Below are 72,089 nucleotides of genomic sequence, written 5' to 3'. Positions count from 1 at the left end.
TGGAGATATTGGGGGCGAAAATAGACGATAGAGTGGCTCAAACTCAAGGCTTAAACTCTTAATAACACTAAAGGGCTGTAAACGATGTTAATAGTCGTGAAAATGTGGTCCAGAGATTCGCAACTTTTCAGTGCTATTCCTCACGATATTGAGTATTATTTAATAAATACTGGGAAGAAATGAATAAATCTCACGTCAACGCCGCGCTGCGGACATTATGAAAACCAATTAAAATGCACTCAAGGTGGCAGCAAAAATCAAGCATCTTCGGCACGGACTACTATTATTCTCACCCTTCATCTCTCATTTCTCACCTCATTATATTTGATATTCTCCTCTATGAAGTCCCCTCGGCTGAAATTGAAGTGAAATTATGTTAGTTACATGAAAATTGCGCTACGATCGGCTCTTAAAGCTTCAAAGGAGACTAGAAGTTTAATACTGAAAACTTTGATTAGTACATATTATGTGTAAATATGTTTTTCTTCATGAAAAAATGGGTTCCATCCACGAAAAGAGAAAATTTTCAGCAAAATAGGCCAAAAGTGTTTATTTTGATTTGAAAAAAAAAATCAGCATCCGACTCTTGTTCGATCAGGTCACTCAGATTTCCGTTGAGATTGGTTCAAGCCTTCAGATCCCATTGCTGCAGTGCTGATGGGCTCTTACTGCAGCGTTGTTCTTATAGAAACTGTTGCGTAAAGCCGAATGGTTTAGAGAAGAAGAGGCGGATGCGAAAGGATTCGTTTTCACTCGAGTTTGGACGCGACATTCGCCTCCTCCGCCGTGGATTACGCCAGAGGGATGAATGAAGAGAGGGGACTTGCGCCACTCGCGTACCATTTTCTCAGCACCGTCCTGACCCGCCCCCGAGTCTCCCCAGAGGCTGCCACTCCCACAGCCACTGGGTCACAGAACAGCATGGCTTGCCCCATGGGGTGCGTTCTAGTGATTCGATAATGATAGATACGATCCCAGTCTCAGAGCCTTCCACGCCAGCCTTTTTCCCCTCCATCTCTCCTAGCCGTCCCAGAACTAGGGCCGGGCATAGGGGGCACATGGCCCGGGCGGTAGTTTTGAGGGGAGGCAACATTTGTAAAGGTTATTTAAAAGAGTTATTTGATTTTTATAAAAATTATTTGACTTAATTCTTAATTTCTAAATCATTGAACAATGATATTAAAAAAACTTCTTAATAGCAAACATACGAATATGCTCTACAGATTCAGGCTTCAATTGGAGGATGTTAGACATATTTAAATAAATAAAAGATTGTAGCACTTTTCCACAGTTTTCTTTTTTACTGCGTAAATCGCGTTTCGGCTCACAGAGCCATCATCTGGTCTTGGAAAAGTGCTACAATCTTTTATTTATTCAAATAGCAAATATACGGTGCGTAATTTCAACCTCAAAAAATAGCTAGTAGTGGAATTATTTTATTTTAGTGGTGGGGAAGGGGGGGAGGGAGCTAGGGGTGATAAGGGGATGGAGTCGGCAAAGCGATCTTTGCACACCCGACCAAACTCCTAGTTCCGACCCTGTCTCCTGGCCTAGTGAAATATTGCCTTTGAATGTTCCTCAGTGAATTGGTACTCTACTAAGTGTAGACGGTTTTTTCTGTGTTAATCTCGTGGACATCTAATGAATAATATAAAAACGAGCGTGATGCGCCCGCTCCCAGCGGGCTTCCCCCGCTCTTTTCAATGCAGGTCCACCGAGGGATAGGCGCGTTTCTAATTTTAAAGTGTAGAAAAAAAGGCAGGGTCTTAAGTACAAATTTAATTGGAATGTTCATGTACAAATTGAGGTCAGAGGATCTCTTTAAACACAGCATTGGAAGTAATTACACTATCCTCTGTTAAACGCACATGATGACTCATACTTACGTATCAACAGGAGACTTGAATGTGGAATCAGCCGCATTTTGATAAAAATTATTTAAAGAATGCGAGATATTATTGCAAATGAACAAATGTATCAGTTTGTGCGCCGTTGACGTCAAGAATAATTACCGTTTTTTTTTAACTATTTAAAAACCAATTTTAGGAAACAATAGCAATATTTAGGAAGTAAGATATGCCGTCGCATGTTCTCTGATAAATTTTGTGCATTTTGGTACCTCATTTGTAGAGTTTGGTTGCGTATAAGTTGAGAAAAAGGTATCTATACATTAGAAATAATATAGAAGATTACTCCCAATTTTCCTCAAAAAGTTCGGGAGAATCCCAGCTATGCTCCTCGTAATATTTTTTATTATTCAGCCTAGATATTTATCTTTTTCTCAGTAAACTCTCTTATAGCTGGTGCCGAAAGATCTGTGGAATAGGGTAACTTGAGATTGGAGTATATTATACCATAAATTCCAGTTCATATAGGCAATATAATCAAAACAACTATTTTATTATATTTATTTATGTTAGTCTTTAAAAATGATAAATAAGTGTAGAAAATTAAAACAAATTAATCCCTGCAAGGACCTTATGCAAATGGTTTTGTTCTTGAAGGTATTTCAAATGCGCAATTATAATATATTTTTTTACAAATAAGGCTTGGTATGTCAGCCTTTTCCCAATTCAGAGGATTGGATTTTAAACATTTTAAATTTGATTTATTATTACTTAAATGATTAATTAAGCATGTAGAACTTTACAATACAAGCTAAATTAACATTCGTACTTATCCAAGCAGTACTTGTAAAAAAATGTTCTCATGGTACATTCTTGTTGACTTGAAATTAAGCTACGAAACTTTGGTGTAATAGTTAATGCTTTAGGAAATTTATGAAGGTTTTAACTTTATTACGAGGTTTAGGCACGTGATTCATGAATTTTTCACTCTAGAATATGGATTGGGTACTGCTCACTTATCATCACTCTTTATGCATATATATCATGTATCCTAAGTCAAAATACACCAAGAAAGGGGAAAAAGCCGGCATTATAAAGGACGGGTTTTTACTTTTCGATACCTACGGTACAAGGCTCCTCCGTTAAATTTTCTTTCGTATGAGATGATTTGGAACATGCACGACGCTTGTAAAATTACTATCAATTTCCATTTCATGTATAGTAATGTAAAATCTTAGAACCACTATAAAACTTGTATCTTAGCGCTTCATATTTGACGTGGGTAGTGATTTACGAATTAAATTACTATTACATGTTCTTGGATTTGAATTTAAAATAAAATTTTCTCTCGATGAAAGAGGTATATGTGTTAGTGACGGAGTTACATCCTTAAATGCTCATTGCTGGTCGAAGTAGCGTCTGAATAATCTAAATGATATTCTTAGTTGAGCAGGAAGATACCTGATATATCCCATCTAAGGTCATCGTGTTTCTTTATTCCATTCAACAGGAAATATTCCCATTTTTTTATTGAAACCGAAGAGAATTGCAAAAAAATTCTATTTAGGTTAACTCTCCTCTCGCATATAATTTCCTTGATTTTCATTTCAAACACATACTAGCATAATGACGTAAAAGACGATTATTCTGTGGTCGCATTTTGCGAGATCTCAAAACAATCTCTCCTTCCGTAAATAGGAAGTCACGCTCGAAATTCACTCGAGTTTTGAACTCATACGCGCTCCCTTAATGGAGAGACCGGTGTCCTGTTTGTGGAGATTTCTCACCGCCATCCAACGTGATTTTGCACTTTTCACCCCCCCGTCGGTAATCGACTTTCGCTTTTCGTATAATTCACCCACGGAGTCGTCTAGAGGTGCATCCGTCTTGGCTCTTCTGATGACAGTTTCCGGAGAATAATGATCCCGAGCGTTGACTGATAAATGTTATATAATGCGTAAGTTCAATGAGAATATTGTGTTTTTTAGACTGCCATGAAACCTGCGAAACGTCGTTAAAAATTTGTGAGTAATCCGTAATGTTAATAAATTAGAAATGTAATAATAAAGATACACATTTATTTCACTGCCCAAAAATTACACAGAGATACATAGATAAAGAGTGACATTGGGCACCCCAGAAGATTCAACCTTTTGTAGAGTTGCCTTTAACGAGAATAAGATAGTGCTCGGCGGTACACTACAGCATAGTGTTAAACAAAAGCAGCTCTTCTGTGATTCATCATAGAAACAAGTGTCCCTATACAATGAATAAAATGAATTAAAAGTATGAGAGTAAAGCACTATCACAAAATATAATAAGAATGCAATTATAGGAAGTTATTATTAAATAAAAATTGTAATCTAGCTAAATAAAAAAAAAATAAAGTGGCAATTTTCCAAAATAATTTATATCACACGACCAATTTAAATACATTCTGTATTAACCTCAGGTGACTACATCTCAAAATATTTTGTAAAATACTTGGATGGGATACAGGTTTCAATAAAGTTTTTTTAGTCGAATTAAAAAGAGTATTTTTAAGCTTAATTTAGTGGAATTCTAGCGCATTGGTCAGTTATAAATTATTGGCAATTTTCCACGAATACTTTAATTTCATTTCACTACCGGTTTAAAAGGAATCTATTGAAACGGGCCGTGAAGAAGGTCTAAAGGTAATATAAAATGATGTCTCCATGTTCCTGGGCTTCACCGCGTGGATTTTTCTTTATGACGACAGTTTCTCCGGTATTCCAACCGGCGCGGCGTCTTCAGGTCGATGAATATAAAATGTATATTCCGGCCTAGGTCTTGATAATATTGCATCATCTTCAAGATACCAAATGTTTGTACCTTGTAACTATTTTGTACCTTGAAGTTGGTGTAGAAGCATTAAAACCTTGGTGGGAATTAAAATTTATTATCGTTGAAAGTAAGTAAGTGCTTAATTCCATATGGAAAAAATCCACTCCATCACGGTTGCTTGTTCTGATTTTATGTTATAAAATGTCTTGAAATTGGCTGCTAAGTTAAATTATAGTATTAGCGGTAATTTCTCACCGCCATACAATGTGAATTTGTACTTTTAAACCCCCTTGGTAATCGACTTTCGCTTTTCGTATTCACCCACGGAGTCGTCTAGAGTTGCATTCCTCTTGGCATAGGGCTCCTCCTCTGATGCCCGTTTCCGGAGAATAATGTCCCGACCCGAGCGATCATTTATCTCCCTCTCCCTTGTATCGAGCGCACAATCCAGGCCGCCGACGATTCAATTTCCTTCGCTCCAGGCCATGATGCATCGCCCGTGGAGATGCACCGCCGCGCCGCTTCGGAGTGGACGGGAGGCGAGGGGTTAACCGACAGTCGCAATCTCCTAGGAAATCGCACTTTCTCCCCACGTCTTTATTTCTCAAGTCACCCCTTTTCCAGTTCCGCCTAGGGTCGTGCGATATAGTACTGCGTCGACTGCGCAAACTGTGCAAGAATGAGGTTCATCATTCTGACCCGAACTTAAGTCCCAACTTAAGTCTCAATTTCTTGTCTTTTGGTGTTTCTTGTCTTTTTTTACTTTGGCCTTCGTATATTATTGTGTAAAAATGGATTTTGAGGGTAATGTAATTGTAGACATGTATTGTTTTCTGCTGGTTTGGTGCTATGTACATGGGGACATGTATTGTGTAAAAAATGGTATTTTGAGGGCTTTTTAAAATTTTTTGCATTTTATATTTTTGTCTTAATGTGCTTCCTAACTTTATGTTACCACACGACTTCATGGTCGACTTGTAACAAATTATGTATTAATAATAATAATAATAATAATAATAACGACGCAGACAATAAATACACACCGTTAAACCTATCTGACGAAAGTATGCAAGTTAGTGAAACCACTGTTACTATAGACAGTAAAATGTCAATATGGAAAGCTAAATCCCTTCACGGAAGACACCCTCATGCCCTGGAGGCCCCTGAAATCGATAAAGATGCATCGCACGCATGGCTCAGGCATGGGCAACTCTTCCCAGAAACAGAAGGATTTATGATCGCAATACAAGACCAGGTGGTGAAAACAAAAAATTATGAAAAATATATAATTAAAAACCCAAATTTATTGGATGACAGATGCAGAAAATGTGATAATGCCTCTGAGACGATACAGCACATCACAAGTGGATGCACTAACTTATCTCAAAAAGACTACCTGCACCGTCACAATCAAATATGCAACATCATACACCAGAAATTAGCTCTGAAGTATAAACTCATAGAAAATGGAGTTCCTTATTATAAGTACACACCTAAAACCATCCTTGAAAACGACCACTGTAAGATTTATTATGACCGTTCAATTATTACCGATAAAATAGTCCATAGCAATAGACCTGATCTAGTAGTACAAGATAAAACTCACAATGAAACGTACTTGATAGACATTACCGTACCTAATTCGCATAATATCACTACAGCCTACACCAGCAAAATGGAAAAGTATGAAGAACTTAAAAATGAAATCAAGAGATTGTGGAAATCAGATAAAGTACACATAATACCCATCATTATCTCCGCCACAGGAGTAGTGCCTCATTCACTCCATCAAGGTCTTCAAACTATTGGACTGCCGAAAAACTTGTTTATTACCATACAAAAAGCAGCAATTTTAAATACTTGCCGGATTGTCAGAAAATTTTTCAAAACAGAGTAAAGAGACGAGAGTACTTGGTGATACCCGTACCTCGCCTAAAACCAGCAAAAATGCTGTGAAAACATAAAAAAATATATAATAATAATAATAAAATACGATGGATGGGTTGGAGAACAAACTGCGCGCCAAAAATATTCTGGATTGAGAGGACGAATAACTTCTTCATTACCGGCCTTATTATGCTTTTATACGCGATCAGTTACGCTCTCAAAACGTAAGTCATTCTATCCAAATTACATCGTGTATATAGTAGAACTTTCTCAACATTTGCCTGTATCTGAAACATTAAAAAATTTAAATCTCAGATGATACGGCGGTGAATTTTAAAATTTGATATGCATACCATATTTCAAAGGGGTGTGGGATTTACCTCAGGTATATTTCCGGAATATTTCAAGAGGATTGCTTAAGTTTTAAGCAAAAAATTATTGGCAAAAACGAATTGTTGAGCGCATTTTGAGCGACTTTCTCGTTAGCTTAGAATGAAAATTCATTATGCCACTAGAAAATTTTATTCCATCAATTATTTTCGATCACTTGAATTTTGTTTTACCTATATATTTATTAAATGATTGAAATGCGGGGAAACTCACATGTTCGAACTGAATTCGGTTAGAAATCTACTCAGATTATATTAGGTGCTGATATAGATATATATTCCTGATGTCTTATGCATTTTTGGATTTATGCGTATCCGGTGGGTGCTCACACTTCCCGAATGCATGTAAATGTGTAATAGAATATTATTTTTCTTCAAAAATGAAGTACACATATTATGTACCGTATGGTGTCGAATAGACGCATTGACAAATATTAAAGAGATGCTGACTGGGTATTGTATATGATATAGATCTCATCAGACTGTCCAATTCGTTAGTTTAAATGCGGATGAAAGGGATTGCTTCATATCATCCATATTGATTTGATGGGAGACTAGAGGGTGGCCAAAAACACACCACGCCTTTGCCCGTGAAAGGGTTAGATGTTTTTAAATTTTGTTGCCTATGCCCCGAATACTAGAAAACGGATGCAAAAACGACTGAACATGATTCTCTTAACTTATAAAAGTCGGTGAGTATTGCCGAAGAAATTAGATGCCGGAGCCTTTCCAGTTTTGTTCAACTGGACAGGAAATAGAACTGAAGACATTTGAGTGCGAATATTACACCGAGGAAAAATCTTTTGCCTTGTCTAGGATTCGAATCCGTAACTCCCGAATTCGCTTCAGGTCATCTACTCCGTATACACCACCAACTAATACTAAAGGCATCTTCTTCCTTTGCGTAGCCGAATTTTCGCACCTTAAAGTGCACTTACGGGTGCCTCCGTGGAGGTATTTCACTGGTTAGTCTGCGGGGGTTTCATTGAGTAACGTAGAGGTTAGGCATTACAGGCCCAGCAACTTTCATGATTTTCTAAAATAAATGTCAGACTCCAGTAGCAAAGCAACAAGCCTGAAGCTTTAACGAAATAGTGTTTTCTTAAATTTTTATATGAAAGACGTCACTTGTACTAAGAAAATGTTTTCAATTCTTTTCAGTTCAATTTTTTTCCTTACAAATTATGTGTATTTCCGCAATTTCCAAAGCATCTAATTTCTTCTCAGGGTAATAATGGGAAATTCGCGAGACTCGGTTTCGCATACCAGTCCCAATGATTTTTCCGAAAAAGTCCTGCCTTCTTGGTTAATCAGCATCTTTATTCATTAGTTTTATCGGTATTTTTAATGGAATTTTTATTGCGCCATGATTGGATTTTTTCTCCAGATTAATTTTTTCTCCAAACAATTTATGTGAATTTTCTCGCCATTGCCAATGCATTTCTCTTTGCAGAGTAATTTTGAAACACTCGGGTTCGCATTCCAGTCAATGCAAATGATTGGAATTCCAAGGCAATGTCGAAATTTCACCTTGTGTGCGCTAGCGGGTGACTCCTTTATGGGTACGCCGCAGGGTATTCCGCAACTATTTCCTTGAATAATTATATCCATTAGTTTGATGGACGCGTTGCAAAGCAAAACATCGTAACTAAGAACTTGATTGCATTATTAATGACCAGCGCTTGAAATAAAAATAGGAAATAATTCAATTTCCTCCATCTTGAAGCTAGAAATATTATTCAAAACAGATGCGCTGACCTAGACGGGAAAGGGAAACCATTCGGGTGCATGCAATCTTCTAGGAAATCGCACTTTCTCCCGATGCTTTTCCCAATCCCGGTAAGGTTCCTCTTTCCCCATAAGGTCTCCCCTTTCCCGTCTTGGCCACTCGATCTACAACTGTTACTCCCTTTGGAGAGTCTCAGAAAGAGAAAGATAAGATTTTCTAGCGGCAGGCGCACTTGAGACTAATGTGCATCCCTTCCTTGCGCAGTCCTCTCCTTACACTCTCCGGCAAACGGTGCTTACGATATATCACGGCTCGCGTCGCCACCGCTCCTGCTGGTGGGGATGGCAAGCTCTACCTTCTTCCTTGTGTACTTTAGCTTCCACAGCTATTGTACCAAATAAGGATACACTCACTGAAGACTCCTCATTGAGGAATGCACGCACGGAAACAATCAATGTATTCGAACGAATTTGAGAAATGAGATAAATAAATATACTGCATATACGATTATTGTTCCTTAAAATAAATGTTTTCTTTAAATTATTTCTATTAAAATAAAATTAATGAACATTTTAAGTATATGATTGAATAAAACCAATTTACCGTGCTTAATAAAATTAGTTTTGCCTTCAGAGTCTTTAATTAATACTGAATACCTACAGCATATCCTCATTCCCCGGCCACCTCCGCGAAATATGTGCTCTGTAGCCCTGCTAGTTCTTTACGCTTTCGGACTATGCCATTCAATTTAATTATACAATCCTATTTAATTTACTCAATGCACTTTTAAATTACTTAGTAGACGTATTCTCTCTTTGATGGGTAAATTTATTATATATTTGGCAATATATGATACAATTTGCCAAATAAAAAAGGGTAACTCTCTGAAATGAGTGAGCGAGTTGAATTTATGTTTGTTTCCGTTGTTGCTTTTATATTTATATATTTTTAATATTAACTTCATTTCCATCATTCTCACTCATTCCTTATCGTTCACCGAATCCCTTAAACTGCCCACCACCGCACGGCATTGGGAATTTATTTATCCAACCATATAACGGCCGTAGAATTTTGATATTTGATTTCTAAATATATTTTATCGAGATACGAAGGACAAAAATAAAAAATGTTTACATCTTTTTGGTTCAAAATATCTCATCTGTATACCATAAAACACACTTCCGACCACTGGCAGACTGATTAATCATACAAATGCTTGGGGTGAACGAGATAATATATGAAAAAAAGGTAATAGAATCGACCCTCTTCTAAAATTGCCTGAAACTCTATGAAAAATTGCCTCAGTACTACATTTCCTACCTATTACGGTGTTGCCAACTGCCTCTATTCTTCTACTGTTTGGGGGCATTTTGGGGGTCCAAAACATCTATGGTAATGAGGGATTTGAACATCGGGGAGAAGCTTGTTAACGGCACCAGTGGCGCAGCGAGGGGGGGTTTGGGGGATAACCCCCCCCCCCCCCCCATAGCTCAGAGAAATTTTTAAGTTAAATCTATTTTACTTAATTTGATTAATATTGCTTATAGCATAGTGTTTTTACGAAATATCCCTCCGAAGGCCGTAAAACTCAGCATTTTGAACCATTTATCTTAAATATTTTTTCTGGCGGAGGGCCCCCGCACCTCCCGAATACCCTAGAGGGTATACCACACCCCCAGGCACCCCAGTATTAGTTGCGCCTGAAACCCCCCCAAGCCTTAATTTCTAGCTGCGCCCTTGAACGGCACCAAAGTCATTGTGACAGCGAATTGTCCACACCTTGTAACAGTCAGAAAGCCTTGAATCCCAGAACTCTTTGGTATTTCTAGGATTTAAGTACGATGAATATAGCTGAAAATTCGATCCTCATGGTACAAACGGCTGACTAATAATGTATGAACTGGGAGAGTGACCCCAGCGAGGTCAGCGCCACCCAGCAAGCGGAAGCGAGTCTTTATCTATAAAATTAGTTTTTGAATTAGTTAGTGAATTAGTTGACATGATGGCCTAATGAAAACAATCGAAGAAGGACAGGTGGAAGGGAAGAAGGGCAAGGGACGGCCACGAATGAGTTGCATAGGACCGGTTATAAAGGATGTGAAAGAGAAGAAATACGTCGCTAAGAAAAGATTAGCTGATAGGAAAAAGGAATGGAGAGCTGCGTCAAACCAATCTTAGGATTGTTTGCAAAGGATGATGATGACGATACTTCCACTGCACAAACGCTCAACAATCGCCCAACAATCGTTTGTGCAGTGGAGGTATCAATGAGTGAATTAGTTGTTATTTCTCAAACAATGAAATCGACAAATGAATTCAACATTGAGGAAATACTCAGAAAGAGCAAAGAACTAGGAAGCCCTCGGTATAGCAGCCGGAGATATTAGGGGGATAAAGACATGCTCAGTGTAGTGTTAATTAAACGATGTGCAGGCATGGGGATAGGGTAGGTAGAAACACCGGTTTTATGGGTACGACACGACGCATTCCGACATGTGCCTATGAATGATGCAAGCTGCATAAAAGTAAGCCTGTCGATGAATCATGTAGTTCATACCTTCCATCGGAAGTCGGTAGGAATTCCTGCTTCCTTCAAATCCTTTTCGGGCGCAATTAAAGTTCAACTTCACACGAAGAAATTGAACATCGCAAGTGCTCCTGGTCGTTGAGATGCCAGTGGCCATCTTATAAAAACGATAACAAAGAATCTTTTTTAGGTGGCTTCAACTTTTTTTCGCTCATTGAGAATTCTACTTGCATCGCAAACTAGAGCATAAAATATTGCATACATCATACTTTTTCGCATGAGATCACCAAAGGCGTAGGTTAGTTTACCCCATTGTTCACCAAATTCCTTTATCGATTCTTCATTTTCCCTTACAAATTCGACCGAGTCCATTTTACGTATTTTTCATGGGGTGCATTATAATCATGCTCATGATTCTTTGAGTGTTTTTGTAATGATAGACTAAACTAAGAGGTAAACCCTGGATACATTATAATTTTGGATATTTTATAGGACGTTATAGTGGCTAAAATGCGTTTTAAAGTGAGTGTCATGCATTCAGCACACGCTATAGTATAAGAGGACTTCAGACCTAGGCGCGAAATACTGAAATAGATAGTTTGCTGCGGAAAAATATCTCTAATGAACAGAAAGAGGGTTATAAATTTGTACAAAAAGGATACCCTTTGTATCCGAGGATTAAAAATTGCTACCCAATAATAGAAACAGTGCGATAGTGGTAGGAAACATGAAAGAATCATTGAAAACATGCATAGGATTTAAAAGTTCAGTTAGCAAGCGCATAACTTGTGCGCAAAATGTTTTAACCTATAGTATCCCACTATCAGATATGATAAAAATGAAATGGCATGTGAAAAAAAATCGTATATGTGAAATGTCATTGGTCTATGATGGAGATCTCTCATCGAATGGATGGTATACTCCACGCTGCAGAGTCAGGTATGGTCCATGAGGGAGGGGAAAGTATTATAGGCCTCCGAGTCCATTGTGTTCTCGAGGGAGGGAGTGAGAAATGGTGAAGGAGGCGAGCTGAGGTCAGAGAACCGTGAGTTACAAGAGTCTCTCGTGCTGAACAAGAGGAGTGAATGGGAAAGGTCGCTCTTAGGAATAAATTTCTACGAGCGGTGCAGACCCTATGCGGAGCGCCGACTGTGCTATTACCAAAGGTAAATAGAGCATAAATTACTTTTATTAGCTCCAGGTAAATGACGACTAACCACGAACTCAAAAAGATCTGTTTCGTTGTTTAATGGTTTCACTTAATCTCTGGATATAGTGATAGATATACTGCTCGCATATCTGTGATGTTTAAACGCGCGTTTTAAAAATAGCATGATCCCTTCCCCGTCCACCAGCTCCATCCTAGAGAAAACGTGCCAATAATGCGAAAATAAAAATAACCCCAAAATATTTGAATGAGTGATTTCATTAATAACAGCCACAAATAACAACATGTTTATAAAACTTGCTGAGGAGCGTGCGTCAAAAATGAACATTTTTAGAAATTTTCTATAGATATTGACACTAAACATCCGTGGAAATATTTCGTTGTGGACGGAATATAGATAATTGGGAAAATACTGACGTCTGATTCTGCATTGTCTCAAATGATCGCGAGTCAGCAGTAAAATTTGATTTGTCAACGCATCCATTGAGGATCACAATAAATTTTCGAACGCATTCAACAGTCAAAAAGCATTTTTATCCGATTTTTGTTGATATTAACTGTAGTTTTTTCCCCTACATCAAAGAATATCAAACGTGATGTTCTGATCATATAGCCATATAGTCGGCATGAAGTGTGCATGCAAAGATACGAACTTTGCAAATACATGATATTGTGGATAATCTCAAATTATTTATTTAACCAATTTCGCCATATAGAGATAGAAGCAAAAGCTTTTCTTCTATTCGGTTTCTCATTGGTGATAAAATAAATGGCTCAAATTTAAACCAGGATTCTCGAGGAATAAGAGAAAAAATAAATAAGAGTTAACACTGGCTATTCAACAGTTGTGTCATAAAATACATAGAGATCATTGTACGATTTAACATTATACTCCCTCATGCATTAGAGGAATTATGTCCTGGAGCATTAATACTTAAATGTAAAAAAATATTCAGAGTAGTACTATAGTTTCATTAAAAATAAATAACTCGGCCGAAAAGAAGCCGCGAAAGTAGAGCCTTATGACTCAATTTAAGCTCCGCTTAAGGTTACCTCACTTTCAGATTCAACGTTTTTTCCTTGCCGAAGAAAGGGGTGGGCAAGCAAGATTTTTTTGTGATTTGGGGATGTGCAGATAAAGCGGGGAAATTTGCAAGGGCGGCGAATCAGATCAGGAAAAGGACAATTACGCGATTTCTGATCCTTGAAGTTCTCCTCATTACACACGCGACTCCAAAAGAGTGCATCCCCATTAGCAGAAGCGAGCGGGAAAACTGCAGCTGTGCGAATCTTGGGGGCGGCGGGCGAACTCACGTGCTTGCCCCCCTGTGTGCGTGCGATCATAAGGCCTGGTCACACGGTATATGAACACGCACGAGTTAATGTCTAATGGTATGAACGCCAAAATGCACTGTGTAACCACTAACCACCCAACTTGTGCGAACGCACGCACGGAGAAGGAAACCTGTTCTAATTTATTTCATGCATTCGCACATATTCCGTTCCGGTCCACCAAAATCATTCATGAAATCAGACATTAACTCGTACTTGTTAATGTATCTTTTAACCAGGCCTATGTAAAGCGGCAAGATAAAAATTATTCCTGACCTCTGATACATATACTGGGGCGGAGGGATTTTTGTTTACTCCATATCAAATTTTACATTGCGTTCGGAATCAGAGAGCAAATAATTTTACAAATCGGGAATTGTCCGTTAGAAAGTGAGCCACAACCTCTGATTTTGGGGAAGCTCTTCCCCTGCTGTTGCGCCCATGGAGAATGGTATTCCCGATGCATTTCGATGACTATTCTCTCGGTTCCACAAAGAAGTTAGGTTCGCGACCTTGCGATCCAAAGGAAATACTTTTCTCCCTCATTGCTATTGTAGTATTGCCATCTTAGATGACATCCATGTAGGTTAAAAAGGAATTCTGGCTATTTGCATGTAGCTAACGTGATTTTATTTCAATGGCAGCATTACTTTAGTAATTATTTAACAAATAGTATGGTGATAGACCTACATTTTATTCAATGGTCATCATTTAAATGATAAATATATCAGTTTTTCTCCCATTGAAATTTTTATCATAGCAGTTATGAACAGTTTTTTTATGCTTTGACAAGTACATGCACGCAAATGCAGATTTTTAAATGGAATTTCCAGAGAATATTGTGCAGAAAGACTATTTTTTGAGAGCTTTAGCCGATGAGGCACAGTAATAAGATCATAAATGAATCCTTACATACATAACCATGATTAGTTGTCAAGATATAAGTTAAATTGCACCGTCTACAATTAGGTTTGCATAGCAATTCGAACATCCTTTAATATATTGCTTACCTTATATAGAAAACTAATTTCAATGTCATTAAGACTTCACAGCTCAATTGACGAAAACTTAGCGATTGAGTTTCATAATCAAAGCATCAACCATTTACGGAAATCAATTCCCGGCGTCTAGATTGTAAATCCCTTTCGTGAGCTACGAAAATAACCTTAATGATTTGGTCATGTTTTGTCATGCTGTTTTCTCATCAGTATCCTTAATTACTTGCTCGAGGCAAGTTGAAATTACACTGTGAGGAATGCGCTTTTTCACGTGGGTCGACCGATTGTTTCACTTTATATCCCGCAATAGTTCGACTACATTTTTGGAACACCCTTTTCGCAGCGCCCTAACCTTTTAAAGGACCCATTACGCTGTCCGTCAACCGCGGAGGATTGAACGCAACGTCTTCAGTCAGTTCGGAAAAGGAAGACAGGACGACAAAGAACGCCGGACACTACAAAAGCCTCCGGTTGGACAATGAAAGCCGTGCGACAGCTTAAGCCTTCTTTTCCATCAGCCGAGGGCACCCGCGCATAAAGGAGTTCGATCAATTATCCTCGATGAATCCGACCGAAGAAGGAGCTGGTCAAAATGAATGCTGAGTAATAATGGATGTGAAGACCCCAAAATCAGCTTGACCACATCTTAAATAGGCCTAGAAAATGAACAGAAAAACGAAGATAATTTTACCTTGCAGGCAGGGTCAAAATTTTCTCGGCCACACTCGTCAAAGCCGTCGTTAAAGTATTTACTATCTATTTCTCATCAGTTGTGGAAAAAAATAAAGGCGGATGATCCTTTGATGAAGCTGTCAAAAATGAAATAGGATGATGTTAATGCCATATTTTAATCGCCCTATGGCAGTAAACGTTGCCCCTTTCGGTACATTATTTTAATATCTTCTTCATATGTTTGTGATCAGTGAATATTATTTAGGATTGACGGCTGAGTTGTCCCCAGGGCCGGTTATAGATTTTTTATAGCATAAGTGAACAACATTTCCCCCTCCTCAACCTTTAATCTCCTTGTTTGATTAGTAGCGAACATTGGACTAAGCTATTAGGCCCCCTTTTTGCTTGGCGTCTTACGCGGCCGCGAAATTTGCTTACCCTGGTTGTTCCTAGGAAAATTAACCTAACGGGAGTGGTAAAAAGTACCTGAGGAAATTTCATTTGCTCATAAATATGCATTGATTGTATTTCTCTTGCATATTTTTCCTCTGATTGGATATATTCTTTAGAAAATGTTTTTTATATAGGCAAATGCAAACTCAGTTACTTGGAAACTTTAATTTCATTTTCTTAAGTCTCTTTGAATCATATCTATCAATTTGTTAGAGTATCCAATGACTGATAGAGGTGTGATTATTACACAGTAGGAAAAAAAGGAATATAATTAGTTATTTGCAGGATTAGTCGATTTTTCTAAGCCTCAAGCCCTGTTTTGCGCCCTCTTACAATTATTCGTGAAAATGATGATTCCTGTTGTGTTATCGTTATAATAACCTTATTTGTGTAAGGTTCCCGCCCTTCTGTTTCCATGGACGTTGGTTTCATGTGCCCGTTCCTGTGTTCATTCACTCGTGACAGTAAATTTATTTGCAAGCCATCATGAAAACAGGATTAAGCAAAATTCAGTGTGCCAAATAAAATCATTGATGTGGCAGAGTATTTTTTAAGAGAGTTTATTAGTCTTATCTTGAGACCCGGAGTGAAATAGGGCCGCATTTATCGCAAACAAATGAATTGCGAGGACAGCTGTCTTGCTTGGAGAAATCTCCGAGAAAGATTAACGCAAGGGATGGGAGGGGAATGAGGGAGGGTCTTGCCTAGAGAGACTTGCTAGACCGCCGTGCCCCTTTGGTTGAAGGAGTCGTAAGGTAAAGATGGGTTTTACAACGTGAGAGCGCGAGTCTTCCTTGAAATATTACTTTTCTAAGGTCACGAGTCACCACATGAGAGCCTTGGAGTAACGGATTCCGTAAGCACGTGATGTAAATAATCTCAATTTGCCGAAAGAATTAAAAATCCTTTACGGCATTGAACAATCAAGTCATTGGGCACTCAAGTAATTCTTTTGCTTCAAGAATTACCCAAGTGCTTTATTTGCAGTAGGTGGTTCCTGTAAATTATTGTCTGACATCCAAGGGTGAAATGGTACGTTTGAAATGATAATGAAATGATGATATGGGTAATGAAATGTTGGTTTGAATGGCTCTATTAGAAAACGGGCTTTGTAAGGTGAAGGTTTTTTCGGCGTAGATGTAATTATAGTCGTCGTTATTAAAGAAGTATAAGTCGTAATTAAATCGGAGCAAGAAGCTCAGATGTGGTGAAGGCATTTACAGTGACACTAAAAATAATATGAATTATATTATCAGAGCGAAAGATAATAGGTAGGTAGAAAAACAGAAGGTACCATTCATTGCTTGTTACACTTTGATGTTTTCGTGCCGTCAAAAGTTAGCCCAAAACTATTTTCAGACAAATTTAAAGATGAAGGAATCGCCCTACAAATAAAATATTCCACTTTTGATCGTAGCTTTAATTTACTACGACAATATATCCTAATTTTTGTTCAATTTTATGCGTTCAAACGATCAAAGATAAAGAATACTAGTGACTTTTTTCCAATAATTTAGTTAAGATATGATTTTATGGATATAAAATTGATTATCCTACCTCGAATTTTTTCACCTCTTCCTGAAGGGTGGCTCCATTAAGAGTTTCCAGTGGATATTCCACAGTTTTGTCATAACATATATTGAGATCGTTGTAAGAGTCCTAAATACACTTACGGAATAAGACGAGAATATTATTATTAAAATGTAAAACATTTTTTTTTCAGAATAGATGTGTAGCTCGATTAAGAGATATGTTCAGTTAGAAGCCGCAAAATTAGAGCCTAATGCCTCCGTTTAAGATTTATGATTAAACGTTTTTGCCTTGCCGAAAAATGTTTGTGCGTGGGCAATGCGTAGATTAAGCGGGAAAGTGCAGCGAATCAGATCAGGAAGGGGGCAATTACGCGATTCCTGAGCCTTTGACGTTCTACTCATTAAGCACGAAACTCCAAAAGAGTGATGCTAATGAATTTTACAATGATTCCGCATAGAAATATTGAAGTACATTAACAGAAGTACTTGTGTACACTTTGATATGGTTTTGGTACAAGGACCAGGAATTGAACAAATGGACTATGCATTGAGCCGCGATTTGATACTTGGAACAAGAATAGATGGATGGGAAGAGGCTCTAAGTTAAACCGCGATAATATGTCCCAACTTTCGCAGGACGATCTAACTCGATATTTTACCTCGATTGCAGAATAAAAATTATCGCACTTTTCATTTCTTGATACTTTTTAAGCTCCACATCATGCTGACTTTATGTACGAGGAAGTAAACCACTTTTCCCCTTAGCACCGAAGCACAATGTAAGAACGTATTTTATTACCTTAGTGATGCTTTCTAGAACAGAATTTATGTGCTGCATGCGTGCGGTGAAATCAATCTCATATAACCATCAAAATGGTATCGTGAGAAATGAGGATGTAAACTTACAGTTATTATATGCCATGAGGGAAGTTTTTTTCATTTTATGATTTTGTCCGAAGTATGGGAACCATACAAATGATGCGTTTGTCGAGAAAGTTGGCTGCACTCATCAAAGAATGAAAGTGAAAGTCAGCATTATTCACGATCTATGAGGTTAAGCATGGCTAAACGTTGTTTGAGGTCTATCTGCCGCTTAAATTAAAGTCTTAATGCGAGATGTAGTCATTAATAATTATTCACGGTGAGTTCCTCTTTTCCTGTCTTGGTTTTCAAACTCTATAGATAAAGCAATTTAAAGGCTCATTTGATGATCAAGGCTTTGCAGCGTATACCAAATTGAAACGAACACAAAATGTTTTTTTGAGTGCCTGATGAGAATTTTTTCTGCAGTTTAGCATTTTCTACCCTGATTGTGAATTCAACTTGCAGTCTCCCGGATGTTCTTGATTGGACCGAAGCCAATGAAACGCATTACAGCGTTCGTGCGTTATCGCACTTAATCATGCATTCATTTGAGCTGCTTATGCTTACCAATTGGGATCGTGCATGCATTATTTACTCCTCCTAAAATTCTAAAGTGGCACATTATTTAGCAGTAATCTTTGGAATGACGGCTAGTTATTTTTTGACTTGTGATTGTTTTTGTTATTGCTTGTGACTTTTTCAATTTAATAGAAATTATTCGCGTAAGAATTATTGTTGCCCGACATTAATACTAATACTTTTAAGTATTCCTGCTCCGTCGTTTATTTTGAAATACACGCAGGAACTCGCGCAATAATTAGATACCTTGTTCAACTAGGCGAATTCACGGAAAAGTTTAAAATGGTGATCTTACGGAATTGGTATTTTGAATTGGTGAATAAATTTATTGAATGATCTGTACAATGGCCTTTTTTAGCATGAAGGATTTCCCGTTTTGAGTAGTTTAAAAATAAAATTTAGGAAAAAATAGGATAATTTGGACTTTAGGAGAAGGTAGAATAATATTTCTTTACAATCGCAAACTTGCCACAAAACTTTATGGAACAGGAAAGCAGTCTTGAAATTTCCGGTCAATGAAAGCCGATGGAGTGTTCCGGCGTGTTTCTTCATCTTCTTCGAGGAGCATTGCGACCAGAGAGAATATTGTCACAGCAACCTTGTACCAATTTCCCGATTTCATGAAATTATGTAATTTTTACAGCGCGTCAGTGATTTCTTTAACCTCATTTTCCGAGTGAGTAGCTTCGAATTTGTGACGGTAGTAGCCGAGAACCGTGACCGATACAAATCAAACGCTTCTTGCTGCCTTCCATTGTAAGACGCTACCCTTAAAGCAGTGTGTACCTGAGGAGAATGTTTTTTCTCTTATTTTGAAAAACGCAATAGATTTATTTTTGTACAACTAAAATTAAAATAAATTTTCCTCGTAATAAATCGGCGTAGTGCTAGTTGCATCGTGGTGATGCGAAAGGAATAAAAGCCAGTATTTTGATCAAAATAGTCCATAATAGTGTGATAATTTATATTAAATTCTTATTAGAAGTGATGAAGCTAGAAGATCGAAAGTGCTCTTTTTGGGAGTTACCTGGCCTAAAGGAAACATCATTCAACTTAACAGCGAAACACTTTTTGGTCAAATTTAAAGGCTCAAAACAGCATTTTATCGCGAAAAATTTTCAATTTGTACCTTTAAGCTCAGTCTTTGCGTCATTTGCATGTTTTAGCGTCATTGCGTGAATTGTCCTAGATACCTTCTTTGGTGGTATTATCGCAGTGTTATTCTTTATTTCGGCATTCTTAGTCGCCTGTGGTTGTAAGCAAGTGTATACCAACGTCAAGTTCTTCCAAAGCTTCCCTTATCATTTCGTGAGGACCTAAGCACACACGTTAAAAGGCGACAGTGATAGTGGGTAACCTTGTCTGGCGAGTGGCCTACAACTGCCCACTTTTTCCGACGGCCTCCCACTCTGGAGCGATTTGCGTCACGTGTAAGTTTCGACTCACTCTTCTATCAAAACTTCTATCCCTTCAATGTAACATCACTAGCGTGAATAATGGAGTTAAGCTAAGCCTCTTTCAATTCAGAACGTTTTTCAATTTTATCCGCTCACGATATGGTAAGTATTTAAAAGTTAGCGTTCTCGTATTTTTTTTCTGTTTCATTCGCTCAGTGCACTCTACAAATGTCATATTGTTACAATTTGTTTGTTTCTGTAATAGTTTATAAATTTTCTTGTAGATTTGATAGTATCTCATTATCTTTTCTTGTTTGGATTGTACTACATAAAAAATTTACCCGCTAAATAATGGTATATTTGCACGGTAGAGACGATTATTCGCTTGTAAATTAATGGAATGCTCATGTGTGGCTGAGTAGACTTCGAGTATGAGACAATTTTTTGCTCAATATTCTGTGTTGGGATTACGAAATAAAATTTTTTCTCTCTCATCCTCTCTTAAGTTAAATGGAATCGCTGAAAGCTGGGTATTGGGCACAGGTTGGCCAATATAATAATATAATTCAAATATAAATAAAATTTTAAAAATAAGAATCTTTTTATGATAATAGAATATTTTAAGAATTATAAAAATAAAATTCAAGTTTAGAATAGTGGAAAGACATCTCAAGCTATGACCAGAATAAAATAGCATTTAAGGTAATTTTCCACTCTGCCTTACTATCTTAGATGTAGAAATCGAAAAGTGTGAATGCATTTGCTGCTCCTAAGGTTGATTTACATGAAAATGTCGATTCATAAACTTCTCTCCAGATTTATCCGTTTTTACGAATGCATTAGGGGAGCCAAGATCATGTAAGAGTAATAAAATGAGCATGTAACAGAGCATTTGGAATCTTAAACTGTACTGCGATACCGTACAAGATTGCCACTTTGAATACGACCAATTAAGGAAAACGTCAGTGGTGTGTGATCAGTATTTTTATCATTGGTCTATCGTAAAGGCGCCGTTTCTGTATTTCTTTTGCACATCATCAAGTTAAGCACGTTGCTTGAACTGATTGAAAAACTCCTTTTTTGAATAACCATCTGTAAGATATTTTTAAACATTTTTGATTTTAGATGTGCCGTAAATCTGTTTTACAGTTAGTTTATTTGAGGTAACATTTTACTAGTCTAACGCGTGTGGGAACTTTTAAGAAAGCCAAATTAAACTAGCTTTTATGGATGTCTGATTGCAGAGGTTTTCCGCAGGCCTGAAGGCCTTTGTAAGTTTTCTCTTTCGATAATATGATCCAATTCCATTCCTCAATACGACTGACATAATTCAATCGTGGGAACTTTTTCATTTTTGGGACTAAAAATATGGCTATCATTGTTTTAGTCGTTGTGTTAAAATTTTCAATGTCTCCATTCCAAATAGCGATGCTTCTTTTGTTGCTCTCCTGTCAGAGTTGAAATAAGTTATGAACGAATCAAAATTTCTTCATGTGCCTGACGGCCTTTTAATGATATTGCGAAGATATGGATGGCTACTGGCTACTCCACAAATTGACTAATATGGCAATAACTTGTAAGTAGTTTCGTAGCTTGTGCAGTATTAGGCTACTCATTACATATTAACCCCAAATTCACTCAATTTTTGCGAATCGTGCACTCTTATAGGTTGTGATATAATAGTTCGGTAGGTACAGCATTTAGTTAGAGACCAGAGGTTGCGGAGAATGAGGAATGGTTAGGACCACTTAAACTCTCAGATGCGTGATTACTTTCATTTGTGTGGTTGTCACTCGCCAACATCTTAGTTAGCTGAACTATCTCCTTTTTTAATCACTTCTGCTTGAAAAACTTGAAACTATTTTCTATAAAATCAACGACGGTAAGTGTCATAGATCTCCTAAAACCGGCTTATATGCTGCTTATATGCCACTTTCGACCTGTACTTCTCACGATTTGATCCCAAAACATTATCCCCTTAATACTTGGCGAAATTAATTTGCGCCGTAGTGATTTTCAATTTCTTATGTAAAATGTCCACCCATTCGTCATATTGATTCATTTGGGCTATCATTGCTATGATTTTTGGCGCTTCAGGCGTTTCAAAAGTTTTTTGAGAAACATTTTTGCATATAAATAAAACACTCTTGCATGAAAATTGGCAAGTTCTGTCAGTCTCACATACGCAAAAGTGATCAGTTACTAATGGATTTTAATGGACATTGTTTATACATCTTATCTTAAGTCACATAGAATTTACTTCCTGGTGGAAACCTTGATGATTTTTATCGAAAATTTAATTGACAAATACTCCGTCAAAAGAAGAATTATATTTCAATTAAAATGTTTAACATTACAATTTGCGAGTGAATATTTTAATCTCATTATTAGTATTAGTATAGAGTATTGGTGGCCTGATTTTAATGAATTGCATTGATTATTATAAATAGTAGATAAGAAAGATCAGTGACCGTTTTATGATTTAGAGGCCAAGTGATTTTCCAATAGACTGGCGTCGTGGACTTAAGTTTTCCCGCGGTTATTTATTGCTGCCCATTCATCACCTTCGGACAGCCGGGGACGTGAGATCTGAGCGGGCTTCGTTGGCGAGAAATTTTTGGGTCTCGTCCAGAAATGAAACCGATAAAAGAATTGCTGAAACGAACTCTTTGACTCTTGGTGGGGACGTGTTCCGCATTGCTTCTGTGTGTGCGGGAGTGGCTGAGGGCGTTCCTTGCGTCGACCAGCGGCAAGTCATGGGAATTTATCTTTCATTCTTTCTTCTCAATGCAGCGCAGAGTCGGCGGTATCTCACGCATCCCGACGTCCTCGTCTTTTTCCAGACTTTATCGTCCTCTCACACTATCCATCTTACACGAAAGTTATTGCGGCGAAGTTGAATTATATTGGGCACTTTGTGTCATTTTTGGCATCATAGGGAAAAGGAAAGATAGAGCTGTGCATCAATTAGAAATTACTAATACGAAAAGAAAAAAACGATTCGCGAATTATTTCCTTTCCAACAAATCATTTATTTGGTACAATATGATTATAAACATTTCGTCATTGTCAGGTTAAAAAATAAAAAAATGACGTTTACATTAAATTAAGGAACTAATGAACTAATGAGTGAAAGAAATAACATTAAATAACTTACTTCGGCAGAATTACGAGTATAAACAAATTGGTTTGTTGAATACTACTGGACGAGTGATGGAATAAGTATTTATGGGCATGTTTATTGTTTCATATAATTTCAATAGAATTCATTTGAGTTCATAATTCCCCTTCAGCTCAATGGTAAGGCTAAAGGAATGAGTGGGTGTTTTCCTCCCTCAATTTCAACTCTGTTCCTGCATAATATAAATGTGAGTTTGTTATTTCACTTGAGAATGCCACCAATACTTTTTTAGATTTCATGCCAAGTAAATAATAAATGTGGAAGAATACTAAGTACGCGATTCATTTAGGAATATCAACGTCAAAATGATCGTGCCGAAACCTATCGAACGTGTAAAGTAAAAGAGTACAATACTTGTTTCATAGATTAGAGTGAATGAAATTTGCATTAGCGAGTGGATAAAATAATGAACTTACATGATTGCGCTCAAATTTCCTGGAGCTAAGATCAGTAAGTGTCAGGCATCTAATACTGGTGATAGAAAAAGCAAATGATTCATTGATTAACTAGCATTGGAGAAATGAGGTAATAAAGATTATTATCTTTTTCTCCCCCAAAATCAATGAGTAAGTCCTACTTTTTCGGAAATTTATAGAATCAACCCTTAATTGGTAAAGGTGGTGAATCTCTTGGAGGGAAATTAATTAAATTACCAAAACCATCATAAAACGAATTACAGCGTTTTCTCTTTTTTTAGTCATAAGTGATGAAATACTTATTGTTAATATGTATACCTTAAACTTAATGCCAATTCGTTTAAACGAATCTTTCTTTACCTAGGGCCAAATTTTACAATGGTTCGCCAATAACAATCGGTGATAGTAACAAGACCGACCTTAAAGCAAGTAAAACCCTTACTATTTACCAACATAAATATTTTCTAGAATTATTTTCAAACCATATTCCTTTTTTAATTTTGTTGATTTTATTTTTATTTCTCTGTTTTTCTTTACTTTATCATTACTGAGTATTACTTTTGTAGCAAAAGTTCATCAGTAAAATATTTTTGTTACTCCATAATGCGCTCAGTATTAGGATTATCATCTGAAGGTGTTACCACCAAAAGGCAAAAGCCCCCGGTGTCACCTAAAGATTCAATTTATATTTGTAGGCATGGTTTTATAGAGATGTTTGTGGAAAAATGTTATAGTTTGTATAAGGGACTCAGAATATCTTGTTAAAAGTAATAATTACCGTAAAAAGTCTTCCATGAACTTTTGGTCAGTACTAATATTTTGCAAATTTATATAAATCGCATGCAGTTTGTTATTTCAGCTTGAAGATATTGGAATAAAAGCAACAGCTGATGTTGGTTCATAGTATTTTACGTATTACGACCGTTAAATTTTTCTTATTTAGTGGAACGTGTGGGGGGGTTTATAGCCTTTACTGATTAAAATTTACACAAAATTCCCCCCTTAATTGTTTAAATAATGAAATATACCTGCTAAATTCCTGTCGCATTAAAGTGGTGCACTCGCTTTTTAAATCTAATTATTCGGTCACTCATAAATATCCAATTGTTAATTTTTTCAGGAAAATTAAATATGCTAGTCATGTGAGATATTTTCAGCAAGCAATAAGGTAACGTGGAATTTTTCCAATGATAAGAGGGATAAGAGAGGAGAGAAGTGTCATGAAAAACTTGATAAGAAGACGGAACAACTTATAGGCCATACCAAGAGACATGATGGCCTGATGACGACAAACGTTGACGGACTAGTGGATGGCAAGAACGGAAAGGGAAGACCTCGAATAAAATGTATGGAACAGGTAAAAAAGGATGTGAAAGAGAAGGCATACGGAGATGAGAAAAGAGTAGCTGATAGGGGAATTGAGTGTAGAGCTGCGTCCAACCAATCTTGACTAGTGTTGATTCAACTTTTGGTTCGATCTCCCAATTACCTTCCAAAATTGGCCATGCAGGAATTCGTCCATGTACTCCCGGGGGATATCCGCTAATTTGTAAGCTTGAACTCCGTCGCATGCCAATGAACGGATTTGACGCCGTTCACCTTTCTAACCCAGGGAGCTCATCGCTTCTCAAAAATAAATGAAGATCTCGCCGCTTGATTTCGGCGCAGTCGGATGAGGAAGGGAATGTTTGCGACTCCGCTCGAGTGAGCGAACACCGGATAGTGCCCTCACTTCCGAAATGGAGTTTCACACTGTTTGAACACCCTCCTTACGCGGCAGCAAGAACGCCCGTGAAATTCCGTGGGCATGAGCAGCGAAAGTATTTTTATTTCCAGAACAGATAAGAGAACGTATAAGGTAACTACACTTCAAAAAGCTGATTAAATATTTAATATTGAGGTCAAGAGAATAAAAACTCAATGTAAGAGGCAATAATTATGTGTGTGCCAAACAAGTATTCGTTAGCCAAAATGGTAATAGAGTACCGAATAGATATTCGAATACTTTTGCATCCTCTAGCCATTTGAGTATCACAGGGCATATTTTTCACTCGTGTGAATAATCATCATTTGTCAAGGTTCTCGACCACCCAGGCGAGTAGAAATGTGATCGAGTTCATGTCTGGGTACTAGAATACCTGTCATCGAGTGAGTTTGGTACATGCTTTTCCTAGGCAAATCATAGTCAAAATGCGTTTCATTGCCAAAGCACATGAGCTTAACTCCTGGCAAAGTTTTCCAAAACGTTGGAGGAAACTATTGGGTAGGTTTTTGGTTATTGTCCGCGTTTGCATAATTGCAATGATGTTTCTCACGCATAGGTGACCGTCACAACGTGGACCAGACCAGAACACCTTACTAATGATTTACCTTAGCTTTGTATTAGCAAAAAACTGCATTGCACAAAAGAAATGTTTTACCATAGAAAATTTCCACGCGTTTTATTAACGGGTATCACAGTTTCATAACTCGTTCTTTGAGTAAATCTTTGTTTTTATTTTAATTTTGGCCAGTATTATAACCTCTAGTCAGTTGTGACTCATAGTTTATGGCAGGATAGTAGAAAGTGTATGGGTTTTGCAGTAGCTTAGTAAGTTAGGAATGGAGTAACTAGGTCTCTGACCGGACGTTCCCGAGTTCAAACCCCGCGTGACAAAACAAAAATCCGCGTAATGCAAGGTAGCCTAGGGAAAGAAGACACCCCACCCTATAGTACCATATCATGTATATCTTTTCTCTTTATGCTCGAAAAACTACCGATTAGAAGAATTACCGTGAACGGCTGTGATTTTAGGAGAAGAATTCTTATCCCCGCTATTGCATCTGTTCATCTACATCTACATACTACGACGCAAGCCGCCTCAATAAGCGTGTTAAGGGTTTTAGGACACCAACGTTTACATAATATAAAAAGGAAATGCTCCAAAAAAAATACGACTAGTATTTATTAAAGTCGTATATCGTGCTGGGAAAAAAAGACATTCCCATACCTATTCGTTCGGAAAAATATCTCTCTTAATTTATCGTTTCTGTCGGACCTGGAAATGTAGTGGGGTTCTAATACGATGTTCTCCGTGCCACTCTTAAAGATATCCATTCTTAATTTCTCAAGCAATCTAAGCCCAGCGCGCAGCCTTCGAGTCTCTTGGTTCAAACCAAATTGGTTTAACATCTGCTTTACACTCTCTGTACACCCGTTAGAGTTTATTGTCCAATCGCGCAGCTTTTCTTTCTATTCAATTAACTTCGCGATTAAATTCAGATTGTCTTTCTGCACCGGATCCCATATGCTCGCTGTATATTCAAGGTGAGGAGGGACGAGTGCGAAATAGCACCTTTCTTTTACTTTCTCGTCCGAGAATCATCCCACAATACGCTCGGCAAAACTTTTTCAGGGCTCTGCCACAAAAATTTTGCATGTGAGTTCCCCACGATAGGTTAGAAGTCATCGTAACATCTGAATCAAGGGTCTTCAGCCATATTTAATGCAAGGGCCAAAAATCGATTTCATATCGACTTGTAGACCACAGTGCTCCAAGTCTCTTTACCGCCGCATCAATAAAATAAAAAAGCATATACTTTCAAAGTGCAATTACCTTTATCGGTTAAAAAGTTTAGTCAATCAATGCGATTTTTGACAAAGGGACGATATTTGTTTCGCGATACAATATTTTCTTTAGCGTCTAGGGGCCACAGGAAATTAGACGGCGGGCTGCGGGTTGAAGACACTTGTCTAAGAGACTTAGTTTCATCCGTCGCATTCATTTTTACACCATCCGCAGTCTATACATGGGACGACCTTCGCAAGAAATATACCACGGTACAGATTATGTTCGAATCCCCACTCTCGGCTCCGTACAGCGTTGTTTAAGTCCGATGATGGAATTTCAAAGTCGCAATGATCAGTAATTTCGCGATCGGCGCATACCGAGTCGGAAGAAATATAAAGAAACGAGATCTTCCTTCCGGACGAGTGCTGGGGGGCTGCTATCCTCTCCTTGTATGCTCCTCGTCACTTTCTCCCGGCCTCAAGGAGAGTGGGCTGGGCGGAGGCAGGCACAGGGAAAGTTACCCGGTTTGGGGCGCTCGTTCCTCAAAGAAGACAGTGAAAGGGATTGGGTACAGGGTGTGGGGGTAAGATGGAAGAAGAGATTCGATTTAATTCATCCCCCCTCAACGTTCCAACTTCCTCACTAAACGTATATTTCGATTTTAACGAGCCTGGGCCATTACATTGGCGCGATGGTTTGATGAATGGAAACTATTTCCCATAGTTTTGGTCTTTTTCAATGGGGATTAAATTTTGACGGAGAACATAATCATAAGCAACAAAAACTGGCGGGATGGAGACCGTATGTAAGGAGGGCCAAAATAGTGGACCGGTATCTTCGATCTGAAGATGCTGGCTGTTGTGCCAGCGAAATTGTTGTCGTCATATAGCAACCTAAGCGGTAGTAGCCGGAGGATGGAAAAATTGGATTATCAATACCGTGGAAACCTTTTTAGTCGCCACTTAAACTTTGTTTACACGTCTACATCTACATACTACCCCGCAAACCTCCTATAAAGGCGTGTGGCAGGGGGTGTTAGGACACCAGCCGTCTGCTAATAAAAAGCAGATGCTCAAATAAGATTACGACTGGCATTTATTACAGTCATTTATGGATCGAGGGAAAACGAATTCTCATATCTATCCGTTCGGCAAAATATCTCTCTTAATTTACGTTGAACTCGACCGCTATATCAATCAACTGTTCTGCTCGATTCGTACGTGTGGATAGAGGCTATGAAGCACTGTAAAGAGAATACGAAAATAAGATCTATTCGCAAAGTTGGAGGAGTTTGGCTTTTAAAGGAGTAGATGTGGCTACGTAGGTATATCGCTCGGGGCAAATAACGATTCAATTACGCAAGCAATTATAGTAATTATATATAGATTGTCACACTTTATTTCTAAGTTAAATGTCCTCTGAAAGTGGAAGAGATTAATTTTTTTTTCCTTCGCTCCTTTTTTCTGCTTTTGCCATTACGAAGCGTGGTACACATATTTGTTAATAACAGTAGCGAAAAAATGTTAAGTAGCTAAGTTATTAAGATAGTAGTTAAGTAGTTAAGTTATTTATAGGGATTCTCTATTCCCCTTGGCAATAAAGAGCTTAAATGAATGCTAGGGCGAACTCAAGCAGTCGACTCTCTCGCGCGCACCAATTTTTTTCTCCCCGAATCCCACCTTCCTCACTTGAACGTGTATTTCCTTTTTTTAGGATACTGGAGAGGCAGGTGGGCCATCACGGCTAGTAAACGGCCGTTGTCCTAACACCCACCATGGTGGCAACATGCGAGGTCGTATGTTAAAGTAGATGTCTTTGATAGGAAATAGTAAATATATTCTCGAACTTTAACCTATGGGTAGTTTTTAATCGATTCTTGATTTCAGATCAATAACCGATTATTAATAACTAACGTTCGCATTCGATTTCATATGTTTAAATTCATTTATCGAAGGCTTAATGGCTATCGATAGTCGATCAATCGATAGCAATCAATCGACTGTCAATGAGCGATGTTGAGAGAATCAACGAGTAATCTAAAAGATGACCGTTGAGAGAGACATCGACCTTCGAAAACAGCGTACAATTAACATTCATTGACTGTCATGGAGAATAGATGTCATGAAAAATCTAGTTAGTAATTAATATTCATCATTCGATGTTTCGCCGTCTGTTATTGATATCTCACCGACTGTATTTAATCCTTAGAACTCGATTTCACAAATCATCCTTGGAGTCTTGCTAAAAAATCGAATTTGACTTCTAATTCAGTCGACTGTTACGCTCGACTCGTAATTGTGGATAGCGACTGCGGAGCAGTGCAAAAAGAGTACGAATCGATCGAGGACGTGGTTGACCTAGATTTGATCAATTTAATTTGAAGTTGGGTCGAAGCAGTTCCACTAAGAAAGAAGACGGAATCGATGGTTATGGATATGTCAGAAGCAGCTAACGGAATATAAGAGAGATATACTGTAGAAGAGATATGAATAGAAAGTTGTTGTATATGGGATCGATAAGATACTAAAACGACAGTCATGGTACTTAAAAATAGGTTAGTTGACTGGTTATGTAGCTTACTAACTTATGTATTCCTATTTGAATTTTCCAATTATTTCTAACACCATTTTTTGCATGTTCTAGCCTCATAGGCAGATTGCCTTCATTAGGAGGATATAGTAGATTATGTGACATATGTAGCGTAGGTGACACCTTGTGTATGTTAGTGGAGTTAATTTTTATTCTCTGATGCATGTTGGTGATGGTTCAACCCCAGTGAAACTTCTTTGTAGGTCACTTGCAAGGCAATATAAATATGCATATGTAACGTATTGCGATAACGATAACCTGTAAGTATATTTGAGTCCGTATCCACTTTAGGGTACCGAGTATACATGCTCACAAAGCAAGTTCGTTGATGGTGATAAGGTGACAAACTGAATGGAGGTATTTATAGCTCATTTATTCCATGCACAATTAATTTAATTCTTAGTTAGGAACACTTTGATAAAGAGTTTGAGGTGGTTATGGTATTAATAGTTTCCTCGTAGTTTTTACTCTTGTACTTTCCATACAATATCTGCGAACAGCGTATTCTGCCGTTTACGAAAACATTAATGGGGCTGCAAGTATGCTCCAGCATCTGGAATTTTTGTCACTCTGCCAGGTAAAGAATTGATGCATCACGTTGACTGGTGAATCATTCGTAATGGAATAAGCATTTCTCTTTGAATAGTGCTGTCAGGATGAACGATGCGGTGAGTTAATTATCGGATCAATGGATGAGGGCTGTCTAGGATTTGAATGCCAAACATGAGGAAGAAAAAGTAATGAACGTTTGTCGTGCATCATAGTGATCAGCATCGAATTATAGGTCATTCATGAATAAAAAAGTGTGGTGAAAGTCTCAGTTCAAAGATTTTACTGCTCGGTGAAATCAAGTTATCTGAAGAATTTATGCCAATAAATGGGTGAATTTTTAAATCATACCACTGTCACTGCCACTCCTTTTGTTCTCCACTGAGGTAGGTATTGATAGAATTGGCTGCTCCTATACTGCAGGATATTCTGTGTAGGTTAAATTCATATGATTTTATGTATTAAATTTTCACTATACATAATTCATTTATAGTCGTATTTATCCCGTACTCAGTTCCATCACAGTTATAGATATAAATTATTTACTATTGACTTCCTAATTGGTTTGGATTATATAGCGTTAGAGTTCGTTTTCCCCCATAGTGGAAAATCTCTTCCATTTACTTGTATAGTCTCCTCGTTCAGTAATTTTATGAATTTATTGCACCATTTGATAAATTATATTGAGAACAGATGATGTATTATAACATAAAATGATGTAAAAAACATAAATAGCTATCTCAGAGAAGATTCTGAAGATGAAGAGATAAGAATAATTGAGAATTGAGTAAGTAGAGATTAGGAGTAATTCCGAAAGGAGACTAACTAATATTGGATCTGATAAGGATGGTTAGCTGTTGTACTCTGGAGGAAGAAGAATTATCTCTTAAAACTCCAATTATAATTGTAAATCGCTGTAAAAATCAATCAATACAAAATTGAGCAGTCCCTTTCTGCCCTTTGGTGGATGATATCCGCCGCTTTATCGCTGTTGAATATTATATGGGGTGTCAAGTAAGAGGGTTAGACTACCGATGTTTTTTTTTGCAAGGATCCGAACATCTGTACCATCGAGGGATACATTTCGGAATATTCTAAATCACAGAAAAGGCACTGAAGGAGAGGAACAGAAAGGTGGAGTTAAAATTACTGGTGCCTATTTTTCTCCTACATACGAGGTGAGTTCAGAAACTATAGGGAAATTTTAAATTTTGCGGGTTTGGAGAGTCCAATAGTGAATTTTCTAAAAGTTATTTTGGTATAAATGCCATTGAAGTATGATATACTTTTCAGCTGTACCTATTCATTATTTACTTGGTCTGTGGCAACCGCTAAGATTAGACGTGTTTTTACGAGATCGGCGATTTTCCTTTTTTAAGGAAATGGATCGAATAATTTGTATCAAATTTTGCGTAAAAATATAAAAAAAAAAGCTGTGAATCGCAAACAAAGGCCTATAGTGAGTCTGCTTTGAGGAAGATAAAAGTTTTGAGAGATAAACTCGTTTCCAAGATGGCATTGAGGACGTTAAAGAAGACGAATGCCCCTGTACATCAAAAACCGATGAAAACGTGAAAATAGTGAAATAAATGATTATGAAATGAAGACTATTATGAAGGCGACAAAAGAAGGTTAGACGAATAAAAAACATTTTTGTCAAAAAACTAAACTTCCCGTTATTTTCTGACCTTGTATACCATTAAACCTTTGTCACTTAATCAACTTGTTCGTTGATGTTCTCCTATTTGTATCTCATCATGTGAGTGTTTTTCACACTTGTTCACCTTGGTTTCCTTTGCGTGGGTGCTTGAGCTTTCGTCTCACCGTCTTCATCTAGTTCCCGCAGCCGCAACATGTGGGTTCTCTTCTCTCGCACGGCTGATCATTTCCCTCGTCCCATCTCGGCCGGGAGGCTGTCTGCTCGGTCACGACATGATCATCCGTTTGCGTGCTTCGCCGGCGCTGGGATAACTAACCCCTTGCTTCCTAGAGCGCGCGTGTTCACGTTTATCGGACGGAATACTATTTATGACCGCCTCGCGCAACTCTACCCTTCCCCGATCGAATTTCACGGGCGGTTCGTGCAGGCTCTCCAACCAGCTACGATAAACTAACCGAAAAATACTCAAGTTTTAAAACGACTAAGTCGAAATTTATAGTTTTTTTATAAGTATTGTTTGAATGTAGTCTTGAGGTGTTTAGAGAAATTTTTAAATCGTAAGTACGGATTTGCGTGGCACTTGGCACACGCGTTAAATTTGTAATATTTAATTTATTTATTACATTTTTTCACAAGTAGGCTATTTCCTAGTGGCAGCATGAGATTTAAATATTTTAATTAAAAGTCTACATACCTAATGACAAAGTAAAGAGGCAGAAAATACAAAAAATGCATTAGTTATAATACCATACGGATAACAAATAATCCTCAACTCTCCATAATAAATCTCAATGGCATCAACCAAGAACCAGTGGGCACTTACTCTTGACAATGTTAGCATTCGCGGAGAAGATCTAAAAAAAATATCTTCAGGCACTCCTTTACTCGTCTATGCATGAAGATTATTTCTAAATTCCCGTTTTCTGCTTCTTGAATTTAATTTTGAATTTATTATCTTTCCTTCCTACCACAGGGTTAAATTGAAAAAAATTAAAATTTACACTCTGAATTGTGGGGTTAATATTCAATGCATTATATACTCAAGTGCCAACACGTTGTGTTATGAGGAATTGAATAAAACACTTCATTATTCCACTAAACTAACAAATCTTCAGCCAAGATAGACGCAGTATGCATCCGTAAAAGAGCATTATAATGGTTCTCACGGAAAGTCAATATTACCGATTGAAAAGCTTGGAGAGACCATGTTTAAATGTTTTTGGTGACGCTACTGATCATCATGAACAACAATAATGTAAAATTTATAATCTAGATTTTGGATTGCATTGCTGCGAATTTTATGAATCCAAAATTTTATTAATCTGTTCTTTTGTATGACGTAGGACTGATGGACCGTAGGTTTTAATGCGGGCTCTCTGATCCTACCGATTACACCTACCTCAACGCTTTCCTTCAAATTAAAGGGAACGTGGTATTCTGAACTGAAGAGCTTAGATCTCAGCTTCGATCGACAGTTCTCAGGCTTTTATCTGTTCGATGATTTTACTCGGTCATAACAAAAGTCATCGAGACGAGATCCTCTTCAACCAGGAATGGTTGAATTTCACTTGCTATAGGTAGTTAGGGGCGACCTCTATCCTCACCTATCCAACCCGACCTTTGGATTAATTTAATGATTGAGTGTGAGTAAAATAGATAGAAGTTGTGTTAAGTCTTGTTACAGCTAGGAGGATTATATATGAACGCTAAAATAACTTGTGACGTTTTATTGTTCATGCATGCATCCCTGAGCATGCAGAAAAGTAATTCGGTGTTGCCATATTCTCCCAGGCATAGCGAAACAAACAAGACTCACGTGATCATATTAGGTACGTGAAAAGTGATGTTTAATAAATATTACTTGCGTGTGTTGGGAAGTGAAAAATATTTTTATGAGAACATTTTTGATTCTTGCACACGTCTTCGGTGGAAGTTTTAAGATAAATTTATTTGCGTGCATGTCTTTTAAGGCATGATATGTAGATAATAAGCTTCCGAATTTATATAGGAAATAAATCGCTGCCGTTATAGGGTAGATTATTTCTTGGGTTACTTGCACATGACGTACTAACTCATGACGCGAGACGATGTAATTTTATGATAATAGCGAGAAATCAAAAAGGAAGTGGTTAAGTTGAACCATTGGTATTTCGCAATTTCAGGCGTAAAAAAGCGGAAAGAATCCGGATAAAAAGAGTGAAAGATTGTTCCGGTGAGAAATTGTAACCACGGAACTTTTTTGCCTCGAATCTCTCCTCCAACATCCAAGAAAATTCATAAATCACTATTCAACGCAGCCGGACTATCGTCAAGTGTTTTTTTTTTCCTTTTTTCCGAGAGAAAGAGTAATTTGAATGATTTATCAGCACTTGACTGCTATGGGGACATTGAGCCGTTTCCACAGAGAAATTTAAAGTTTTAATATTCCCACAGATTACATTTATCCCTAAAATTCTTGCATGCTTCGTGCTACTTATTAATCCTTACCGATGTAATTTTTGGTCAGTATGGTCTTACACAGGTGACATTTCTTAGGCACTGTTATGTGGAATTATTTATTTCAAGCGGACGATTGATTTGTTGAAACGATCTTTTCGACTCTCAATTCAATATCAATGAGAAACCTTAGGAAGACGCTGGGCGCCATATTTCACTGAGTTTGCATAGGAATTTTAAGCTATAAGTAAGTCCATGAGTATATCAGAGTAAGAATAAGCAGTTGACTTATACTGATAGATGTTTGGATTTTAATGAATGTTGGAGATGAGTATTGTATAAAGTAAGCTTTAAAATAAATGAGAAGTGGAACGAATTTAATTGGCTCTCGTGATTTTTCTTTCAAAGTTTTAGTTAGATTGTACTGATTTAAGATAAAAAAGCTCTAGTTGATCGTAATCGCATTATTATTTTTTTAGAATGGATGAAGTCTTCGCAAGGATGTAGGGAAAAGCAAGAGGTAGTAAGGTGGAGAAAAATAGAGTTATAAGTTGAGAAAATTCTGTTGGAACTGTCAATATAGCTTGTTAAGGATTGAATCTGATACAGCATAGAGATTACTCAAGAAAATAACTGCCGTCTAGCCAGCAGTATACCATTTCGAAGACATCTTCAGTGAACATGAAGTGCGAAAATTCCTGTGAGTAAAATAATTTGCCGGTTTAAAGAAAGTTTTTACTATCTGGAATTCTCGCAAAAAAGGGATTTCGAAGCAAGTGATAAAAAAGGGCCATGCGAGGCATTAATAAAAGTTGAATAAGAATCGGAAAACGTATGAAGAGTTTGGGAGAACTAATTTTGGAGGTTGCTATAATTCCATTTGTTTGAGTTCTTCATATAAATCGTGCTAAAATGTCTTGCTGGGATTATAAAGAAAGATATCGGACTTCGAGGCAAGGTTATTTATACCTTGTTCCACACACAAAACGATTGTGAATGGTGCTTTTCCGCTTCTTGGTTGGTCGAATCTTATTCCATTGTTCGTTTTGTAAGTAACTTTGTACATGCAAGAAAAGATAACTGGTTTTATTTTTTTGAAAAACTTCGAAGGCTTTTTCATCTGCAATTGTCCGAGGCGCATTCATATATAGTACTTGAGACCTTGTATACACCGCTCAGGATAACATCACAACCACCAAAGAGAATAAAAACTGCATGTAAAATGTGATTATTTAAACGAGTTGTTAAACGATAAATATTCAATTCTTATGAGATATTTTAGTATTTTATGCATTAAGATCAGTATTAATAGACGCATTATTTGAAACTACAATTGAATTTGTCCTTTTCACATCAAATGGCATTGGTTTCTAAAATGACAGAACCAGATATCGAGTTACTATGGTGACCAGTAAGACCATAACGATACCTCCACTGCATAAACGGTCAACAATCTCCCACCGAATAAATCCGATCATCTAGATAGCCCTTATAGTACTAGATGAGCGGATTCTATTCGATGGGCGATTGTTGAGCGTATATGCAGTGGAGGTATCGATAATGTTCAGTGAGCCGTATTTAAACCAAGTTGCCTTTGAAATAAAAAAAAAATAATAACGATAGCTTGAGGGATGGGTTTTGTCTCCTAGAAATAACCAGCAAATTAGTGACTGATTATCAAAATTGTAATGCTATCTTTTGACATATTTCTCTTAGAAATCTCAGGAGATATTATAATAATCAGTCTTGAAATTCTAAAAACAAATCTAGCTCAGTACCCATGAATGCTTAGTTTAAGTCGCTTTTTTCATTGCTTTCCTGCAAACTTCTTTTGTTCATATTTTTCATAAGTGCGCATGGATTAGTGAGACGTTCTCCAATTTTTAATTAGTAATCTTTAGTTAATTCAAAATTCTCGTATTTTTTTACCTTTTCTTTGAATTTCATCCGCTGATTTTCGATGAAAATAAATTATTGATGAACATATATCATTACGTGAAATAATGATTTGCGAACTCGGCTCCTTTGAGAGGACCCATCACTCCCTCTCAACTGCTCGTAATTTGTATTTTTCGCGACCCATAACTCGTTTAAAACTTACAATATAATCTCGAAAGAATTGAGGGTGTAATTTAGCCAGCATTTTCATTAATCTCAAATTTAAAAAAAGTCAAGCCATGAAAAAATACTGTCGTTAAATTTTCAAATTTGAAATTATGGGATATTTTCATGCCTTGAAAAATTTAAGGTCACTGCTACAGTCGTAAACCCGAAAAGTCTAAAATACGGCAACAATTGAAACCGTAGGAGAGGGATATATCCTCACAGGTTGTAGAAATATACTCCCTGAACTCTCCAGTACCAGCAAAATCGGAGTGACCTATTTTAGAACGGTGATGATAACAAGGCCTTACTCGGTGTCCATGCTAAGTGTTTTACTAATACATCCAGTTTCGAAGCTATTTGACGATCTTATGGTTTTGAAGTTGATAAAAATTAATATCTAAGTAAACTTTAATTATAATCGTATGTAATTATTAGCCAATATGTTTAGCATGATCTCACTACATAATACGAATTAATAAATTTCAAATAATAAAGCATTTTACCTCCGAATAAAAATTTCCATTTAGCACCAAATTATACATTGCATTATTAATTCGCTACCCGGAAATCTTTTAACCTTTATATTTGCATCTATCGCTGTATTCATAAATTTATTTATTTATCTTACTCTTCCGATATTATTCGTCTTCTCAGATTTATAAATATACTCCATGAGCTAAATACCAATAGCCAACTAAATCGTAGTGAACTGTTTTTGAATGGTGATGATAACACGGTCTCATTCGGCGGCCGTCTGCGATCGTTTTCTTTCGTGATAGCGGAAGGTTTTTGCTGATCATTCTGCGTCAATTTTTATTTTTGCACCCTTGCCATTACTTTTGTGAGCCCTCTTATATAGGTCACCTTATCGCGGCTTATCTGAGACTCTCGTATCATAGCGTCCGTCTTGTTCGCTCCGGTTACGCCGCCGGGGGTATACGGGGCAAGGCCATTGCCATCGCGCCTGGTCTTTCAAGAGCGTCAGCCGACGGCTGTAGTAAGCGTTCCGCTCGAGAAAGCCTTGTTTTCTTCCGAGGGTGGCAAACGACCTTTGTGAGGGGGGGAGAGAGAGAGAGAGAGAGAGAGAGAGAGAAAAAGAGACGGAGATCTACTTTTAATTTACTCGTCGAGAGAATGAATGTCTCGGCCGGTGAAAGGAGATTTTCAGATTCCGATGAAGGCCTTGGGTCATCCAGAGCGCCCTTCGGATACGCCGCGCGGCTGAAATGTTCGCCTCGGAAAACGAAAGCTATGGCTATGTACTATCCCCCGAGTTTAAAAAAAAACCGGTACTAATCTTTTATCGTGTATCCGCGGTGATGGAGTGTAGTGCATCATGGGCGAAAGTGCAAGGAATGTGATTATTCCACCAGCTGTTGTCCGTATTATAACGATGTAAACTTGGATGCATTCCTCCTGCGGGTTGAGAGTTGGAGTTATTCATTCAAAACCGCGTTCAGAATAGAATTGGAAATATTGGCCTCCCCAATTTTAAGAGAATAACTTCATTAGCTGAGGCTAATAATATAGTAATTTGAAGCCAAGTGTAATCTATAAATGAGGCGTAAAATTAACTTTCGGATACGGACCCTCAGCTATTAGCAATTTGGAACAGACGTTGAATCCATTATAATGGTATAAAATGATGAGTAAAATTATCCCAGATTTCAACTTTAAAAACTCTATTAGTACAGCTAGTCTGAAAGCTATTTCGTAATCTTCTGGTAACTTTAATGCTTGTAAAATTTAACATCTCAGTAGCCTTTTATTTTAATTGCATATAATTATTAGCCAATATGTTCCACAATATCTCACCACATACGACGAGTTTATAAATATCAAATAATGCAAAATGAATCTCTGAATAAAATTTACTTTTGGATCTTAAATAATTATCGCATACTGTATTTGCTACCCGGAAGTTTTTTTAAAAACTGTAATCCGTATCTACCTCATTATTCACCGATTGATTTATTTCCCTTACTCCGCTGATATCACTTCTGATTGTCCTCAATGAAAATGTAAAGTAATTAAGTAAATCGTCATAATTATTTACTCAAAATTAATATATTTCGAGACATAGGAGACATTTTGAACTCTTACTCCTCCACCAATGATTTCCTTTCCTCTGCACCTCCAAGCCTTTAGTGCGTTCCGTGCAACATAATTTTTTTTGTAATCATTCTGCTTCGGATGATGTCACATAATGGAGGAAGTTGGTACAAAATTAACCGTTGCTGGAACTATCATTATGTAAATTGCTACTGATGGTCGATTCTTGGTATCCCGTAGTTACAACTGAGAGTCATTGTCCCTGATTACTCTCAACGTTTCTATCACACTGGGCAGCATGTTCTTGCCTTACTTTTCGTTTCTAGGTTTCTATTTTCTCTATTCTTTATATTTTTCTCGTGGTTTTCTTGATTTCCTTTTAAACCTTTTAATAGCCCTTTCCTTATCATATTATATTTGCATAATAAACGTAAACAATTGCTTTTGCAATTAATTTTGTTATTAACGAATTTCCTGACCATTGGAAACATGTTTTACTGCCACAGATGACATTGAAACCTTTAATGCAATTCCGATTTTTTAATTTGAATACTTCAGTTAATGCAAACGTATACGTCATGTGCCACTTGTGTTGAAATGATTCAAAACAGAAATCATAGGCAGAAGTAGGTAAACTTATTTTCACTCCACAAAAAATATGAAGTGTTATAGTATATGGACCATTTTGCAGTATTTATCATAGCTTCATTAATGAAGAACAAAATATAGGCGTAGATAAATACGTTATTAATAATACTTTCTGGGTTCATTGAAAGGACCGCAAACATTACGTCAGGACAATTATTTACGACTTTAGTCGCGTGGGAAACCATTAGTTTCCATCGAGGCTGTTAGAATCCTATTAACTTGATCACCACCTCCAGGAACCTAACACTGAGACCCTTCATTTCCTCATTGCCAAAGTAAATAGCTTGACAAAGTGGTTTAAAAACTACAATTCAAAGCTTATGGAGTTGTTCCAACGGCTCTAAAAGTGGCGTTGTCAGGAATACACCATTGACAAAGAAAAACCCATCACTCTGTTTCCTGTTCAGTCATTATCTTCAGATGATGAACAGGAGCACCCATCAGGTAATTATGGAACCATTACGGCTTTTTTTATAACACGCACCATCAAGTGAATCCATTTTCGAAGCATTGGCTTCACTTTCTTCTGACGATAAAAAAATAACAGCTGTTAAAGGTGCATCATGCGAGTCTGTTCTTCGGCTGGACCTTTCCTTTCGTCCTCGCTCGTGAAAGATATGACCCACATTTCGGAACGGCGGTCATTGCCGTGAAATGCTGAGAAAGGCCCCAACAGCCTTGCCTAATGGATACCCAACGATCAACCCCAGAGATATCTACGCGGGAGAGGTCAAGAAATTATTTCTCAGCCACTCCATGCCTATCTGTGGTGATAGATGATTCGAGATGAATTTTTGATGGAGAAGTTATAGTAATTTTTCTTCTTGGCAGTTGATTAGGAGGCTTCAAACGCTTGATGGCAGTCCAATCATTGAAAATTCTATCACTGGAGATCTTTCGCTCAGGCTTCTTATGATATTTCCAGCCAGTGTAAATATCTAACGAATCAATTTATGGGCAATACATCAATGATAGTGCCATCGTTAGACCGTGGACCAAGTGATAACTTTCGCTCAGGAAGGAGAATCTGTTCCACAAAGAGCTTAATATTTTCTTAGCCATATAGAAATAATTTAATTTTTACGGCATCGTCTTTTAAATTAAATTTACATTTCGTCCTTTTAATCAAAGTCCAGAAATTAATTATTTGTTAGAGTTTTCGTTTCTATGACATGCATCTCTCGAAATTATCGCATCATCATTATCTATCCTAGTCATTTAAATATAAAATATGGTAGCTAAATAATTCGAATCATAGCAGTTAAAGTATTAAGCAAATGCCATGCAATTTCTAATAATAATTGCCCCATGGTACGAAATTATATCGCTGAAAATGGCCGACTGTCCTTTGTTACCTATTGTCTGTGAGTGGATAAATACCTATTGTATCTTCTTCTTCTGGGAATTATATGTCTCTCAGTTATAATTATTTAATTTTTAAGAGTAAAATTTTGTTAGCAGGGAAGAATGTGGGCCATTTGCACTTATTTTCATGATTTGTTAACGAAAAAGGAAATATAAATTAATGGATTGAGGAAAACTTAATTAACATAATAAGCTTAAAAAAGCATTGCTTAAAATCCAGGTAATATGATTCGCGGTAAAGTTTACTATATGAAAATAGCACAAACCTTTAAAAATCACCATGATATAAACTTTATGTAAACATATAGCAATTATGTACTTATTCTCTGTGCATTTTGATTTAAAATGAAATAAAAATTCTGAAACGCTTGACTCGCTTCGCTTGAAACGCTTGAATGTATATGAGGAATGAAACAGTAAGAGCTCAAAAGCGTAATCCGTGGAAATTTCCCAAATTTCTTTTGTATCCTGTTAAAACTTAATTTTAGCGTCCTAAGAATTATCTTATGAAAAGCCTATAAATTTTGGAGCCAATAAAATAATAATTTATTTGCCGAGTGATCTGAAAATTTCAAATAAGACCGTAAATAATTGAGATTTATCGAAGCTTATATGAGACATAAACCATATCACATTTGACAAAGGGAGGATAGAGGACCTGTATTATTACCTGTGGTATTGGTCCATTGGATGGAAGTCGGTGCTGATCCTCGTAGGATTCTTCCCTCCCTTCCCTGAAAACGAAGGAGCGCCATTTAGGCCGTTGTCCTCTCGGTAAAAACTATAAGCATTGGTGTCATGGTGCCGGAAGGCCGTTCCAGCTCTGGTTAAGAAAAGACATGATGGTCAAATAACACTTTTATCAATTTTGATACCTAAAAATTTCTAATACAGACGTTAGCAACCTAAACAAAAACTTTTTTAATAACATGTAATGAAAAAACAATAATATTTCTCTCGTAAAAAAGCTAAGGAAAGTGCGTTCCGGCACTGCTAATTTTGCCATGACGCCACTGACTACAAGGGTGCTCATGGTAGCTCGGCATTAATCAAAAGCTGAGGAAAACATGTATTCTACTTCAGTACTTTTATGAGAAAAGAAAAAGTTAGCAAATGAAATATATGTGAGCAGATTAGATTGAAATGTTGATACTCCTCCTACTTTCCGAGTTTTAATTTAAATCTATGTACTGTCACGCAAGCAGACTAAATTGAAGTGTAGCGGGAGGTGTTTGTTACACCAGCCGTTATCCTGTACGAGAATAAAATACATCTAGATGCGCATTGTGTGAGAGAAGCCAGAGTTTCCAGTTTTGCAACCAGAGTTCGGCCCAGCAACTCACTGAAGGGGAGAAAGAATGAATTCTTACATCTATCCGTTCGGCAAAATACCTCTCTGATTTTATCGTTGAATTTAATGGAAGCGAATTATTAATGAAAGACACGTTATTTATTCCACAAGTTTACAACTTTACAGTCCAATAAAATAACAATTTCGCGATATTTCATTCACCTAGGATACATTGTACCTCACAGGGATGCCTCATACAGCCCCCCACACCCGCTCGGAACAACTAACCAAAATTCATTTGCGGATTACAGACGTACGGAGACGACCCTTTTTGACAATCATAAAATGTGCGGAAACGAATGCGACCAACAGTATGAACACAAACGCAATTCTCGTGGTCAGCCAATTAGGCCCACCACATGATCTCCAATTTAGCCGTGTAAAATCTTTTCGCATGCGTAGGTCGCACTTGTTTAGATTTGCTCTCGAGGCGTCGTGTGCTAGAGACGTGCGTTTCTAATGAGACCGGGGTCCGATGTCTTGAAGGACGCGGCGAGAGTAGCAGCTGTGGGGGGACGGGCCGTCGCCGCCGAATGTCGGGCACTTTCTCCCTCACTTGCACTTTCTCTGCCCGCACCTCATACGCTCTGCGTTCTTTCCCGATTCTTCTTTTCCCACCCGGTCATTACCAGCGCCGCAGTAAAAACCGTTCAGGGAGGTAAGAAGTTTTGAGTCGGGGCACGTGACCAATGCAATGTCGGTGGGATGCAAGGATGGACTGGGCTGTGTACTGCTTTAACCCTCTCAATTTGTTGTCTCTCCTCAATAAGGATCTCTAGCATTTTAGATCGATTTTAAGCATGACCATTCTTTAAAGTTTCACCCTATATTATAAATGTATTGTATCTACCCCCAGTATGGTTGCAAGGAACGATAAAAAGTTTTAGTATTCAAATCAGGCTAAGTTTAGCAAAACTGATGAATGAGATTACAATCAGGAAAGTTACCACTTTAGAAACTGAATGATTTCAGTGAATTATTTGAAAAATTTACGCTGAATTTTTGAACCTCTCAACGGATACCGATGTGAGTGCATTGCAGACCTCGCCTGCTATTCCGCCGGATTGAAGACCCGTCATACGTTTTTCTGAGCTAAGGACGTCTATATTTGTAACATACTGACTGCCTCAGTTTCTGAGACCAAAGAAGACAAGCCAACAGCTTTCCCAGGACTCTGTAGTACATGAACCACCCAGGAATGTTCAGAATGCGAAAAAAATAGATTTTAGACGTCGGGAACTGTTTTGGGTAATGTAACGCCTGTTGCTACCAAAAATAAGTACTTTATCTGAAATTTACCGTTTTATTTGTTTGGAACTCACGACTTGGCAGAATATCTTATGGTCGAAAAGATTTCATAGTTTTAAGGGACTTGTAAACTGCTGTATGAAGTATGTCTTTCCCAACTGATTGGTCACTCAAACAAGGAACCACGGCTAGTGCCTCATTGATTTTAAACGTTTAGTGTCCAAAATATGTGTTCTACTAATCAAACCATTTCTCATAATTATTCATTAAAAACTGGAAACCATATAAAGACTGAGTGAATTTATTTCCCCAAAATCGAAAATAAATTATTGGTAGTAACATTTGTGTGTCGGCGACTAATACTACACCTACGTCTCCATTATACCCTGCGAGCCACCTCTAGGGTGTTCGGCAGGGGGTGATCAATCACCAGAATGTAGCATACAACACGATTCCCACATGCACACCGCACGGTCCAAAAATGTTACGCACAATAACAAATTATACAACCAAATTCATGCAAAGGCCAACTACTCATTAAGGTACTATGCCAATGAACCTATCAAACACAAAATATTCCATTAGAAATAATAAGAAAATACAGAAACATGCATTAAGGCATATACAAGTTAGTAGGCTACATTAGAAGTCATCAAATCTCTTTGTGAGTTTGTATGCCACACCTTCCGCGAGATATATTTTCTTATTTTGCCAGTAAATGTACCAATTTAGATTATTGACATATTGCATTACTTTTATTGATATATCTGTGCAGATAACGATTTTTTTCTTAGAGTAAATGTAATTATTCTAAACAAAAATTCACTTGATCCGTTCACCATGTAAAGGTTTAGCATAAAATTAAAAGAAATTTAACTAAAAATCAATAAAATTCGTGCTAAAGAATAAAAAAGAAATAATAAGAAATATTATCATACGACCATTCTTTCTACCCAAAGTTCAAATTATCATTTAAATGCTTGAATCGATCTTGAACACATAATTGAGGAATGTTTGAATGTCTTTGTGCTGTTTGAAATCTATTATACGACGTTGTACGTAGACGTATTTAAGATATTTAACGTGGCGATGTCTGTTGAGTACCACTTTAATGGGAATAATGAGCCGGGACTTGTTTGCAAATGCAGTTTATGCATGCGTTTCACAAAGCGTGAGGAGAGGGCGACGACATTCATGGGTATTTTTAATTTGCATTCTATTTATGCGTTCTTTAATGAGTTGCTTTTCTTGAATTTCAATCAGCCTTTGGTTCAATTAAATATTGCAGTAACTAACCCATCCCTAGACTCATTAACATCTTTCCTTAGCCTTGATTTTACTATCGGGCTCCGACCAGCAACTCAACAATACCTTTCTGCCCACACCGTGACATCCATCAGTTTGACGCCATATGACGTTTCTGTAATTCGCTAATGTTGAATTTTGCCATTTTTAATTGACATCAAGAATAGATCTGAGACATAATGCTCTAGCGTAGTGGCTGCTTAGAAAATGGTTCTTTGATAAATTTTGAAGAACCGATAATATTTTCGGCACTTCAAAATTTATCAAATACCAACTGTCGGTTCTTCTTGTACTTCTCCTCGGTCGCGTGTCCTCAAAAGTGCACGAGTCCGAGAGGAACAAATGAACATAACTGAGCGAGCAGAAAGTCGGCGCCGGGTTTGAAAAGCAGCATAAGGACACTTCTATATTTTTCAAAATCGTCTATTGAGTAATAACCGCTAGTGGGCTTATGAAATAATGTCATTTAAACAATATTAAATTAATATTTATTTTATAGAAACTAGATCCTTGGTGAGAAATAATTTTGAGATGATAGAGTAAAGAGGAATAATTTTCACTCAAATTATTGCTACCCATCTCGATTCTTTAGCTATATTTACAAATTATGATCAAAATGAGAGATTCAGGAAGTTTTTCGTTACGGATCAACGGAACTTTTTCGCATGTTGCGCCATGAACTTGCTTAAAGGGTTGATTTTGGGGTCAGGTAATTTTCTCCACGTTGAATTTATTTTTATGCATCCTAAAGTTCACGTGAACGAGCTATCCACTTCCAGCATGCACTTATCGTGACTCAAAGCCTTCCACAGTCTAATGTCAAGTTAGTTTGGAAGGTCACACGCCGGTAAAAAAAAAAGCTGCACTCGTGGGTCGGTATATATATTTTCCAACGCCCTCAGAATCTACTTTTACCGTAATCTGAAGGAAGAAGAGAGAAAAAGAGAAAAATCAGGTTCGGTCGACTCGTTTTACCGCTGGAAATGCATTCGAGTCGAGCGAGAGAGAATGCACAAACTGGTCTCCAATTTATAATGATTTTTTTGCACCGAGAGTGGAATTTCGAGACTTCGCCCACCATGCGAGAATTTTGCGTTTTTCTTTTTTCACCACGAGCATCGCGTCGAGCGGTATTCGCCTCGTGCTCAGCGTCTAACGAAGGGGAAATTTTCTCTCTTCGGTTGCTGTTCTACCCAAGATTACCGAGAGCAAAAAAAATATCTGGCTTTCATAAGCTGCAGTGTTTCCTTTCAGACCGCAGTTTTCGGGCGAGCAATTTCAAGAGCTCCCTGCCGAACCCCTCAAAAAATTCCAGTGAAAGTTTTTAGCGCGTGTTTTGGCCTGGACAGAAGAGTGACAGGTACACTGTCCTATCTATCGTGTTTCGAAATATTACCTCGTGGCCTTCAACAGTTTAGCGCCATCAATAGGTAAACATTACTTTCCATCATGATGCTCTCGATAACGTCGGAATTATGTGGAGTAATCTTTGTGCTCAAAGCCTTTCACTACTTTTTACGTGTTGGTTTGGTCTTTTTCTCCTTTGAAAAATCGTGCGAAAGCTGGCGATTGGACCATTTCATTCGAAAGTTATGTCGACCATAATGCCATAGCTCTCATGTTGTCAATACTGGCTATCTGCATGTATTTCTTGCCATGTTATAACCCATGTATGAATCACTTACTGCGCCAACTTTTCGTTTTCTATTAATCAAATAGTTTTGTTTTCATGGTAGCATTTTCGTGTCCTTGGCACTCTCCTGGTTTCTGGTATCAATGCGCGTCGTTGTCCGGTGCTTGGTCTGTATCCGGCTAGAGATGTCCAATAGGGTGGTTTCCTATTATTTTTTTATTGCCTAAATCGAAAGATTATTACTCCTGGAGTGCAGATTTCACGCTCATAGATTTTCGAACGACGATATCTATTTTTCGCGTTTAAACGAAAAGTGAAAATTTTCAAGCGTGCGAAAACGCGACGGCTAAGTAGGAATGATGGGAAAAGTCCGTGTGACGTCTGGGTCCAGCTGTCGGCGTGTGAGGTGACCTTGGGGCGAGGCTTTGAGCGCTGATACGACGCAGGATGTTAGCAGGTAGCTGAGTACCCTGCTAGCAACTAGCACTTGGCTTAAATAAGGATTATTATTCCCCTATCAAACGAAGGAAAGTTTCCGAACTTAGGTATTTTGAATGTGTGATTATTAAGAGATGTTTCCCTGAGCTCTGTGCCTCATTCATGCATTAGTAATCTCAGAAAATGTAAAACTCCTATCTACTCGTATAGAAACTAGGTCCCTGTGACGTCACGTGGAGTGGAATCGCATGGGCGCCAATCTGGCCTTTTTCAAATGAGGTTAAAATTGACCGTTGTCATTCGTCTAAACTGGGTTTTCTAAAACCAAATAATTTGCATATTATGAATACACTAATGGTGGGTAAGGAATTGCAATCAATGCATTTCGTTTTCTTTGATGAAGGAAACCACCCTATTAAGGCTAGGATGAGTGCTGCATGCCTGGCTGGCACGGTACTTTGTCTAAGTATGTAGGTATTTATTACATATATAGGGTAGAGGCCACATTGGAATGGAATATAGAATTTGGCACACTTTTTATTTGTTTCTCACCTCGGTTTTTTTCATAAGTAGGCTGCGTCAGAACTCTTTAAAAAACTATCTAAATTATTTATTTGTTGGGAGCCAACCTAAAGTGGATAAAAGCTCATTGAGGTGGATATTATTTCCTTTCGAAAATAATATCCACCTCAATGCTAACGGTCCCATATATATGATTTCTGGGGAAGAAGCATCTATGGAATGGAATAGTTATTTTCAAACTATTTGTTATGTCTCAACACGATTTTTTTGGCAATTAGACTTAGCCAGTACTCTGAAAAACTATCTAAATTATTTTTAAGGTATTTTACTGGCGTAATCAATTTCAAATAGGTTTAAGCAAACGCTAAAGCATCCAAATCGCCTTCTTCGTTATTTGCATGTGACCAATGATGTTTTTTGCTCTTGGAATTATGTTAAATTGTTTGAAATGACTACCGTCCAATTAAAAAAAATAAATATGCTTGTTACCAGCCATGTTTCTGAGTGATATTTACCTTCTCCATGGCATACAGCGACAGATTAGTGTCATGTTGCGTGTAAGAAGGAGTGAATGTCGATTCTCCTAAGGATTCGAGGCAAATGATCCATCATCATCACAAGTCAACAATCCTACGATTGGTTTGACGCAGCTCTCCATTCCTCTCTCCTATCCGCTCACAATTTCATAGTGACGTTTTTCTTCTCTTTTACATGCTTTATAATCTGTCCTATGTAACTCATTCGGGTCCGTCCCTTGCCCTTCTCTCCTTCCACCTGTCCTTCTAAGATTTTTGTTTTCATTGTTTTTATAAGGTCATCATGTCTCCTAATGTGGCCAATTAAGTTCTCCCGCCTTGCGCTTAGGATTTTTAGGATACATCTTTTTTCTCCCGCTCTTTTTAGCGATTTCTCATTACTTACTCGGTCGATCCATTTTTATCCTCATCATTCTGCGGTAGCGCCATTTTTCAAAGACCCCGCCCTTGACTTCTCTGCTGCTGCCAACGTCCACGCTTAGCTCCCAAATTCTTAGAAAGCATCAGCGGGACTATTGATAAGCTCATTGTAGAAGTTAATGCCATACGATTGGTCGAGATTTGAGCATTGAAGGTGAACATGGAAGGGAGTAGAGGCGAGGACAGGCGAGAAATTCCCGTGAGGAAAGAAAAACCGTCAGAGTCCAGTCGGTAATCATTCTTGAAATATTTTGGTTATCCCTCGCGGTTTGCTATCCATTAGCTTGGGTTTTGATCTTCCAATCTAAGATAACAGGTAGATTATACAACGTGATGAATCAATTAGCATCGATTTATCCTTTTCCAAAGGTGAAATGGGTTGTCGGCTATTCTGCGCTTAGCAGTGGAATATTACGAACAGAGTTAGGGTGAAAATTCATCGCAGTTTCAAATATAATTCAGTGAGCATGGCGCTACCCAAGAGAACAGTAAGATTTTGCTACGTATTTCAAGTTTCAAGCAGTATATTTTCATTATTTTTCCTCACTATGATTTTTCCAAGGACGTGTTCAAAGAGATTTGTGGAAAAAGCTCCGTTTTAGCATGCAGAATAAAATGTACAGTTTTACTTTCTTACTTCTTAAACTCTCACTCCAGTCAAAAATACGTTGTACATGGTAATTTCATGTGCAAAATATTTAGAGCAGCAATAGATGTAACTTGCATATAATAAGGACGGTCTTTGGCTCATAATTGTCTAGAACTTAATGGACTTACGTTCTGAATTAAATAAAAGTGCCGACAAAATATTTCCTATCTTCTTTATGAGCTCCAATTCCTTACAATTACACGGCTCCTTCAGGTCATCACACGGTGGTATGAAACCCGGACTCGTGGTCAAATCACTGGGCTGAAACTATGAATTCTGAGGACTGGTGTCACTCACGGCTGTATACACACGCATGCATGGATTGTTTATGCGGTGCTTTTGAATCTGTCGGCAATGATATCTTCTCCCATAGCCGGGCACTGTTGTATATTACGGGAGGGTACTTCATCACTTTGAGGCATCATCGCCTCATTGCCATGCCTTAATTGGGTACCGCGGGATAATCTTCGCCGGAGAAACTAGAAAGCCGCGCTCTTTAAACTGCTCTAGGTTGTAATTTCTTTTTCGCTGCAAGCACTAACGTCTACACCGGATATCATTTTCCCACTGCTGTACATTGCACCGCCCGCTTCAACGCCCTGCGGCTCAGCCAATAACCCTCGTCTGTACCGCGAGTATACTCCTCGTTTCTTATCCAAGGGAGCACTGTCCTTCCTTAATGATCCTCTCCCTTGGGTAAACGCCGTGCGTTCACATCGAGCGTAAGAGTTTTACCGTGAGCGTCTTTACATTATCTCAGGCGGTGGGGCTCGTTAGCGCCATCTTAACCCCTTGCAACGTAGCTTCATCTGGAGAACTGGGTGTGGGCCATGTTCTGGTATACTTGGGTGGATGCTCGATAGGTACATTTAATGTTGATAAGTGTATTGGAGCGTAGGTCTTTAAGAATGAAATGCAAAATTTTTGGCCAACGATTCTGTAAACTTTTATACCTTCATCAGGGCTATTACTAACGAATACTTAATGGAGTGTTGAAAGAAGATATCTATATGATACACCCTGAAACATTTAATACATTCTACTCTATTGAAAAAATTCAATTAGTAAATTATACAACCAAAGAGTTCTGCAGTTGCTGAAGCTAGGGCATAAAGCTCAGCTTCAGATGGTGAAAGCGCTACTGTGCGTTGTTTTCTTGAAGCCCAAACAACTGAATCTCCAAAAACTTTGAAAACGTATCCTGACACAGACTTTCAATAATTATGATTAGCATATTCATTATTCATTTTATTCATTAACACTGAATATGATTACATTGAAGGGTTGTTACAATGTTTTTTACATTAATAAAATATACAAATATAAAAAACCAATTCTAAAATAATTAAAAAGAAGAGACATTAATTAGCATTTCATGTGAGTTCGTGAGGTCGTGAATGCTTAAATTTTTACTAGTATATCAGTTGTAGCATTAGCCTTAATGACCTCTGATATTAATAACATATCAAATATCTGGAGTTTATTTTTGTCATATTGTCATTGAAAAAAATTGTCCTGTAGCAACGTTTCGAAATATAACGCTTCCATCATCATCCTAGATCCGAAAGATCCGAAGAAGCCCTGAAGATCCGAAAATTTGGCAGAGGGAAATTTTTTCAGCACAGGTGACCTGAACTTGAGATATTGAAACTGTTATTTCGAAATTGTGTGGAAAATTGAGATGATTCTAAATATCTGTCAAGGGAATTAAATTTTGCGATATTCAAGCTTTATCTTTACCGAAAACTCCTGATAAACTGTTAAAATATAATAGTCCTCGTTGACAGTGCTTTTGGACTAAAAAAGTGAGCTTTTTCCACAAATTCAATCTCCGTAAGACACACTCAACGAGTTATTACCTATGTGGGATATAGCCGTGGAGTGCGTTAATTATATTCTCTACAAAATTTCTCGGCACCATCGTAAAATTTAGGTTATTTTTGCTTTTTTGGAAACGTATCTTGAATATAAATTATGGTTAACAGCCCATACAATAATTTATTTCCCGTGAAATTCGTATCGTTCCATTTTCAGCGTCACGAGAGTTGACATTTGGAAACACATTTAAATTGAAGCTAAAGATATAGCTCTAGATTTCTTAAAAGCCTAATAGCTGTCAGCACTTTTAGTGGCCGAGTGAAAAATCATCTATTGCAAAATATTATATATTGTGTAACTTTAACTCTTATTTTATCGATTCTGTCGGAACTAAAATTATAGTGAGATTTTAAGATGATGTTCCTTGTGTCTCTCTGAAAGGCATCAGCTCTTATTAGCACAAGCAATCCAAGATTAGCTTGCAGCCTCCAAGTCTCTTGTGGCTCCCAGTCGAATTCGCGTAAAACCTATATAACGCTCTCAATTTGCTCGAAGCAATTTTTTACGAGTCGTGGAGTTTCCTATGTATTTCATTGATTTCGCGAATCGTGTCTTTCTCCGCGAAGTATCACTCCAGCTTCGAGAACTCGACTCACCACTGCCGCGCCGTATCACTCGCTGTTCAATGGAAGGCAAGGACCCATCGGACCACTATTAGGAGCACGATCACATGATCAAACGTGTTTAGGTCTAGGTAATTCAAGTCTGCTTCGAACAAGTCTCTGTTTTTGGGACAGAAGGAACGCTTAAGTGAGGCTCATAAACTCGGCGGATGGAGTTGCGCCCTCTTAAGGTACTGTTCCGACCCGCTTACAGCGGAAACTAATTATATGCGTCGTTTGGGACAGGGCTTTACCTTGTGTGTAGTTAAAAACCGAACCATAGGCTTTCTCAGGAGGTTATTTCCTTGAAAAAATATACATTTTTACATTTCGCATCAATATCGTAAATCCATAGACTAAAATTATGTATGTAAATTGATTCGGTTCTGAGCTTGACTTTGTAATGTAAAAGGAAATATTTGGTGTTTTCCCGCCGAATAGACTGCGTGAAGAGTTCACGGGACCGCCACCGGGTTAGCAACTGCATTTCTGCCGGCGTTTTGATGTGCGACTCGGCCATCGTAACGTCGGCAGAAATGGAGTTCCTGACGCGGTGGCTATCCCGAGAACTCTTCACGCAGGAAATGTTTGCTTTAAAATTAATGAAAATTCAACTTTGAGTAATTTTGTCACAGTAATGTATACGCAGTCGTTGGTGCAGTTTTTTTTTTAAACAGATAATTACGTAGCATTTGATAGTTGTCAAATCTCCTGCCTATCATCCTTCAGACGGTAGCTAACATTGTACCGTGTAACAGAACCTTTCTGTGCCTATTTCCGCAAGCCATTTGTATTCTTCCCGCATTTCATCAATGAAGATCTCTTTTCCTTGATTACAAACCTGACCTCCATGTCACGTTTCTGTATGTGTCAATTAACAGGTGATGATCATTCGAACGAATAATCAGCTCGGCAGCTATGCTATTTGAAGATTACTCATTAAGTGACCATATGGGAAAACTATGAACTAGCTACTTGAGGTTAAATTGGTGAGTGAATTCATCTCAATTTGGCCTATTTTTGTCTGATGGGCTGAGATATCAAAGATTCTACTCGGGAATTTATCGCGGTGAAAATTTTGCTGTTCACATGGTCGGATCTTTATATCATGATCCTATGTACCGCGAAGGTAACTCTCACGTTTCTTTTTTTCGGTGAAGGAAGTAATTAAGTCTTAACTTGGATTTTCGTTATGTATAAGAAAAAATATTTTTTCACAAATAATTTTTATTTACTGAAGAAACATATGCTGACACAAATTGTGAGTTTCCTAGGGGAAGATTATCGATTTATTTTTTATGAATTTTTATTAAACTTTATATGAATTTTTAGATATGCATAGTGATATCATTAAACACCTCGTTATTGAAGTAATTATCAATGGGAGTATCAGAGAGTGATAAAAAAGTGATCATTCTTCAAAGCCTCTGCAATCAGTATGAAAATCTAGACACTTTTGAAAAATGTAGTCAAAGGAAAGAAAGATATATGTACCGTGTAATAAAGGAACCATTGTCCCAATATTTATCGCCTAAATTTCTTAACATCTTAATTGCCGTACGGGATATTTATTTGTCGATGCAATTGAAATTAAAATTAAATCCCCATTCTTAACAGCACTCTGCAGCTAAAAAAATGAACTAATAATTTAATTACATTCAAATCACCACCTCATTCCATGCATGAGATAGGAAGTTCAGCATGAATGCATATCCCATTCAACACATGCAGGATGCAGCAAAAACTATTTCGTATCCTGCAAAAATTCGTAATCCGCAGAATTAAAAAAAAATATTGAACCTGGTGAAAGTATGCTTTAGAATCGAGGACTTTTATTCCCTGTTCCTGACATTTTTCATGAATGAACGCCAAAGAAAACTCGTCAGAAACGGATAAGGAAGAAATCACTTAATTCCGACCATTTTGAGATCACCATCTTGAATTAGCATCTCTCTCTCATTGCATCCTTGATCGCTAAGCCATTCTCGCAAGACCTCTATTGAGAATAGAACCCCCATGCTGAGAGAAAAGTGGGATTGGCAGAAGTACAACGACAGTGCGATGATCTTTGGCTGGAGTCTGCTACTGTATTCCTTTTCATGCTGACAGTTAACCCCGTCTCGCAATGTAGTCTTTCGTCACGGCTTCGTAAGGCGCTATAAAGAGTTATTGATTGTCCATTGTCATAGGATTAGAGCCTCTCCTCCTTTTTTTTCGAGAATGCATTAAACTACCCTAAGCTAGGGGGATGATCGTGCATGAGTCATATAACGGAATAAACTTCAAGATTGAGTACTGCCTTTAATATCAATGAAAACATCTTCGCCTGTAGATAACAGAAAATTAACATTTGTCTACCCAACTTACTAACTTTCTTCGTACGGAAAGCCGGTATTTTGGCTCTCTCACAAATATTTTGTTTTAATTTATTTTTTCTCAATACTAATAGTTCCTTTACGGCAGTATAAAAAATATTTCTTCGATAAAATCGTCTAGGTAAAAAAAGTGAAATTCGCCAACTACGGATCTGTAAAATGGCATATTTGAATTGTTTTTCTCACTATTATCCCTTCGGATCTTTCGCTTATACCTCAGGGAAAGAGTTGGCATAAAGAGTTAAATGCATCATTTTTCTTCGCACCTGCGTGAGTCTCTTCTCAATAAGAGAGGTACAATTAGGCCTGTTAGTAAGCCTAGTAAGTACTGGAACCTGTAATAGAGAATTCAAGATCTAGTTCCCTATTACGTGACAGATTAGCTACGGCTTATAAAATTACAAATTCATTCACTTTTCCCTGACCATTTCATAGCATTCGCATTCTATATTCCTACATTTATAGTCAATTTCTTATTCGCCACCTTCTCATACTTTGTTCCTTCACACTTATGGCCGTTTTACGCGGGGCACGGAATCGCGCAGGTTAGAGCTGTATTAATTTCTAAAATGGCGTGGAATTGCGCGAATGCATGAACGAAATTAGATCAGGGGCTATTTTGCCGTCTCGCACCCACGCATTCTCGCATGTGTTCTAGCAATTCACCGCTTTACACGACGCAATTTTGATTGCGCCTTCGCACGTACGTCAGATTGCGCAATTCCGTGTACCATGTAAAACGGCCTTTAGACTCTACTTCGAAGTCTTCGGAAAGTCATCGAAGCCTCAAGAGGTGCACCGTCCTCTCGGCATTAAACTATAGCCTACCTTAAGGTGGTAGACCCGTTGAATTAGTTTCTGAGCCTCAAATTACTATTTACCATTTGTTTAGGCTAGGGGTCATCGGTAGGATTTTCCACATCCATTCCAGCTCTAGGACTTTGAGATGTGGGTCTGGAGAAGAATGGAAGAGTTGAAGTGGATGGAGAGGAGGAGGAACGACAAAGGGGACATGGTGGGTGAGGAGAGGCAGCTTTTAGATGAGGTACAGAGGAGATATAAGGTATTAATGGAGCGAGTACTTAGCGTGAAGGGAAGGGGTTGCTGAAAAAGGTATCCAAGGGTAGAATGTTGGGTAAACGAGGAAGAGGAAGGAAGAGAATAGGATATTTATTGGAATATCCTATAGATATTTAGATAGTATGAAAGGGAGGAGGCCTTACTGTGAGTTGAAGAGGGAATTCCATGAGGGGAGGAGTGACTGGTAGAATATTTCTTCAATATTTCATGCAAACCTACTTTAATCGGTAGAATACTTTGACAATAATACTGGTTGTGAATTATTGCGTGGCTATCATACATTGAATATCAGTATATTAAACACTATTAATTTTTCTTTCCTTTGATTCGTCCACCTCCTAGCCTTCGATCTATCTGGCATCGGTGGCACGTGTTCAGTAATGGACTATTACTCTCGCCAGTGCGGCTCGAGGAGTCTTTTGAACACGCTATCATTTCTAGAGCGACAGTACTCGTATTTTTTTTACCAGTGCAGGGTTTTTATTTTAAGTGTCTGTGGGTAATTCATGGAAATGGCTATATTTTTCGGGAAATCATTGCGTGTTAACTTCTCAATGACATTCTTCAGGTGAATAAAGTCAGCAGCCTGTCTGTAGGCATTAGGTTAAATGAAATGAATTAGTTCATTATTTTTCTGCCCATGGTTATCACGATATGAAGCCACTTTAAAGGTGAGAAGATGCGATTAAAGATGACGCCATTGCGTCGAGACATGAATCGAAAAAATTAATAAAACTAAGTTCTGCGTAGTTCAGCCTGAAACTGTGGAGCTGTGAAGTTTTCAAGAATCTGAAAAGGCCTTTCGCGTATGTGTGAGAAAATTCCACTATCTTACAATTACTTCTATCAGTGAAGGTAAATAGAAATGCATTCAATAGGCTTGATATTTATTCTCGTGATCTTCAGATGGGTGTTTTACAAGTCATCCCCTTCCTGCGTGAGAATTCTGGTAACCCTATTGCGCACGATGTGTAACTAACGAATATCGCACTTTGTCAGCACATCGGATGTGAATGATTAACGATCCGAATTATAATAAAAACAAAACCTTTTTTAACTACATTATTGGGATTCTTCTAAAACTCGACAGATTCAAAACATAAAACTTCTATTTTACTTCATTCCTTATAAATCTCATGATTTATTTAGAATGATTTCACGAATATAGCTTTCTAGATTTTTGCCTCCTCATGAACTCAAGTGGACGGTTCAGAAGTTAGATTAATGTTCGAGATATATGAATTGGCATTGAGGAATACCATCATTATGTCGTGCCTCAATCTCGTCCCTATGCGGTTCTTTCATTCAAGGAAAGTAATTGAACGTAGTTGATGAAACAATAGTTTTTTATTATCTTCAAAAATTAAAAAAAAACTAAGGTTACGTGATGCGTCTGCGTCGTCAAAATAATGACCAATAATGCTACCGTCGTTAGATGTGGAAACTGGGTGTTTATGTTTTTTAGCGTAAATTTATAATGCGGAAACATCGTATTATACGCTTTTTATTTTTATAATTGCGCTACTTTTCATCTATTTTGGCTTGATGGTCACCTTCCTTCATCCTGAAGATGCTGAGATGTCATAATTCTAATTAATTTTTTATTGTGTAACCTGGCGTGCTCGTGAGCTTTCCATCGCTATTTAGGATTATTAGTGAAAGCGGATGACTCTAAATTGGTCCCATGCTTTCACTGAAGCATGGATTATTCTCTAGTCATGCTTAAAAACGCTAACGTACCGTCCCTTCACTTGGACGGAGATGGTATCATCACGCATCTAGTATATACACTGACCGGCAATGCTTCCATTCTCTCCGTATTTTGAAATTTCCCTCAGTGATGCTTTGCCTTACAGACGAAGAAAAAGTATTGAAAAGTATGGTTTTATGCTGTACAAATTCGCATGGAAAAATTACCGAGTAGGAGTGTATTCTTATCGTAAGAATGGAGGATTTACTTCTTTGATTTAATGCCATGTAATATATGCATGTAATGCAAATTCAAATGCTGATTCTAAAAATATTTCTATGCGCACATGACCTTTTTATATAAATGAAGGTAGCCATAAATGCCGTTTTACACGGTACACGGAATTGCGCAATCTGACGTTCGTGCGAAGGCGCAATCAAAATTGCGTCGTGTAAAGCGGCGAATTGCTAGAACACATGCGAGAATGCGTGGATGCGATACGGCAAAATAGCCCCTGTTCTAATTTCGTTCATGCATTAGCGCAATTCCACACCATTTTAGAAATAAATGCAGCTCTAACCTGCGCAATTCCGTGCCCCGTGTAAAACGGCCCAAAAACAGGTTCTCCTTAATGGCTATCTAAGGTTACTCCAGTATGTAAGCAATCAAGTTCCAGCACTGTACCATTTCCTTTGGAGTATTAAAAGAATATTATCATTATTATTATCATCAATTGAATCACATGCCACGGCTGTTATTACTCGTGGCCATCAGTGGGTGAGAAAAAATTATAATAACTAATATAAAAATTATAATAAAAAATTATAATAATAAATTATAATTCCATGTGAACGAAATGCATTTTATTTCTCAGACAAATCTTCGACTTTTAAAGCTGCACGTATGTTAAGCGCTGAGGGTTACCGCTGATGTTGGGTGTGGTATGTGCTGGAGATGTCTCAAACACACCATAATTTCGGACTGTGTTGTCCACAGAATTCTATAAGTAGAGAACCATAGCTCCACGGTCTCTATGACCATTCTTTCCTGCGTGCTAATGGGTAGTGTTTGTTGGTGTCTTTCATGTTGAAGAAATCTCCTCATCAGAACTGCCAGGGACGGATCAATTTTAGGGGTGCGGGGGTCATAACCTGGGTCCACGGAATACCCCCCAAAAGAGAGGGGCGTTCTTCCGTGTAAAGTTTATTTAAAATACCCATTTTTGACGCATATAATGTCATTGTTATCCTTATTAACAGACGAAACAGAACAATTTAAACATTTAAGGATACAAAAACTATTAAAATGATAAAAAATAGAAAATATTGGATGAAATTTTTGGGGGGCTGGTCATGACCCCTGTGACTCCCCCCGCCCCTAATTCTACCCCTGCATCGCGCATGTTACCATTTGGAGTATTGGCATATTGATGTAAGTCAAAAATCAAAGTTTTTCAATAATTAAATAATAATTAGCAAAGAAGTTGGAACTGTGATGAGAGCGGTTGGAAATGTGCTGCTACCTGACGGTCATAAGTTTAACTAGATTAACTTGCACCATTTTATTTCTAGGTAGATACGCTCTTTTGGAGTCTGTTGCCATGAATATCTCAAAATCAACAAAAATTGACTTAAACCAATATGTTTCTCAGCCCTCGATTTGTTACTGACCTTGTGTTTGAGGCTAAAAAACAATCTGCCGATTAAGTATACTCACTTAAAAATCGAATCCCTCCAGTCTCTCACGAGAAACTTGGGCGGTGAGGTCTCAAACGTTTTGACCTCGGCCAACTAGGAAGCGTTTTCGCGAGCCATATCCATGCCCCAGAGAAATATTTTACCGTGTGAATCTCCCCTCCTGAGGATAGAACCTTGGCTGAGGACGCATCGCGTGATGATCGCGGGCCTCCATTTCGCTTTTTAACTCCGTTACGCGATCTTTGTTACCTAATGCCTTCCTTATCTCTCGCCATCAAGTGTCTTCTAATCTTCATGAAGGTGTTGATAACATGGAGAGATTATTTTATCTTCACACTAAAGGTAAAAATGAAGAGTTTTCATCTAGCGCTGGAAAATTGCAGTGGTCGTTTATCTTTTAGCAAGACGGATCGGAATCACAGTCAGATCCTCGAGTAAGACAGATTCAGGACTCAGGACGAAATGGCTCAGTTGCTATGTCGGTCCATTAGTGTTCGAATAACGTAGGTGTTAGCAATGGTCTCAATTACTACAGGGAGTCGTGGAAAAAAATGCGTAAAGAATTCCACGTTTTCAGTTTCGGATAAATGATGGTAACATTCGTCTCTTATTCTATGGTTTGAATTGAAATGCATAAAAGGGATATAATTTCATTTCTAGGCGGGCAAATGTTATTATCATAGTAATGTTAAGGATATTAGAAGCAATTACTTCAAAATATTAGTGAAAACTCATCGTGGAATAGAGTCATAATAGAAGCTAGGAACGTGCGTGTTTACTAGTGAAATGATTGGTAGTCCATCATAATTTTAATATTTAAAAATATAGCTGCTTTAATAAAATGCGATTTGATTTTGCATTGGAAAATACAAGTATGGGTCATGAAAGTGCATCAAGAGCTATTAACTTATCGATAACTTGAGAAGGTAATAGGAAGTGAGATGAAATGAGCCAATGATTATTGTTACACAGCAATGACGAGCAAAGGAAAATAGGAGACAAGGAATGAAATATAATTATATACTACTCTAAACAAAGGAAATTTATTTAAATGCGACTACGTTTTATTGGAAGTATATTCCTCATAACATTCATCGTGCAATTTTAGGGGGGTCATCACATACTCATTTCCTATAATCACGAATTTTAGCTTTATGTGGCTCTATGGTTCTCAAATTGGATTACTCCAAACATTAGAGGAAAATGTTATACAGTAACGAATTAAAATTATTGACAAACTCGGTTTATTTTTGAGCTGTGGTTCCCCTACATCAAGCGGGCATTCAACCTCAAAGTTGTCTCAACCGAATCGCTTCGAAGAAGATGAGGTCTCCATTTGATCGCGCGGTTGACATTGAGAAGACGTCGCCCTAACAGGGACTTGGTGGGATCTTCACCTCCGAGCACACACTAACGACTCCGTGCAATTTTCCATTGTCCTTTGAACGCAAGCGCCGGTGGCGACATCTCTTCCTTTCATTGTGCATCACGCGAGCGGCGGAAATGCTCTTTCGCACGTGGGAGTCAGAGGAACTATTGGATACCATGGGCTCGCCTCTCCACGAGGTTCTCTTGACAATGCGAGAATGAGGTCGTTATCGACTCGGCGCCGGTTGTCATGGCGATGCAGTATTTTTTTCTTTGGGTGCCTCCGCGAATTATGAACGGTGACATGGTTTATCCCTCGCCAGGAAGTGAGCTTGGCATATTACGAAATGGCCTCCGTGTAGGTATCGATGACTCGGCTATCTTTCTGAAGAATTAAAAATGAGAGTAGCGGTTAGATGAAGTATCTCTTTCTCAGTTTTCTTCGAATTATCGAATGAATCCTTCATAGAATGAGTATGGTGTTCATTCTGAGTCGAAAATTCCAAAGCTAATGTTAGTAAATATTAATCATAAAATACATACGTATTTAAATGCTGAAGAGCATATCGTGGCTAATGCTTTCTTTTCCAAGAACGCTTAAAAATTAGAGTAAACCTTTTACGCAAAATCGAAGTCGTCAGCATCACTGATTATAATGCCTAACTTCAAACAGGACACCATTCATATAATGCATAGCGATTAATCTGTCCATTCATGGTACTGCTTCAATTTCTTTCGATTCCGGTTCACTCGCCCCCGACGTAAATTCATGAAGTGCCAACCTTTAATCACATTACTTTCACTTTCACGCTATTATTTTTGGCGGTATCACGACCAATTGCATTTTCTATGATGCCCTAAATTGGTAGAGTAGTACTATCAAGAACTTTAATCGAGTACCGTGAAAATTAGTTGACACTGTAGGGGCCGAATGATATTTATAGTGGTGTAATTAATTGATTGATTGGATGTTATATTAAGAATTAATGAAGCGGGTAGCTTAAGTTTTATAGTCCTTAAATTTAATGCTAGTTTATTCGAATATTTCTGGCTGGGATCCTACGTTAACGCGGACGGTCACCCTGCGGGCGTAGAGATTTCCTTGAGTGCAATAGTATTATCCAACTTTTTACCGTTCCTTATGGCAATACTCCCGTTGGATTGAGTTCATCCGTTCATCTTGAATGATGTCCTAGAGTGGCCTTGAACTAGATGACGACATGACATTCATGGAGGTGGGTAGTAGAGGGTCTTTGGCTTGGCTTTCTCCATGAAATTTGGAATAAATGCGGTGCGGAGCAGAAAAGGGAACTTGCATAAGGGTTACAACAGTACGAGAACGAGTGAATATTGTGAAAAGTAAAAATTGGTGACAATTATAATTTACTGTATTATTTAGCCAAATGTACAGTGTTTTTCAGAGAGAGAAATTTATAAGCTATGCCGCAGATATGCTGTGACCAAGGTATATATTTCTTCGCTTCGCGCGACTCTGAGTTGACAGTTTACTTAAGTAGAAAAATCGCTCCGTCTTTTTCGCCTTTTTTTTACTTTGACATTTTTTGTTGTCGTATTACAAACAACACTATAAGCATGTCGTCTCGTACATGCTTAAAGTTAATTATATCATCCTAACATTTTCTTAGAATGTACAGTGTAGTCTTTGTCAACATTTTCCTCTATCTCAAATACTAAAAAAAACTTAAACATGAGAAAATATCGAGGCAAGAATTTCAAATTCTAGACACCCGTAGGCAAATTTGACTAGGATATAGGTAGGTTCTCTAAAAACAGTACGTAGTTGTACGAGTAGTAAGCCCTCTGAAATGTAGTCGAAACTGCGTGGTATTTCACTGGAATAATGAAATTAGTGCAATTCAGCACCTACCATTCAGTAGAATGATTCAAAAATTAATTTTTTCTGGTTTCCATCTCAAGTTATCACCAAGGTAACGTAATGGCTACGACCTGAGACATATGTATGATCTTAGACATGAGTCGGTAATATGAAAAAAAATACTTACTATAGTTCTAAGTTTCGCTTCATGGACTGGATCAGGCATGTTTTAGGAGGGTAGGGGATTTTAAATGCAAAAGTCGAGGGAGCAATGGAAGGAGAAAAGAGAAGAGGAGGGAGAAGGCTGAATGTGACCGTCGAAGTGAAGTTAAAAAGAAGGTGGGAGGAAACAATTGAGGAGGCACCAGACAGGAGGAGGTGGAGACAACAACGTGTTTGGGACCTACCAGTGGGCAGAAAACCAATCAACCACGATGGACTAGATGAATGAGGATTGCATTTACGCGTAATATTAATGTATAGGAAATCGAATTACATACATTGAGTTAGATGTCTTCAAAATTTTTGAAATCGTATAGGAAAATTCAGAGAAATAAGTTAACTCTTTGCTAGGATTAGTTGTCATTTAATCAGTACTGCTACCGAGGCGCTTAACTTTAAACAGCAATACAATCGGCGCAAAATTTAATGCAAATTAATTATTTACAAAAATGGAACGTGATGACCCTCTTGAATGATACAGTATTATGAAGATGGTTATGCATATTTTGTACTTCTTTAATAAATAACTGATCTTCTGCACTTCTTGAAACTTAAATGCTCCTTGAATGTTTTTTTTGCAGGAAATGAATTATTATTGTGTTGCCACATTATTCAAGTTAACAGGATACGAAGAAAATAGATATATTTGGCAGTATACTTTCGATAAACAGCAGCGACTAGAACATGTTTAATATATCTGTTAAACGGTTGCCCATGTCATCTGGTTATGCGTCGTTTTGGTCATATTAGAATTTATGCGATATATACAGAAAACACTGCGCTTAATACATTTTGTTTTAACTTTCTAATAGCTTATCTTCAATTAAGTATTACCTAATTCAATACGGAATTTGAACCCGGAAAGGGTTCTTTATAAAAACTGAATGCATCATAAAATGTTGAAAAAAGATCATTTCGAAAGAATGAGGAAGCCCATGCTTCCAGGAAATGGTGAGAATATTAACGGTGCTATCATTCATCAGATTTTTACACACCTTACAGATATGATAGAAGATACAAATTCTTCTGACGTCAAAGACTTATGCTGCCTCTTCTTCATTTTCTTTATCCTCCTTAATTTTATTGACTTTCTCCCTTTTGTAGTTCCGAAATTCTCAGTTCCCCTGTTTATTGGGCCGGTGACTATTTTATCGTAGCCATCCATACCCCTTGGGTCTCAACGGCTACGGGCTGGATTTGGATTGCTTGAGAAATTAAGAAGATATATCTTTCAGTGTGATACGAGGAAAATCTTCACGAGATCTCAATTTATTTCCAGGTCCGATAGAAACAATTATAGAAATATTTTGTTGAACGGATTGGTGTAGGAAATCATTTTTCTCCACAGGAAAAATCTACTTCTTTAAAAAGAGCTAAGACTTCACTTTACTATTCCGGACTAATCTCATGCAGTAATTAGTGCTCATAACTTGTACCTTTTTTAGTTTATTTAACCTTTTTTTATCCTCCTATAAATGAACGGATAATACCTCCCGCAACGCGCCTTTTGAGCCAGCTTGCGGGGCTTATGCGGCTATTATTTTATTTCAATTAAGTTATTTTAATTATAATTCCTAGTTTGAAAATAATGACATCTTATAGCCAGTTGTTAGTCTCCACTTTTCGTCACTAGTGAAATTTTACAATTGAAAAATGTATGATCTTAGGTTTTCCCGGCTTATCAGTTGCAGAAAAGTTTCTCGGGTTTTCCAACGGTAGATGTCGTCCATGTCTCCCGACGTTTCGATTCGCGACTTGCTAATCATCCTCAGGGGATCTTCCGAAAGATCGGAAGATCCCCTGAGGATGATGATCAGCAATTCGCGGATCGAAACGTCGGGAGACATAGACGGCATCAACAGGTGGAAAACCCGAGAAACTTTTCTGCAATTGAAAAATGATTTATAAATAAAATAGTGTAATTTTATTATTGATTTTCACTCACTCGGGGATTGAACCGGAATGGTTTGGATATGTGAGTGAGCCTGGATAAAGCCACATTAATATGAATTTCACACATTCAGTGCAGGGTGACAGTTCATTTCGCCGGCCAGGTTTTAATAACGTCCAGTTAACCTTAACAGCAGCATGAAACTATCGTTACCTTAATTTGAGAATATGTTCAATTTAAAGTAAAGAAATGTTTATTCAGGAATTCTTCTCTGGCTCTCCACCAGGTTGGCCGACGCTTCAGAAATCGACTTTTCTGTCATAATTAATGACATTAAATATATACGGAAAGTATAAAAAGAACTTCAAAAGATCATCAGCCAATCGGGCGACACCTGAGCCTTATTGTTGTACTCGCCTAACGGTCAATTCGGTTAATTGTGAATTTTTGATATTAAGACAGTAACACCGAGAAGGGAAGACAAGTCGTTTTCCGAAACGTTGGCCAATATGATTGAATTAACCTGTTGTAAAGCCCGAGAATAATTCTGCATATAGTTCATCAAGAAAAAAATTCGTTTGTTAAAGAAGTATAGTTCAGAATTAAGTTTATATTAACTGGTGGCATTAAATAGAGGGCATCGTTAACTATGATTATCATACTCCGAAAATACTTAACGAGACTTTATGCAAAGGCCTTAGGAGTTTTTGGTGTGGGGTGTCATAAGGCATCACCCCGGGTTTTGAATCCAGAACTCTATTACACGTGGCTAACCACTCTACTCAAAAGACCACTACGCCCCCACTAATTTTACGTAAAGAATTGAAAATTTGTAAGGAAAATAATGAACGGCCCAACCTTATTTTCACATATTGAAGATCCGTGGAGGAAAAGAATTTTCACTGCCACTGGACGGTGGATTAGCACGTAACGGATGTTTTTTACTTTCGAGAAACAGAATTCACTTTCCTTAAGAGTTTCCGAATCGAGTTATTTCTTTAAATTATGAATAAAAGAGGTGGCTCCGGCCACAGGTGACCACTCATCTGGGACGCCAGATATAAGCGGAGATTTAGAGTGCTAGAAAGTCGGAATGCGAATGGGATTTTTGGGAAGAGACTAAGACGGGAGGAGGGATGGGAACTTGCCTGACTAAAGGCGCCACACGAGCAAAGAACGGTTCTTTATTTTTTTAAAGTGGGCTGGGAATTGCGAGGAAGAGAGGCGGTGTTTTTATATTTATGATTAGGGGGAGGGAGAAGATGTTTTTATCTTTTAGGAGTGGCCGAAGTGAGAGTGGTCAGTGAGATGAGGAAGCGACTTGGACTTATTTTTGGAATGAGATTTGAAAGTGGAGAAGGCAGCATTAGATCTTGGTCGATATTAGCCCTGTAGATTTAAGGCGGCATCACGTTATAATTTTATAATGTACCTACCTATTTGATCAGCCTGAACAACTGCAGTGGCGTAAGTATGGGGGACATAGATCCCCCCCAAAAGCCTCAGAGAAATGAAAAAAATATTTAAAACAATTGTTTAGTTTTGATATACAGCAACTGCATCTGCTTAAAGTTAAATTTTAAGCGCAAAAATGATGTAAAATATATTTACAGGCATGTCATATTTTTTTTAATTTTCCGGGAATCCCCGTTGCCTCGGGGGATGGGGGGAGCTGCCCCCAGGTACGCGGCAGGCCCATCCAATGGCGGATACAGGATAGGGACAAGGGGAGGGCTAAGTGGGGTTAAAATTCCAGCAGTAGTGGGGGTCGGAAAAAAACTTCCATTCTATCTAGTGTAAATTGGACACCAAAGGGGAGAGGGCTATAGAGGGCGCCCCCCCATAGATCCGCCACTGTGCTCAGGGAACTTCTGGAGCGGCTTTTTATGCATAAGAATGGACGAACGTAGGTTTAAACAGCAAGATTCATTAGTATCGGAGGCTTTCGGGAGCAGCTGCGTATTACGCTTTGTCAATCGTGGTTTCGGTTTCGCGACCACTGCAGGACGCATCATCAGGCGAAGATGGATGTATCAGTATTCAATGCCGAAAGATGCGCTCTGCTAAGGCCGCAGAAGTTCGCTCGACAAAGCGCAATACGCAGTTGCTCCCGAAAGCCTCTGATACTGATATTTCTCGCGGAAAACACCACTGACCACTTGTAACCGATCGTCCGGTGATAATAAATGATTCGAATAAATTTATAAGTGACTTTAAGTCTAAATGAGCCATATATGGTTTGAAATCCAATTTTTCTCCAAAGAATTTTTCAATAATAATAGGGTAAGTTTAATAATATAAAATTTTAAAACACCCTTGTTTAGACATAGATTAAAGTTTCAAAAATAAAATTGTGAGCGTAAACGAAGAAGATAATAAACACGATATTTTCCTTCGGTCCATAACTTTCTGAGGTCTTCAAGTGCATTTTTCTCTTTATTACCAATGTTTTCCATTACTTTCTGAGGTCTTCAAGTGCATTTTTATCTTCATTGCCAATTTAGATGGAGCTGGGAATTTTAAATGCTTTAAAATCTGCATACTTTCTGGTAAAAGCCAACGAATAGACTATGCATATAAAAACATACAATTTTAGCACCGGAAATGCATTAAAAAATTAGTTGGTGTATTCCGCGTGCCAGAAAAACGGGTCGTGTCACCTAACAAGTGTAATGTTTTAAGGCACCTCTAAATTATCAAGGAAATATGTAGGGAGGCAAGCCAAGTTTTACGCATTTTTTAACTGGCTCTACTACCTCCTTTTTCTTGCAAGTTGGAGAACTTCCTACTACTCCGCTGCGTGGTTAACGAAAAATTTTATATCCTCCTCATCCATGATATACGCCGTTTTTACTCTGACCACCCCGCGAAACGTGACCGTGAGAACGCACTTCAGTGTATGTCCTCTACATTGTAAAGTTTCCGTGCTTTTTATTTCCGATATTTTACGCGAAATGGTCTGAGTAGGTTGTACCAAAAGCGGGCGTGGAGAGAGTGAAAAATAATGGATTCCAGCTTCCTTTCCTCAGCTCTTTTCCCACTTGTTCCATATTAGGTCAGATGCCTGTTCTTCTTCGCTAACATCCAATCATTTTTATTTCCTTCCTCTTTTGGGTCCTCACATACTTTGTGTTCCAAATTGTACTTTCTCTGGGGTAAAATTAATTATTCTATCGTCATCCACCTTTTTTATATGGTGGTTATATTCATCTTTTATCTTCACTTTAGCACAAAGAGTCAATAATAAGTATACATATATTTGTCTGGAGAACTCTTCTTGCATTGTCGATTGTGTCATGATATAGCGTGTTTTCTGATTTCAAACGAGCCTTAATACATACCTTTCATAACTAACTCCTTTCCAAGCTCAAATGGCCATGCCTAGTGATTCTTTGCAATATTTTTTAAATGATGTATCAGATAGTTTCATAAGTCTTTATAAAGAAAGGGTATATTATAAGAACATTAGAAGCGTTCAGCTTGGTAGCTAAGTGGAAAAAGCGGTGAGCGAAGGGTCCAGGGTGTAACTCCGGAGAGAAACCTTTGGAACCTCGAACACAGATCCTCGAAGTATGTGGTATCCTAGGGAAAACAGCTTGCGTTCTTACCCTAAATGGGTGGACTGCATAGTGTACACCCCTTCGGCTCAATCTGGGGAGAGAGCTACCCTCACCTTTCACCGGGCTGAATCGCTGGGTCAGAGTATAAATGAAACTGAATACGTTATCATCGAGAAACAATATTCAAAAGCTAGGTTAATTTGAATTTGCACATATTAAATAAAATCAATCCGTTTTCATCATACGGGCCACGTTCTCACTAATTAGTTCTGAAATCCGGTGATAATTAATGAGAGGTCGCTTAAAAGGTATGCTCTTCGGTGATGTTTCGCACAGTTGTGATTTATTTTTAAGCACTCAAGGATTGCTCAGAATGTGCGTCCCTATAAGAAACTGAGGAGGTTTTTTTTGCAGAGATCTTATGCCGGAATTAGTATGGCAACATGCAAAGGCGTTATCAATCTTGTATTAAGGCGAAGGTTTCCCTTTCTAAGTCTCCAAGTGAGAAAATTTTCTTACGTGGCAGAAATACCTCTTTGATTATACACGGGTCGTGTTGGCAAAGTTCCTCTTCCACATTTAACAGAATAACACGCATACACTAAAAGCGTGCGTGGATCAAAGGAAAAGGTGCAAATCATCTTTCGGGGAATAAATTTCCATGGCTTGCCACTCTGAAAGCCAGCTTAGCCGCAAGAAAGGGCCAGCTGATATAACTTAGGGCACACCTCGGTTGCCCGAAAAGGCTTATCGCTTCGGAACCGGACAATTTTTCACAGCTGTCTCTCCGCGAAACGCCTTTCGTTCGTCTTCCTTCGCCGGAGACCATCCCTAAACGATTAGATGTTACTGGGAACGAGTTGAGTGAAAAACGGCGCGTTTATCTGAAAATGGCATTACGAGTGAGCAGAGAGGCATCACAAAACTGTTAGATAAACGGTCCTCTGGCCACTGTGGCCTCTGATTTCTTCAATATGGGTAAGGTTACCGGAAAATAACATTTCAAGGACTTGAAGTGGACATGGTTTGTGGAAGCCGTGTTATGTCTGTGTGCAAAAATGGATGGGGGTATGGTCTTCGCTTTAGTCTGTTACATGTGTCAATCAACATCCGAGGAGCAAGCAAATCTTTTACCTTTTTAGTTTTTGCACGTTATTTGCGATGTGAAAACTTTGTATTCGTCGCTTCCATGCCCTCATATTTATGGATTATTGGTAATTAGCTAATTTTTGGACATGGATATCGCCTCAGTTTGGGTTTGCATAGATTTGATGCTAGTGGCACTTCTCCAGTACCCTCAGGGAAGGTAAAGGATTTGACACGAAACCAATAGACATTCAGGCCGAAGTGGGCCACCATTTTCTGATTTCCGCGTAGAGGTACCTTGTTTTTTCTTCTGAACAGGTAAACCAGTAATTTACGTTTTAAAATAAATATGTTTAATGCTGCCTGGCGTTATTACCCTCTTTTCTTTGGTGGTTGTCTCAAATAACGAGTTCCAAGTTTTCCAACTTTGCGGAGTTAATCTCTAGAGGCCGGGTCTTCAAGTTGCGGAATTTTTAACCTACATCCTCAGAATGCGACGGAGAATATCAACGGAAAAAGTCGCAAGGAAAAGCACGACGGCCCCCTTGCATTTCAAGAGATTTGAAAGGATTTATGACGGAAGCATCTCGGGGGAATATCCATCTACTAGGATATCGACCCCCAATCTATCGATACTAGGGTGTCCCGTCTTGACGAATACCAAAAATGTTGAGATCTCATCCTTCAGTTTAGTTGCGATGCCTTTAAAACATGCCAACGCTAAATCTTCATGGTATTGCAATACTCCTACCGGTGCCGAATCTGACTTAAAGTTCCTGGAAAAAATATGACTAGATTTCCGAACTGTATCATGCCTGGGCCTGACGGTGTAGTATGCCTGTGCAGCGGTTAGTCCATCTTAGAAGTTATTGATTGAGTGGGTTGGAAGCCAAGGGGTACAAGTTATTTCTTTTTTCCACACACAATTAGGTACAGAAAACAAACGAGATCAACTAGATGTCTAGTAGTGCATTTGATTTTCCACTCGATGTCAGCACAGAACAGAGACTCACTCGTATCCCTTGGCAATTAATTTTTGTGTATTTCTTCCAACAATTAACTTAACCTAATTCTAAACTCGATTGTTTCAGGCTTAACTTTGTGAAAATCCATTGTAAACGATAAAAATGTATGGTACATTTAAATACAAATAATGAAACAAAATAACTATAAAAATAACGATTTCTGTACTTGAAGATTTCGCCTCTGCAACGAAACCGGTCGTCTTGAATAAAATGTACCATACATTTTTATTGTTTAACCTAACTCTGTTGAGAAAAAAATCACTTGTACCACTTGGCTTCTCACCCCCTCAATTTTTTAATAGGGAAACGACTCCAGTATGAATATATTAGGAACTGTACCAAAGAATGTGCATTTAATTGAGAAGTTAGTGGAATAGAGGCCAGTAAATCTGATGCATCCGACACACGATACACCTTTGAGGCCGAGCTCATATGTCTGAGAGTTCTACGATTCGGAACTAAGTGGGAGTAGTGGAAGAAATAAGAGGAAGGAGACGCGCCGCCACGAATGATGAGCCCGACGAAAACTCCGAGACTTTTATTCCCGCACCCCGGGAGGAGGGACGACCAAGGGATGGTAAAGGGTAGAGGGCGTCGCTGCGATAAGGAACCCGCCGTCGCCTCCCAGGGTAGGGATAGCGGCGGAAGGGTTGGAAGGGAAGTAATTTAATTTTTGCCTTCCTTAAATGATAGCAGTTTTTCAGCTGTTGTAAAAACTAAGAGCTCAAGATTTTATTGAGACAATGTGCTGCGCAACCTGGATTTCACTATCTTGACTTTAGAGAATACTCGTCAATAAGGTACTTAGGTACACGAGTCGGTCAGCATAAATGTATAGCACAGGTATAGATTAGGATAAAATGATTAAAAAATGGATATCTTAGAAACTCACTCACTCAGGGATTCTACCCGGTTGTTGGTACGATTAGGTGAGGTGAGAGCTCACTATAGACTAAGCCATAGGTTTGTCGATATCAAATATTCAGGGTAAGGGGCCAGTTCTTTTCCCTGGGTCACCTGTGGATATTTTAGAAACTCACTTAGGGATTCCACACGAAGGTTAGTAAGGTTAGGTGAGGGATCACCACAGACTAAGGCACAGGCGTGTGGATATCATACAGGTACCATATCATGCCTGTACATTCAGGGTAGGTGGGGTAGTTCCTTTCCATGGGCCACCTCGCAATTCGAGAATTATTTTTTGGGTGTCCAGGGTTATTTAGAAGAATAATCGATAGATTTTTCGCTAGATAGTTATCTCAAGCGGTGGAAAGTGTTTCCTTCTCTTTAATCAATGATCCCAGAATATTACTCCCGTTTCAGCTCCTCGTTGTTCATCAATTTTTCCTCCGCCTTTTCATCCTCTACCTTTGAACTTTACAAATGGTTCTCCGCCGCGGGGTCCATAGAAAGTTAGTTGATCCAGGAAAAGTCATCGAGTGGGTTGGGTGGACGGGAGGTGAGAGGGGGTCTTAGATGTCCCGTAGGCGATTCTCAGAGGGGAAACGGGTATCTCAAGTGCTTCTGATCTCTTATGGTCAAGCCCCCCGGCATGTATTCGTGTTACGGTGTCCCGAGCTTCTATTTTTGGGCTGGAGAAGCCACAGTCCAGATGAGCGGTGAGAAAATCGATGGACCACAGTTGCCGTTATGATGAAAGATGACCTTATGATCAGGAAGACGAAAGTCAAAACGGGAAAAACAATAAACGAAAGCCAGAGTGGTCTGAGGTGGATGGAGCGACAATCGCTGGTCTCTGAGATCCCATGTTGATAACTACCAGGGGCGGACAAGTTACTCAAGGACTGCAACAGCAATGTAGACAAAGGGCCACAACGTTCAAATCCATCTCATCAATAAAAATGAGAGGACACAGTTAGGTGTGCACGTTTTTATGATAAACAAGTGGAGTAAATAAAATAATTCAGTTTACAAAACCTGATGCTTTCCCGACGAATATATTCGAAAAAGGCTATTCGGGATTCCAGCCGGGTGGTCTCCCTCCATTCTGCCGACGTTTCGGAACACGAGTCGGGTTCCATCCTCAGGGCTAATGGTGAAGTGGATGAATGGTGAGTGGGTGAAGACTACAGTTTACAATTCAAGAAAACAGTCTTTTCAGATCTTATGTGTCCGAGCGAACATTCCTATGAAATTATTTTAGACTCCCTCAGAAAAAATCAGTCGTTAGATACTAATAAAAATGAAAGGGTCAAAATTTTGTAGAGTTAAGCGCTGAGCAACCTGGTCTTGACTATCTTGTCTTTAGAGTATATTTGACAACAATACATTTAGGCACACAGGACGGTCACCACTAATGTATAACACAGGCACAGGTTATGATAAGCAGTTTGCAAAAATGGATATATTGAACAAAAATATCTACCAGAAATCCGGGGGCTCTCGGCCCCTCTGTTGTTGGATCATAAAAATACATAATTGCAAGTTGGTACTTGCTGATCTTGCAGTAATGAAAAATATATTAGCATTATATTCTGCTTTTTGCCTTCCTAAAAACTTGACATGGCCTATTTCTATTCCATGAATCTAAAAAAATATAATTTAAGGATGCTTTTCGATAGTTTGGTCGTTAAGCTGCATTGATTTTTCTTGGGAAACTTAATGACTGCAATTTTTATCACTCAGAAGGAAGTGTGTTTATTCGTAATAGAAATATTCACCAATTTATGTCACACTCTATAAAACTACGTGTTAAAATAGCATTGAATATCTATGGAATGAAGTCGTTTACTTGTGCTTTTTTTAAACTCTACATTACGATACCTCAAACTGAAGTCCCAAGTTTCACAAAAATGTATACATATTATGAGATAAGTCTCAACCACCTCATGGAGGGAAACGTAACATCAGGTACGGGATAATGCTCTGAGAATCCGGGACTGCGAAGATTACCAAGAGAGAAATTAATATGCTTTTCACTCTC

The sequence above is a fragment of the Ischnura elegans genome, chromosome 5, assembly GCF_921293095.1.
Source record: "Ischnura elegans chromosome 5, ioIscEleg1.1, whole genome shotgun sequence".
In the NCBI taxonomy this organism is placed as follows: domain Eukaryota; kingdom Metazoa; phylum Arthropoda; class Insecta; order Odonata; family Coenagrionidae; genus Ischnura; species Ischnura elegans.
Note: the sequence above shows the minus strand (reverse complement) of the source record.